Here is a 55,820-nt window from a genome sequence, read left to right on the forward strand (position 1 = left end):
ACATATGTTAGGATGGTCCTGTGAAAAGAACAGAAAATAACAAGTGTTGGAGAGGATATGCAGAAATTGGAACCGTGTGCACTCTTGGTGGGAATGTAAAGTGGTGCAGCCATTATGAAAAACAGTGTGGAGTTCGTGGTCTATATACATATATATACATGTATATATACAAGTTATATGTTTTCATCCACAGTTACTGGTTCATAACTTCCATCTCCCTTGTTACACTCTTTTGTTGTAATGTTGTGTGTGTTAGGCCTCAGGGGCAGGCCTCAAGGAACAGAATCTCTCTCCTGCCTTCCTTTCACCTGCCCCAAGGCAGAACTCTAATATTACCCCATCTTTTTCATTATGGGTCTTAAGACCCTCCCCTGGGAGGCTCCAGCCTCATACCCTGGAGAAAGGAATGCTTCCATAAAAACCCAAGAGGGCTGGGTTCGAAGGCCTCCAGATAGCTGAACCCATGGAGGTTCCTGGAGGGTGGCATGCCCAGAGAGGGCATGGAAGCCCCATACCCCTTCCACCATACCTTGCCCTTCACGTCTATTCATCTGTGTCCTTTATAATATCCTTTATAATAAACAGGTAAATGTAAATGTTTCCATGAGTTCTATGAGCCACTCCAGCAAATTAATTGAACCCAAAGAGGAGGTTGTAGGAACCCCAACTTGAAACCAGTCAGTCAAGAAGTCCCAGAGACCCGGACTTGCAACTGGTATCTGAGGCTATAGGGGTAAGTCTTGGGGACTGACCTCCCAATCTGCAGGAACTGAAATTACCTTCAGGTAGATAGTGTCTGAACTGAATTGGAGGACACCTAGCTGGTGTCTGCTGCTTGATGTGTGGGGAAAAACCTTCACACATTTAGCCACAGTAGTCTTCTATATTGATGATTATTGTGATGTGAGACTAGAGGAAAATGGTTGGTGAGAGTTTTCCCAACACAAAATTAAAATTATGATTCTCATATAATCCAGCAATCCTACTTTTGGGGGCATTTCAAAAGAATTCAAAAGAATTCGAAGTAGGATCCTAAAGAGATATTTGCAGCATTATTCACACTAGCCAAGAGGTAAAAGCAAAACAAATGTCAATTGACAGATGAATGGATATACAAAATGTGGTATATACATACAATGGAATATTATGTAGCCTTAAAAAAGAAGGAAATCCTATCACATACTACAATAATAGATAAATCTTGAGGACATTATGGTAAGTGAAGTAAGCCAGTCACAAAAGAACAGACACTGTATGATTGCACTAATATGAAGTATCTAAATTGGGCAAAATTACAGAAACAAAAGGTAGAAAGGTTGTTGCCAAGGACTGGCTAGAAGGGAGAGGAGAATTCATGTTTGTTGGGCATAGAGTTTCAGTGTTGAAAGATGAAAGTGTTTCAGAGATCTGTTGCATAACAATGTGAATATACTTAATTATGGGGCACGGTGGCTCACACATGTAATCCCAGCATTTTGGGAAACCGAGGTGTGTGGATCACGAGGTCAGGAGTTTGAGACCAGCCTGGCCAACATGGTGAAACTCTGTCTCTACTAAAAACACGAAAATTAGATGGGCGTGGGGGCACATGCCTGTAGTCCCAACTACTGGGGAAGCTGAGGCAGAAGAATCATTTGAACCCGGGAGTCGGAGGTTGCAGTGAGCTGAGATTGTGCCACTGCACTCCAGCCTGGGGGACAGAGTGAGACTCCATCTCAAAAAAAAAAAAAAAAAAAAAAAAAGAAATCCCCTGTTAGAAGAGAATAAAATAGAGTGGAAACAAGACGACCGAATAGAAACAGCTCTAGTCTGCAGCTCCCAATGTAATTGATGCAAAAGATGGGTGATTTCTGCATTTCCAACCGAGGTAACTGGTTCCTCTCATTGGGACTGGTTGGATAGTGCATATAGCCCATGGAGGGTGAGCTGAAGCAGGGCAGGGCATTGCCTCACCCAGGAAGTGCAAGAGGTCAGGAGATTTCCCTTTCCTAGCTGAGGGAAGCTGTGACAGACTGTACCTGGAAAATTGGAACACTCCTGCTCTAATACTGCACTTTTCCAGTGGCCTTAGCAAACGGCACACCAGGAGATTATACCCCAAGCCTGGCTTGAAGGGTCCCATGCCCATGGAGTCTTGCTCACTGCTAGTGCAGCAGTCCAAGATCAAACAGCAGGTGGCAGCCTGACTGGGGGGAGGGGGCACCATTGCTGAGGCTTGAGTAGGTAAACAAAGTGGCCGAGAAGCTCAAACTGGGTGGAGCCCACCACAGCTCAATGAGGTCTGCCTGCCTTTGTAGACTCCACCTCTGGGGGCAGGGCATAGCTGAACAAAAGGCAGCAGAAACTTCTGCAGACTTAAACGTCCCTGTCTGACAGCTCTGAAGAGAGCAGTGGTTCTCTCAGCACAGAGTTTGAGCTGTGAGAACGGACAGACTGCCTCCTCAAGTGGGTCCCTGACTCCATGTAACCTACCTGGGAGACACCTCCCAGTAGGGGCCGGCTGACACCTCATAAAGCCAGGTGCCCATCTAAGACGAAGCTTCCAGAGGAAGGATCAGGCAGCAATATTTGCTGTTCTGCATATTTGCTGTTCTGCAGCCTCCAGTGGTGATACCTAGGCAAACAGGATCTGGAGTAGACTTCCAGCAAACTCCAACAGACCTGCAGCTGAGGGACCTGACTGTTAGAAGGAAAACTAACAAACAGAAAGGAATAGCATCAACATCAACAAAAAGGACATCCACACCAAAACCCCATCTGTAGGTCACCATCATTGAAGACCAAAGGTAGATAAAACCACAAAGATGGAAGAAATCAGAGCAGAAAAGCTGAAAATTCTAAATACTTGAGCGCCTCTTCTCCTCCAAAGGATCGCAGCTCGTCACCAACAACGAAACAAAGCTGGACAGAGAATGAATTTGATGAATTGACAGAAGTAGGCTTCAGAAGGTCAGTAATAACAAACTCATCCGAGCTAAAGGAGGACGTTTGAACCCATCATAAGGAAGCTAAAAACCTTGAAAAAGGTTAGACAAATGGCTAACTAGAATAAACAGTGTAGAGAAGACCTCAAAGGACCTGAAGGAGCTGAAAATCATGGCACAAGAACTACGTGATGCATGTACAACCTTCAGTAGCCGATTCAACAAGTGGAAGAAAGGGTATCAGTGATTGAAGATCAAATGAATGAAATAAAGTGAGAAGAGAATTTAGAGTAAAAAGAAATGAACAAAGCCTCCAAGAAATATGGGACTATGTGAAAAGACCAAATCTTCATTTGATTGGCGTACCTGAAAGTGACAGGGAGAATGGAACCAAGTTGGAAAACACTCTGCAGGATATTATCCAGGAGAACATCCCCAACCTAGTAAGGCTGGCCAACATTCAAATTCAGGAAATACAGAGAACACCACAAAGATACTCCTCAAGAAGAGCAGTCCCAAGACACATAATTGTCAGATTCACCAAGGTTGAAATGAAGGAAAAAATGCTAAGGGCAGCCAAAGAGAAAGGTCGGGTTACCCACAAAGGGAAGTCTATCAGACTAACTGCGAATCTCTCAGCAGAAACTTTGCAAACCAGAAGAGAGTGGGGGGCCAATATTCAACATTCTTAAAGAAAAGAATTTTCAATCCAGAATTTCATATCCAGCCAAACTAAGCTTCGTAAGTGAAGGAGAAATAAAATCCTTTACAGATAAGCAAATGCTGAGAGCTTTTGTCACCACCATGCCTGCCTTACAAGAGCTCCTAAAGGAAGCACTAAACATGGAAAGGAACAACCGGTACCAGCCATTGCAAAAACATGCCAAATTGTAAAGACCATTGATGCTAGGAAGAAACTGCATCAACTAACAGGCAAAATAACCAGCTAACATCATGACACGATCAAATTCACACATAACAATATTAACCTTAAATGTAAATGGGCTAAATGCCCCAATTAAAAGACACAAACTGGCAAATTGGATAAAGAGTCAAGACCCACCAGTGTGCTGCATTCAGGAGACCCATCTCACATGCAGAGACACACATAGGCTCAAAATAAAGGGATGGAGGAAGATCTACCAAGCAAATGTAAAGCAAAAAGAGGCAGGGTTTGCAATCCTAGTCTCTGATAAAATAGACTTTAAACGAACAAAGATCAAAAGAGACAAAGAAGGACATTACATAATGATAAAGGGATCAATTCAACAAGAAGAGCTAACTATCCTAAATATATATGCACCCAATACAGGAACACCCAGATTCATAAAGCAAGTCCTTAGAGACCTACAAAGAGAATTAGACTCCCACACAATAATAATGGGAGACTTTAACACCCCACTGTCAATATTAGACAGATCAATGAGACAGACCATTAACAACAATATCCAGGACTTGAACTCAGCACTGGACCAAGCAGACCTAATAGACATCTACAGAGCTCTCCACCTCAAATCAACAGAATATATATTCTTCTCAGCACCACATAGCACTTATACCAAAATTGACCACAAAGTTAGAAGTAAAGCACTCCTCAGCAAATGTAAAAGAACAAAAATCAAAACAAACTTGTCTCTCAGACCACAGAGCAATCAAATTAGAACTCAGGATTAAGAAACGCATTTGAAACCGCACAACTACATGGAAACAGAACAACTTGCTCCTGAATGACTACTGGGTAAATAACAAAATGAAGACAGAAATAAAGATGTTCTTTGAAACCAATGAGAACAAAGACACAATGTACCAGAATCTCTGGGACACATTTAAAGCAGTGTGTAGAGGGAAATTTATAGCACTACTGCCCAAAAGAGAAAGGAGGAAAGATCTAAAATTGACACCCTAACATCACAACTAAAAGAACTAGAGAAGCAAGAGCAAACACATTCAAAAGCTAGCAGAAGGCAAGAATTAACTAAGATCAGAGCAGAAGTGAAGGAGATAGAAACATAAAAACCTTTCAAAAAAAATCAATGAATCCAGGAGCTGATTTTTTGAAAAGAAAACAAAATTGACCACTAGCAAGACAAATAAAGTAGAAAAGAGAGAAGAATCAAATAGATGCAATGAAAAATGATAAAGGGGATATCACCACCGACCCCACAGAAATACAAACTACCATCAGAGAATACTATAAACACCTCTATGCAAATAAACTAGAAAATCTAGAAGAAATGGATAATTTCCTTGACACTTACACTCTCCCAAGACTAAACCAGGAAGAAGTTGAATCCCTGAATAGACCAATAGCAGGCTCTGAAATTGAGGCAACAATTAATAGCCTACCAACAAAAAAAAGTCCAGGACCAGATTAATTCACAGGCGAATTCTACCGGAGGTACAAAGAGGAGCTGGTCTGATTCCTTCTGAAACTATTCCAAACAATAGATAAAGAGGGACTCATCCCTAACTCATTTTATGAGGCCAGCATCATCCTGATACCAAAGCCTGGCAGAGACATGACCAAAAAAAGAGAATTTTAGACCAATATCCCTGATGAACATCGATGCAAAAATCCTCAATAAAATACTGGCAAACTGAATCCAGCAGCGTATCAAAAAACTTATCCACCAAGATCAAGTTGGCTTCATCCCTGGGATGCAAGGCTTGTTCAACATACATAAATCAGTAAATGTAATCCATCACATAAATGGAACCAAAGACAAAAACCACGTGATTATCTCAATAGATGCAGAAAAGGCCTTCAACAAAATTCAGCATCACTTCATGCTAAAAACTCTCAGTAAACTAGGTATTGATGGGACGTATCTCAAAATAATAAGAGCTATTTATGACAAACCCACAGTCAGTATCATACTGAATGGGCAAAACCTGGAAGCATTCCCTTTGAAAAGTGGCACAAGACAAGGATGCCCTCTCTCATTACTCCTGTTCAACATAGTGTTGGAAGTTCTGGCCAGGGCAATCAGGCAGGAGAAACAAATAAAGAGTATTCAATTAGGAAAAGAGGAAGTCAAATTGTCCCTGTTTGCAGATGACATGATTGTATATTTAGAAAACCCCATTGTCTCAGTCCACAATTTCCTTAAGCTGATAAGCAACTTCAGCAAAGTCTCAGGATACAAAATCAATGTGCAAAAATCACAAGCATTCCTATACACCAATAACAGATAAACAGAGCCAAATCATGAGTGAACTCCCATTCACAATTGCTACAAAGAGAATAAAATACCTAGGAATCCAACTTTCAAGGGATGTGAAGGACCTCTTCAAGGAAGACTACAAACCACTGCTCAACAAAATAAAAGAGGACACAAACAAATGGAAGAACATTCCATGTTCATGGAAAGGAAGAATCAATATCGTGAAAATGGCCATACTGCCCAAGGTAATTTATAGATTCAGTGCCATCCCAACCAAGCTACCAATAACTTTCTTCACAGAATTGGAAAAGACTACTTTAAAGTTCATATGGAACCAAAAAAGAGCCTGCATTGCCAAGACAATCCTAAGAAAAAAGAAGAAAGCTGGAGGCATCATGCTACCTGACTTCAAACTATACTACATGGCTACAGTAACCAAAACAGCATGGTACTGGTACCAAAACAGAGATATAGACCAATGGAACAGAACAGAGCCCTCAGAAATAACACCACACATCTACAACCATCTGATCTTTGACAAACCTGAGAAAAACAAGAAATGGGGAAAGGATTCCCTATTTAATAAATGGTGCTGGGAAAACTGGCTGGCCATATGTAGAAAGCTGAAACTGGATCCCTTCCTTACACCTTATACAAAAATTAATTCAAGCTGGATTAAAGACTTAAATGTTAGACCTAAAACTATAAAAACCCTAGAAGAAAACCTAGACAGTAGCATTCAGGACATAGGCATGGACAAGGACTTCATGACTAAAACACCAAAAGCAATGGCAACAAAAGCCAAAATAGACAAATGGGATCCAATTAAACTAAAGAGCTTCTGCATAGCAAAAGAAACCACCATCAGAGCGAACAGGCAACCTACCAAATGGAAGAAAATTTTTGCAATCTACCCATCCGACAAAGGCTAATATCCAGAATCTACAAAGAACTTAAATAAATTTACAAGAAAAAATCAAACAACCCCATCAAAAAGTGGGCAAAGTATATGAACAGACACATCTCAAAAGAAGACATTTATGCAGCCAACAGACACATGAAAAAATGCTCATCATCACTGGTAATCAGAGAAATGCAAATCAAAACCACAATGAGATACCATCTCACACCAGTTAGCATGGCAATCATTAAAAAGTCAGGAAACAACAGGTGCTGGAGAGGATGTGGAGAATACGAATGCTTTTACAGCATTGTTGGGACTGTAAACTAGTTCAGCCATTGTGGAAGACAGTGTGATGATTCCTCAAGGATCTAGAACTAGAAATACCATTTGACTCAGCAGTCCCATTACTGGGTATATACCCAAAGGATTATAAATCACGCTACTATAAAAACACATTCACATGTATGTTTATTGCGGCACTATTCACAACAGTAAAGACTTGGAACCAACCCAAATGTCCATCAATGATAGACTGGATTAGGAAAATGTAGCACATACACACCATGGAATACTATGCAGTCATAAAAAAGGATGAGTTCATGTCCTTTTTGGGGACATGGATGAAGCTGGAAACCATCATTCTGAACGAACTATAACAAGGACAGAAAACCAAATACCGCATGTTCTCACTCATAGGGGGGAATTGAACAATGAGAACACTTGGACACAGGGCGGGGAACATCACACACCAGGGCCTGTCATCAGGTGGGTTAGCAGGGAGGGATAGCATTAGGAGTAACACCTAATGTAAATGACGAGTTAACTATGCAGGACACCAACATGGCATATGTATGCACATGTAACGAACCTGCACATTGTGCACATGTACCCTAGAACTTAAAGTATATATAAAAAAGAAGAGAATAAAATATTTTCCCCCTTAGACCCGAGCCCTGATAGTATTTATTTATAGTTCTGAAGTTCTGACCCCCTACTATAGCTTCTTACTTTTTGACAATTATCCAATTTTTTTTTTTTTTTTTTTTTTTTTTTTTTTTTTTTTTTTGAGATAGAGGCTTACTGTGTCACCCAGGCTGGATTGCAATACCGCAATCTCAGCTCACTGCAACCTTCACCTTCCAGGTCCCAGTGATTCTCCTGCCTCAGCCTCCCAAGTAGCTGGGATTACAGATGCCTGTCACTACGCCTGGCTAATTTTTTGTATTTTTAGTAGAGACGGGGTTTTGCCATGTTGGCCAGGCTGGTCTCAAACTCCTGACCTCAAGTGATCCACCCACCTCGGCCTCCCAGAGTGCTGGGATTACAGGCATGAACCACCACGCCCAGCCAATTGTCCTTTTTCTAACACAAAATACTTCCATGGTCTGAACACTGTGAATGAGGCTGTCCAACCGGAAAAGTGAGTTAAGCTGAGATGCAGACCTGCCAAAGTCTCAACCAACACCATGGGGAGCACTGGATTACATATGACCTATACTCTTGTGGTGCCAAAATGGCAAACCTTTTTATTCCACTGCAATCAATTGTTGAAAGTGTATCATCCCAGGAAGGGTGTGCTTTTGGGAGAATCAAACTTTCTGCAGCTGAGATAAACCTTAGAACATTGGCAGCACTCCAAACAACTAAGGCAGGTCTGCATCTCAGCTTAACTCACTTAGGAATATGTGCCTATAACAATAGCTGAGTCTTGGCCAATCCCAGCGGCTGTAATTCAACCATTCATACACTGCTGAGTGTTCAAACTGTGTTCAAATAAGGCAAAAACCAAGCTGTAACCAATCCAGCCATTCTGTACCTCACTTCCAATTTCCATCCATCATTCCTTTTTTTTTTTTTAACTTCTTTGAGAGGGAATGTAGGTGGCATTTCTCCGTGTCTTATATTATTCATATATTGCCTCTGCTCTATTGTCTCTCATCCATTAAAGATTCTAATTAAATATATATTAGATCTCCCTATCCTCTCTTCTATTAATACCATTATTTTGTATCTCCATACTTTGTTCTGAATAATTTCTTTTTTTTTTTTAGACAGAGTCTCGCTCTGTTGCCCAGGCTGGAGTGCAGTGGGGCGACCTCGGCTCACCACAAGCTCCGCCTCCTGGGTTCACGCTGTTCTCCTGCCTCAGCCTCCCGAGTAGCTGAGACTACAGGCACCCGCCACCATGCCTGGCTAAATTTTTGTATTTTTAGTAGAGATGGGATTTCACCGAGTTAGTCAGGATGGTCTCGATCTCCTGACCTCATGATCCACCCGCCTTGGCCTCCCAAAGTGCTGGGATTACAGACATGAGCCACCATACCTTGCCTGTTCTGAATAATTTCTTCTAAATTATTTTCTACTTCACTAATACTTTCTTCAGTGTGTCAAGTTTGCTGTTAATTTATCCTTCAAGTTCTTAATTTTGGTTATTATATATTTCAATTACAAATAAAATTTGGTTTTTATTTTTAAATTTACTTTGTCAGTTTCTATATTTTTTCAATTTGCTCCTTAAATTTTTTAGATTAGCTTCTGTTTCTTTGAATATAGTAAGCAGTTTTGTTACCCCCTTGTCTGACAATTTCCAGATCTGAAGTTCAATAGATTCTATTTCTGGTATCTGTCATTTCTTTCTCCTTCCTTCCTTCCTTCCTTCCTTCCTTCCTTCCTTCCTTCCTTCCTTCCTTCCTTCCTTCTTTTACTTTCTTCTCCTTTTCCTTCTTTTCTTTTTTTGTGTCTGTTGTTTCTGTTGATTTTCATGGAGACTTGTTTCTTCATGTATATGTACACGTTTGCATGCTGGGTTTTGTATTTGAAAAAAATTATTTCTAGAAATAATGTGAAGTCTCGGTTAAAGTTTTATTCCCTCAGAGAGGATTTTCCTTTGCATCTTCAGGAACCTACATGTGCTGAAATACAGCCCACCTTAAACCAATGTCAAGGTTTGGGGGCCTATGAGCTACCCAGATGATGGTAAGCCAAGCTGCAGTTTATGGGTGAGCAGGTTTACTTACAGGCTCCCTTTACTCCTAGAAAGTAGCCTAAGGGGACATGATCACCAGTGTCCCCAGTTTGGGCAGCCCTGGGTTTCTGTTTTTGGTCCTCTAGCCCTATGAGGCTATCAGAAACACAGATAAGTCTCTTGGCCTCTACATCCAGATTACAAATGTTGCCAGGACAAAAATGGTCCCAACTGCTGGATTCACTTCTCTGGGTTTGTTTCTTTTACTGAAACTCAGCAGGTAATTGATTACTAGTTTATTATATTTTTAATGCTTTAAGAATTATTTTTATATATCATCCAGCTTTATTGTTGTCTTCACCAGGGGGATTATCTGAATTACCTAGACATCCATTATCTGGAATAAAGTTCTGTCTCTCTTCACTTGTCTTAATTGAAAACTAGAGTCAGCACCCCTGAATACCAGCTGAATCCATTGCACCATAATCTGTGGATTATGCTGTTAAAGCAAACTAAATATGACCTGAGAAAGATTCCATACTTCTCTATTTGGATCCTTGTAGAGGAATTGCAACCTAGCTTGATGGGTAGACAAGACTGAAAACCTAACTTAGGAATATGTGCCTATAACAATAGCTGAGTCTTGGCCAATCCCAGCGGCTGTAATTCAACCATTCATACACTGCTGAGTGTTCAAACTGTGTTCAAATAAGGCAAAAACCAAGCTGTAACCAATCCAGCCATTCTGTACCTCACTTCCAATTTCCATCCATCATTCCTTTTTTTTTGAGATGGAGTTTTGCTCTCTTGCCCAGGCTGGAGTGCAGTGGCTCGATCTCAGCTCACTGAAACCTCTGCCTCCCAGGTTCAAGCAATTCTCCTGGCTCAGCCTCCTGAGTAGCTGGGATTACAGGAGCATGCCACTACAGCTGGGTAATTTTTTTATATTTTTAGTAGAGATGGGGGTTTCACCATGTTGGTCAGGCTTGTTTTGAACTCCTGACCTCGTGATCCACATGCCTCGGTCTCCCAAAGTGCTGAGATTACAGGTGTAAGCCACTGCGCCCGGCCCCTGCCCCCACACCGCCCTTTTTTTTTTTTTGGTCTATAAATCTTCTTCCACCACGTGGCTGCACTGAGTCTCTGTGAATCTGTTGTGATTCTGGGGGTTGCCCGATTCACAAACCGTTCATTGCTTAATTAAATTCTTTTTTTTTTTTTTTTTTTTGAGACGGAGTCTCGCTCTGTCGCCCGGGCTGGAGTGCAGTGGCCGGATCTCAGCTCACTGCAAGCTCCGCCTCCCGGGTTTACGCCATTCTCCTGCCTCAGCCTCCCGAGTAGCTGGGACTACAGGCGCCCGCCACCTCACCCGGCTAGTTTTTTGTATTTTTTAGTAGAGACGGGGTTTCACCATGTTAGCCAGGATGGTCTCGATCTTCTGACCTCGTGATCCGCCCGTCTCGGCCTCCCAAAGCGCTGGGATTACAGGCTTGAGCCACCGCGCCCGGCCACAATTAAATTCTTTTAAAGTTAATTCAGCTGAAGTTTTTCCTTTACCAATGCCCATATTCTGAAGGTGTGAGTGAGCTTGTACCAATAAGGTCAGGTTCGAACCTAGCCATTTTCTTCCAAAGTGTTAACCACAGTATTAAATAGCACCCCAAGGTTTTTAAAATAACTGAGACATTTACACCCAAATCTATGTTTAAAAAAGAGAGATGGCCAGGGGCGGTGGCTCATGTCTATAATCCCAGCACCTGGGAGGCTGAGGCAGGAGGGTCAGCTGAGGTCGGGAGTTCAAGACCAGCCTGACCAACATGGAGAAACCCTGTTTCTACGAAAAATACAAAATTAGCCAGGCATGGTGGCGCATACCTGTAATCCCAGCTACTCGGGAGGCTGAGGCAGGAGTATTGCTTGAACCCGAGAGGTGGAGGTTGCCGTGAGCCGAGATCGCACCCTTGCACCGCAGCCTGGGCAACAAGAGTGAAACTCCATCTCAAAAAAAAAAGAAAACAGAGATATAATCCAGTACCTTATATCTGTGCTACACCCTCATACTGTAGGCTTTGTATAACTGTACAATGCTCTTCTTTGTATGACTTCAAACCCGAGAAAAGTGTTCCTATTCTATGTCAAAACGTCCTAGCACTATTTATGGAATGAACTGTTAGGGGGAAAATGAAATAAAAAAGCAATGTCATTTCCCCTAAATCTTTAGTAAGCACTTGTTGGATTAGTAAATCTGAGGCCTTGCGTGCGAGTCAGAGGATGGCAGCTCAAACTCACTAGAATCCATCTGGTTGTCTCCTCTTTCCTTTTGTCTCACATGCTTTGTTATGTATCAGTTTAACTATACATATTTTAAAATAAGGACTTTCAGGGCAAAACGTCTTACAAACATATACTATCACCATAACTTCATGTAAGCCTGAATTTAGTATATGGTAAGTCTGAACTTATAAAATGTTCATTCAGGCTTCCATCAAGTTATGGTGGTAGAATATGGTAAATGAACTTATAATGTGATCTTATAAACTTCATTTTTTTTAGAGCAGTTTTAGGTTTACAGCAAAATTGAGTGCATACACCCCCTCACTCCACAATCACAACCTTCCCCGTTAGCAACATTTCACCAAAGTGATACATTGGTTACAATTGATGAACCTACATTGACACGTTATCACCCAAAGTCCATAGTTTACATTGTGTTTCACTGTGATATTGTACATTTTATGTGTTTGGACAAACATATAGTGACATGTATTCACCTTTATAGTAGCACTGTAAAAGAATAGTTTCACTGCCCTTACCCTAAACTTTTAACATCAAAAAGCAGAAAAGCCATGAGTGAAGAATAAAGGGCTAGTCCTTTAAAACGTATAATGTTAGGACCCAGAAAATGATACCCCCAAAGTACGGCATTTTTTGTCTTTCTGGTTAAAGGAGATATATATAAAAGGAGATTCTGGCTTAAATCCCAGCTGTTCTTTTTCAGCTTTTGCCCTGAAGCATGATTTCAAGTAGGCAGGGAACTGCTTTAATACATTATGTCCTTCTCATTTCACTGTCTCAGAAACCAAAGCAGCCATATTCACTTGAAAGTAGTTGTTCACCTCACATTGGTGCATTTGTTAGTCTCAGAAGTTACCCCTCTGCGCTGTATATAGTACCTGATTCTCTTTCATGGCACGGATGGTGCACTTATCTCCCTAAAGAAAGTCTACTAGTTAAACACAGTCCAGAGGAAAGGATTAGGGAAATACTGAGATGGAGAAAAAAGTGTTTTCAGATTCATTACTGTTTGCAAGCTATAAGAGGCACAGATCATTTGAGCAAGAATACGTAAAAGTGGAAATTATAAAACAATCTCATTAGGATGTAGGATAGACGGGTGTGTGCTGACTGCTTTTTTTCAGAGGCAAAGATGGGGTGAGGTCCGCTGGGGTGGCTCCAACTGTAGTCCCAGCTACTCAGGAGGCTGCGGCGGAAGGATCCCTTCAGCCCAGGAGTTCGAGGCTGCAGTGAGCTAAGATGGCACCACTGCACTCCAGCCTGGGTAACAGAGAGAGACCCCTTCTCTTCAAACAAACAAGCAAACAACAAAACAAAAGCATAAACAGAAAAAGGAGGGAAAGATCTGATGAAGTGAGACTTGAGTATATCTAGGAGTTGGTGAAGAAGGCTGAGATGATCAGAATTATCTATTGATATTGGTGCACCAATGGGCCCATCTTGATCCCTTTATCAGATGAGAATGCAAAATGATGCCATATACTGACTGGTACTTTCCCCCAGGCAACTCTGATTTGTTGATGGTTCATATCTTTAAAAAGTCATCAAGGTATCAGTGCTGTTTCTCAATTACAAATAAAACAAATTCAAGCTACACTCTTCTACTGGATATGCCATAACTTCTTAATTTTCTGTAATGGAAACTATCCTTTTGCCAACATCTACTCAGATGACTGGACTAATACAGTCATGCCTAGATCAACCTCAGGGATATGATCTGAGAAATTAGTCATAGGCCATTTCATCACTGTGCGAACATTTTAGAGAGTATTTAACACAAACCTAGATGGTATAGCCTACTCCACACCTAGGTTATATGGTGTAGCCCATTGCTTCCAGGCTACAAACCACTACAACATGTTACTGTATTGAATACTGTAGGGCAGTGGAACACACAGATAAGTATTTGTGTACTTAAACACAGAAAAGGTACAGTAAAAATACGGTATAATAGTCTTACAAAACCACGGTCGTATATGTGGTCAGTCGTTGACAGAAAGGTCCTTGTGTGAAGCACAACTGTAGTTCCAGTTTGAGCGTGACACCGTGTTGAAATTTTAAGAGTTAACCTGCCGGGCGCGGTGGCTCAAGCCTGCAATCCCACTGCTTTGGGAGGCCGAGGCGGGCGGATCACAAGATCAGGAGATTGAGACCATCCTGGCTAACACAGTGAAACCCCGTCTATACTAAAAAAAAAAAAAAAAAAAAAAAAAAAAAAAAAAATTAGCCGGGCGTGGTGGCAGACGCCTGTAGTCCCAGTTACTCCGAAGGCTGAGGCAGGAGAATGGCGTGAACCCGGGAGGCGGAGCTTGCAGTGAGCCGAGATCGCGCCACTGCACTCTAGCCTGGGAGACAGCAAGACTGTCTCAAAAAAAAAAAAAAAAAAAAAGAGTTAACCTGTATGGTGAGAGTACATGTGGTTCAGGTTGTTCATATACATATGGCATCACGTTGTTCATACATATTATTATACACTATTATAAAGTATTTTAAACTTCCATGCGCACTGCAATAAAACATGGGAAAATGTTAATGATTTATTAGAGGAAAATAACTGTTACGAATATTGAAGCCCATTCTAAAGATAGAACTATTGAAGCTAAAGAAAATGCCCTAGATAACTACTATAGGTATTGTAAAAACAGTTTCTCTGTGTTTTGAAAACCCAGAAGAGCATATTCAAAAACAAGAATGTACCATACGGAAAGGTATTGGCCATCTCAAAACTCTCACATCCGGCAAAGGACTTTGGTCTTCCCAAGATAGCCATCTGGTGGCGCCTAAGTCATTCTCCAGAACTTTGATGTGCCTAGCACATGAAAGCACCCATAAATAATGGCAGGAAAAAATTCACTCCAAATTTTCAAGATTATTGTTAGAAAATTTTCCTCAAGAAGCTCTATGGGTGGCTGAATCTTTTCTTCTCTGTGTTGATCATAACCCTCCAAAAAACTGAGGTTTCAGTTTTTTATCTCCAGTGCCGTTTGGGCAATTACAAATGGATTTTATTCAGTCCAAAATTTTTAAAAATTGAACGTGTTTCAACATATTTTCAAAAGTAAAATTGTGTAATTTTGGGTTGGACTGAAGCTTTCTCTTCTAAAAGTTTAATACTTTAAAGTATTGTTGTCAGATAGGGCTTCCTACAATGATGAAAAAGTTCTATATCTGTGCTGTCCAATTGGTAGGTATGACATGCCACGTGTGACTATTGAGCGTTGAAATAGGAATAGTACAACAGCTGTGTTACCAAAACATAATAACAAGTATTATTCAAAGCTTGCAGATTTTGTTGTTCCACGTGGGAAATACAAAACATTTAGCACTGTTAATGGACAGAGAAATCCACTTCAGTAGTGAAATTCTTAAGACTCTCCCATTAAAACACACACTTTTTGTTCTTATTCTCAAAATCTGAGAAAGCAGCACAAATGTATGGTCTTCTTTAAATCAACATTTGAAAACACCGTTGTAAAATTACAACTGAGACAGTGAAAGAGATCTGACCTAACCAATTCCATCTCTCTTCTAACCTCCAAGCTGTCCTTGTTCATTCCTGGTCATAGACTGACCTAACTTTGCGAGGAACTTATTTTAACTTAGTTCAGCTTTGAAACAAAGACAATAGCAGCCGTTTCCAAAACACACCAGCTTCCTGCCTGGAGACTAGACTGCTTTTGCAGGACTAACAAATTAGCCACAAGATTAGAAAAGTATGGTTTAGGAGTTATAGGCCGGGCGCGGTGGCTCAAGCCTGTAATCCCAGCACTCTGGGAGGTCGAGGCGGGTGGATCATGAGGTCAGGAGATCAAGACCATCCTGGCTAACATGGTGAAACCCCGTCTCTACTAAAAATACAAAAAACTAGCCGGGCGTGGTGGCGGGCGCCTGTAGTCCCAGCTACTCCGAAGGCTGAGGCAGGAGAATGGCGTGAACCCGGGAGGCGGAGCTTGCAGTGAGCCGAGATCGCGCCACTGCACTCCAGCCTGGGCGACACAGCAAGACTCCGTCTCAAAAAAAAAAAAAAAAAAAAAAAAAAGGAGTTATGCAGCTGGAGGCTGCAAGATTCTAAACCTCCCCAAATTGCTCCTGGGGATAACGTCACTATTGTAAAATCTAAGATCAGTGCTTGAGATATTTTGCAGACCCTGCACTCTATGGATCAGCAGGCACCACCCATAATGATAAACTGCCTCATCTGGTCTTGTGGCCCCCATCCAGGAATTGAGTCAACACAAGAGGACAACTTCGACTCCCTCTGATTCATCTCAAACCCGACCAATCAACTTTCCCAATCACTGGTCCCCTACCCACCAAATTATCCTTAAAAACTCCAATCCACTTGGGGAGACTGATTTGAATAATAATAAAATGAGTCTTCCCTCACAGCCAGCTCTGCATGCCCCTGTCTTGATAAATGGTTCTGTCTAGGCAGAGGGCAAGCTGAACCCATTGGGTGGTTACACATTTTCAAATTTTCAGAGCTTTCCTTAGACTAAAAATTTTACCATCACTCCTAAGATAATATGATCTATGATACAAAACTCGCCATAAAAAAGTTACTATATAGCACTACTATAGAAATCTATAAAGTGTTTCCTGCGTAGGAGTGCCGATTACAGTCAAGGCGCCCAGACGGAATGGCATGATTTTTTTTTTTTTTTTTTTTTTTTTTTTTTTGAGACGGAGTCTCGCTCTGTCGCCCAGGCTGGAGTGCAGTGGCACGATCTCGACTCACTGCAAGCTCCTCCTCCCGGGTTCACACCATGCTCCTGCCTCAGCCTCCCGAGTAGCTACAGGCGCCCACCGCCACGCCAGGCTAATTTTTTTTGTATTTTTAGTAGAGACCGGATTTCACCGTGTTAGTCAGAATGGTCTCGATCTCCTGATCTCGTGATCCGCCTGCCTCAGCCTCCCAAAGTGCTGGGATTACAGGCGTGAGCCACCGCACCCAGCCTCTAAATCTTTTTAATAAACTTTCACCCCTGCTCTAAGACTTGCCTTGGTCTTTCCTTCGCCTTATGCCCCTCAATCGAATTCTTTCTTCCTCCTGAGAAGGCAAGAATTAAAGTTGCTGCAGACTCCTTACAGATAATGGCACAGCTAATATGTTGAGATGGTCACACATGCATGTGTGAGGCCCTTCAAAATGTGAGCTGCAGTTAGAATTGGGAAGAGAAGGGAGTGGGGATGTGTATATTTTCTGATTCCCTTCCTCATCTCAGCTTTTAAAACTAGCTAAGTGCTGCTTCAAGTCAGCCAGACACGAAGGCTTCAATTTATTTAACACAATAAATAATTTATATTTGGATCCAAAGCTTACATTATGTTTTAATAAATGTTACCCTTAAAAAGTCAGAAACAGTAACAATGAGTCAATGAAATGCATACAAAGTAGGCCGGGCGTGGTGGCTCACGCCTGTAATCCCACCACTTTGGGAGGCCGCGGCGGGGAGTTCGAGACCAGCCTGACCAATATGGTGGAAACCCCGTCTCCACTGAAAAAAGAAAAAAAAAAAAAAATTAGCCGGACAGGGTGGCGCACACCTGTAATCCCAGCTACTCGGGAGGCTAAGGCAGGAGAATCGCTTGCACCTGGGAGGCAGAGATTGCACGTGAACCGAGATTGCGCCATTGCACTCTGCACTCCAGCCTGGGCGACAGGGTGAGACCCTGTTTCCAAAAAAAAAAAAAAGAAAAAAAAGGCATAAAAGGCGTACAAAGCCTAAAATCAGAGGAACAAGAGACAACTGATGGGGGAAAAGGAAAAAGGAGGAGATTGCGATGGGAAGAGAGTGGTGGGGAAATTCGTGGGGCAGTTTTCTTATTCTCTGAGTCTGTCCCTTGACCAAGGAACAGCTCAAAAAAGAAGGGATCTGAAGAAAATGATCTGTGGTTTCGCATTTGTTTTCTGTCTTTTTCTTTCTTGCTTGCTCTTCCAAAATACTGGGAATTGTAACCAATGTGATTGGGCTTGTTGATTTGGTGCCTTGTTCGTTTTTCGGGTTTTGGAATTCTGAGCCAGTCTGTGCTTCCCCAGCCTCTTTCATTTTGTCTTTCGTCTCCTGACACAACCACCCAGGATGGTGTCAAAGCCTTAGAGCAGAAATGAATCAATATTAAAAGCAAAATAGAGCTTGTTTTCCTTCGTTTCCATGTGAATTCGAAGAATTGATAGAGAATGGAAGTGCCACAAAACAAAAAACAAAACAAAATTGAGGCGAGTCATAGACATGACAGACATGGTTTTGCAAACAATGCCACAACCAGGAGAGGAAAAGTTTTGCAAACAATGCCACAACCAGGAGAGGAAAAAAGAAAAAAGAAAAAAGAAAAAAAAAAAAAACCTGGAGGTGCCGGGGATTGAACCCGGGGCCTCGTGCATGCTAAGCACGCGCTCTACCACTGAGCTACACCCCCCAATACGCACATTGCGCCAAAATATTTTTATGGCCCGTTCCTATTTTAGGGATGGCTAAGAAGCTTTATTTATTCGCTTTACTGCGTATTGTTTCCTGGCTACCTGAGAGAAGGAAAACTGAATATTATATCGAAAGTCCTGTGCTGGGCCTGGGATCTCCCACTGCAGGTCACCCTCTCGGACGCCAGCTCGACAGCCACCTGTTGGGGTTCATAAGGGAGCCGTTCTGCCTGGCTGCCCCCACAGAAAGGTCTGTGATGGAGGGATCTCTGCCTTGAAAGGTTGCCAGGAAACCGCGAGCACAATGCAGGAAGATAAAAAGAAAGCCCTAAACTCCGCCGTGGGAATTTAGGTCCAAGTGGGAGAGAAGACAGGAGGCGAATTGCAGATCGGCTTGGACCGGTCGTAGTTACTGCCCCCGCAGGTTCCCGCGCACAGCCTCGAGGTGGAGAACCTGCGCACGCTGAGTTTCGCCGGCTCTGAGGCTCGGGTGGTGAGTCGCCGAGATGCGTACTGGGAAGAGAAAGGAGCGAGAAGGACGCACCTGCGTTTATGGCGCCACCTCGCGGGGGGAATCCTCCACGGAATAAAAAGTATGCAGAAGCAAGGCGCTTTATGACTGCCTAAACCCTTCGTGCTCCTGGAGAGTTTTTAGACCTCTCCACTCTTTGGCACAACTGACCTCTCCACTCTTTGGCACACCGGCAGGCGCTTTCTGCCGTTCGCCAAACCTTGGTACGACAGTCAATCCAGAAATGAGCTTCTGGAGCAAATCCTAAATCCCTTTCTGTTTTCTTCTGATTCGCTGTCACCTTTAAGGGACCTGTTTCTCCTTGGAAACCTGAAAACAACATCTAGCTTATAGTACCTCCCCAGGTCCAGGGCTGGCCCTCCCGACCAGTCAGAGCCAGTTGGACTGTGCGCCTAGAGGTGGACAGACCGGGGAAACGACATACTGTATACGTACAATGCATGGGCCACAGGCGACCCTATGACCCAGAGATTAAAGAGACTTAGACTAAGTCTTTTGACTGGGTTCAGGTCACACTACTGCCGAAACACGGCACCTCGGCATTTGAGAAAACAACAGAAGCAGAAACGTCTCTTTCTCTGGGCGGGCAGTGAAGCGGACCATGAAAGCTAGCTGAGCTTCTCATTAAAGTAGATGATAAGACTGTCATTTCAGAGGGGAGGAAATGTACCTGGAGGAAAGAAATGAAGACACAGAGATGCCAAGGGGAATCTGAATAAACAGGCTTTGCTAAGTTCATCCCAGTTTATAACCATTAGATCATACCCCCTTTTGTCCAATTACACTTCTATGGGACTATCCACTTCTTCATCAAACCTAAGCATAAAAATATAGAAAGTCCTCACTTATTGTCAGCTGGTTCTTGGAAACTATTACTTTAAGCAAAACAAAACCAATTTTACCATAGACTAGAGTAATTGATACAACAAGAGTTCTATAGCAAATTTCAGGTCACAAAAACACCAAATTTTTAAATAAAGACTCTAAACATTTCTAATATTAAATATTGAAATAAATGTGAGCTACACATAAAGTTAAGATTAATAGAAACAATATAATGATTGACCTATTTTTGGTGAATCAGTGACTGCAGTTCTAGAGGTGGTGGGTTAGATCAAGGAATAAATGTTTGCGAAACATCAATTGTAGGGGGCAATTCCTACCAACACACAGTTCAAAAACAAGAATATGGCAGCTGGCTGATTGCTTTAGCACCATATCGTTTACTATAATGCATTTGTAGGATTATGGTATGCTTCCTGAATTTTGATTTTACAGTAACTTGTATTCATTCATGTATTTTTCAACCTGCTTACACCAATTCAAGGTCCTGGGTGGCTGAAGCCTAATTCCACTCCTCAGGAGGGAACAGGTGGCCATTCCAGCATAGGGCTGGCTCATACACACACACACACACACACACTCACTCACTCACACGTATGCTCGCGTGCTCTCTCTCTCTCACTCAGACTGATTACGTAGATATGCTAATGAACCTAATGTGCATATTTTTGGGATGTGGGAGGAAACTCACACAGACAGCGGCTTCCAGGAGAAATAGATATTTTTCTCATCAATGTTATAACAAAATGATGTTGAATGAAACAACATTATTCAAGAGTCTGCTGTACACAGATTTTCCTATTTCTTCTTCATTTCTGAAGGCTCCTGTGTCAATAAAATTTATGTTTAATAGATTCATATGCACTCTTGTTGCCCAGGCTGGAGTGCAATGGTGCGATCTCAGCTCACTGCAGCCTCCACCTCCTGGGTTCAAGCGATTCTTCTGCCTCAGCCTCCCACTTCAGCCTCCCGAGTAGCTGGGATTACAGGCACATGCCACCATGTCCCGCTAATTTTGGAATTTTAGTAGAGACAGCTGTTGGCCAGGCTGGTCTCGAACTCCTGACCTCAGGTGATCCACCTGCCTCGGCCTCCCAAAGTGCTGGGATTACAGGCGTGAGCCACCCTGTCCGGCCTGCTTTTTCCTTGTTAATCTATCTTTTGTTATGAAGTGTCAGCCATGAACCTGGCACTGGGTGGGAAAAGATGTTTTTCTGCCCTAGACCTTCCTATGAGTGCTTTTGGGACAACACTGCAGGAGTCCCCAAAGGTGAAAATTTACCCGGAAGAGTTAATAAAAACAAGTATCCCCAGGCCTTACCCCAGAGACTGAGATGCTGAGTGCTTTCAGAGTCTCCAGAAAAGGGCCCAGGAATCATTATGGGATCACAGATGTCGCAGCCAGATCATCTTCACATCTGTGGAATCTTGTGTTATTTACTATTTCCCAGTTGAATTTGATACTCAGGCCTAAGTTTGAAAACCACTGGGCCTGAAAATCTAGCCACAACAACAGAAATTGAAACTAGGATCTGGGGAAAGTTAGCAAGGGGAGGAGAAAGATTGGAAAGTATTACAAGAAAAACTTGGGACTGTAACATTCCCCCCAAACTGGGAAGGTCCCGGAAGACCAAAGACAGTCCAGCTTAATAAGCAGGTGAGTTTAGTAGGACTTAGATACAGGGTACTCCTGGGTGCGGCAGGACAGCTCTAGAGATCCATGCTGCCTCCTGTCTTAACTGTTTTTCAGTTAATTTTCTGGCTTTTTGCCTATTGTGTTTGAGCAATGAGACTTTTTTTCTTGGGAGGTTCTCAGATACTCTCTGGGATGTTTGTTCTCAAGGACACCTGCTCCTCTGCTGGGCATCGTGGCCTTGGCTCACCACCGGGCCTTCAGGGTTCAGGGAGTAGACATACACCCTTAAGTAACATGGTAGGTGATCTGTCACACTACAATCCACCCTGCCCCCCAGCTCTTACATTCTTTCTGCCAATCTTGTGTGAGACTCCCTGTGTAGGGTGCAAGGAAAGAACCATACAGGTCTATAACGTATAGCCGTGGCTTGTGCATACAGGCCACATCTACAGTATACGTAGCAGCACAAAAAGCAGAAGCTAACTACAATTATAATGTCTATTAGCAAAACATAATTCCCATAACTAGGGAAATTGTGTAACCAATTTGAGAATGATTAAAAGAAACCTAATTACGTTATATCATGGATCTGAGTTGACAAATGGTTTAAAGTATCTGTGACGTTATTCTCTAAATCAGGGAAATAGGTGGAACAGGTAGCACCTAGAAAGGCACATTTTGGGTCTTTGTCACGTTGGCGATTGAGCCTCTAGGTGGAGGCAATCCCTAGTGAGCCTGGGTTGCATTATCAGTGCTATTGTACAAGTCACTCCAGTTCTGTCAGGAGAAAGGCCAAGTATTTTAAGGCATATCACTATTATTTGATAGGGAGAGGTATCTGACTGGTTGTTGACTGCTTCGGAAGTTGCAGCTCAGTCTAGAAAGACATTACCAGCTGCCATGAGTAGCAGAAACAACCTATGGGCATAAACACAGGTGGTTAGTAGGAACACTCACGGGCATATTCACTCCTGGCAACATTATTATCATTGTGTTTTCTCCCATTGGCACTATTAGGGATGCCACTGTGGGCTTCAGGCCTGGATTATGAAACCACACATGACTTCTTTTCCTAGGAGCAGCCATAATAGCCAATTGATAAGTTTCCAGCCTTGCTCATGCTATCCATACTATAATTACTCCAGCAGGTATGGGTGCTGCCATATGTTGATAAAGTAAGTCTCTTGGAACTCTATCAAGGAGCACAGCTGGGACCACTGCCTCTGTGGCAGTTATCATGGCACCCTCCAGTACTATAAAACTAATCCAGTATGGAGGCACTTTCCAGCTCAGCTTCAGGTCCCTGTAGCCATCACCGCCTGGCAGATCCACTGGTGTTCTCAGGAACCTGTTTCACCATCTGCCTCAGGAGCATGGCTCAGTGTCTTTGAGGTAACCCTGAGAGTTTGTGGGACATGTCTTATAGGCCTTCCTTGCCAACCATTTATAAGGAGTGATGTCATGTGTGCTAGTGGGTGACTCATTTAAAGTTTGTATGGCTTTAGGGAGATTCTTAGTCCAGGAACTTAAAGAGCCATCCTGAAACAGTGCACACATCTGTGTCTTTAACAGCCCATTCTTTCTGTAAGTCCTGCCTCTGTTGGATTGTGGTTTTAAGTGGAACTTCCAGTCTATGTTTTCTTCTCCCTTTTCTTTTTTTTTTCCTGAGACAGAGTCTCGCTCTGTAGCCCAGGCTGGAATGCAATGGCGCGATCTCAGCTCACTGCAACCTCCGCCTCCCGGGTTGAAGCAATTCTCCTACCTCAGCCTCCCAAGTAGCTGGGACTACAGGCGTGCACCACCATGCCTGGCTAATTTTTGTATTTTTAGTAATGATGGGGTTTCACCACGTTGGCCAGACTGCTCTCAAACTCCTGACTTCAAGTGATCCACCCGTCTCGGCCTCCCAAAGTGCTGGGATTACAGGCATGAGCCACTGTGCCTGGACCAGTCTATGTTTTCTTTTGATGCCCAGTGTTGGGTATCTTTGCTAGACCTATCAATGTACCAGGGCCTAGAAGATATTGGCGGGGTACCCTTATATATGGTGGTTGGCCTGATAGGTGGCTCCACTGCCATGTTGGCTCCCTCCCATAACTGAGACCAAAACCCTACAGGTACCATTCCCATTGGTTGCTTTTGCCCCAAACCTAAATTCATCCCTGTGACATCTCTGGTGATTACTAATACAGCAATAGAGTCTCTAGTGCTTGGGCTTGTTTCACCAATATTTTTGTTTTGTCAAATGCCTCTTGCTCTATTTATGTCATCTCATTTTTTACCTGTCTTTATTAGGTTATATAATGGGTGGAGTATTTGTGACAGATGAGGAATGAATATCCTCCAGTAGCCAGTAAACCTAGGAAAACCTGGAGCTGCTCTACTGTCTGGAGAGCAGGCTACTGCGCTGTCTTATCAATGACAGCTTTGGGTATGTTTCACATCATACCCAACCAGGTAACTCTTAGGAATTTGACAACCATGCCAAGCCCCTGTATCTTTTTGGGGTTGACTTCCTATCCCTCCTTCAGGCTGTCCAAAACAGTTTGTAGGGTAGTCTCCAAATCTGTAGGAGACTCTGAGGTTAGCACGTTATCATTAATATAGTGAAACAGGGAGACCAAGGCAGGCAAAAAGATTATAGACAGCTCCTGTGCAATCATACTGTGACAGATGGTGGGGCTTTGCAGGTGCCCTTGTGGCTGCACCTGGAAAGTCCATTCTTGGCCCTCCTAAGTGGAGGCAAACTGGTCTTGTGAATTTTCAGCTAAAGGAATATTGGAAAAGGTATTAATGAAGTCAATCACAGCATGGATACTTCCCAGCTTTGGTACTGCTTGCTTTAGCAGTTGAGCAATATTGGATACAGCTGCATGTACAGGGAGTACCACTTTGTTCAGCTAGCGGTAATCCACCATCCTCTTCCCGGCATCACCTGGCTTCTTCACAGGCCACACAGGGCTGCTGTAGGGGCTCTGGGCCAGTCTGACTATTTGTACCTTATGTAGTTTCTGGATTGTTTGGGTGATTTCAGAGAGTCATCCCGAGAGCAGGCAGTATTGTTTCATGTTCATTACCTGCAAGTATACAGGTGCCCATTTGGCTCGTCCCCTTTTTCCTTTTGATTACTCTCTGGACCTGGTCCTTATTTTTATCCAGCTCACTGAGGTCTGCCAATGCTTCCCCCATATCATAGATTTCATTTCCCACTAAGAGGCTCAGAAGTATGACCAATGCCCTATATTATTATAAATGCCATTTTTAAAATTGGAAATGACCCAGACATTCAACAAGTACTTAAAACAATTTTAAGCTTTTAAACTACACAAAAAGTTCACCTGCAAGCATTTATCTCTTACATTTACTCAATTTATTAATTTTTAGCAGTTTACCTAGATTATTCATGGGAACGAAGACATTAAACAAAGTTACTCATCATTCTGAATTATTTTTCTGTTAAACTGTGAATGTCAGGTGTTCACCTAGGCAAGAACTTTAAACACATGGGCATTTTTGCCAATAACTCAGGAAGTTTAGCTGTTTTCACTGAGCTAACAATATTAAATTAGTCATACTTACCAAAAAATCACACAAAGATCATTCTGTTTTTGGCTGGGTTTACAGACTTATGGCCTTTATGTCAAACCCTGACACCTTAAAATATCTAGCAGAGGCAAATGTAAAACTAATTGGTAAACTGAGACAAAAACGTATGCTGACAATTCTGAAGACATTTCTATTTTTATTTTACCAATAATTTTAAAGCCAGATTATTTATTAAATATTACTAAATTCATATGAACTTGAAAAGCATTTGGACTTAATTTATGAGTACTCATTTATGTATAAGCCATTTGGTAGTATGCTAGGCATAACACGTAATATACATACATACACATTTAAGCATGTATATATACACACAAATCAATATCCAACAGCTTTTACTTGGAACCATAGCCAGGAGACAACATCATAAATTTATTATTTTACAAAAGATAGCTGGATCAGGCCAGGTACAGTGGCTCAAACCTGTAATCCTAGCACTTTAGGAGGCCGAGGCGGGAGGATCACCTGAGGTGAGGAGTTGGAGACCAGCCTGGCTAACATGGTGAAACCCCGTTTCTACTAAAAATACAAAAAATTAGCTGGGAGTGGTGATGCACTCCTGTAATCCCAGCTTCTCAGAGGCTCAGGTAGGAGAATTGCTTGAACTTGGGAGACGGGGGTTGCAGTGAGCTGAGATCTTACAATTGCACTCCAGATTGGGCAACAAGAGCGAAACTCTGTCTCAAAAAAACAAAAAAAAGCTGGATCCAAATTATTTTTCACAAAATTGAGACCTCTTCACATGACTAAACTTTGTTTGCACTGATAGGTAATCCAATAAAGACTGTGCAACAAAATTTTGGGTAAACCAGTTTCTATAGCAGTTTGGTTTTTAAAATCCTCATTTATCCCATCTCCTTTTTTTCTCTGCTTCAAATGAGTTTCATTGTTTACATTTTAGTAAGAACTGGCTATACTGTAGAGAAAAGTAAAATCTCCAAGTGGCTTTGAATTAGTTAGTTTTATTTCAACACCAGTAGCTTAATAATGGCATATTCTAATGTTGGGGTGATCACACCCAACACCAGGTCATGGGGGCAACAAAGTCCGGCAGAGTCAAAGGAATGAGAAAAAACAGTTTGAGAGAGAAAGTGAGACTGGTGGCCATCGCGAGGGTGAATGCTGTGAAGTATGGAGGCTGTGAAAGACCTGAGCAATGGGGGCCCACTCTATTTATTGGTGCTCAAACAAAGAAACAGGCGGTGAGGATGTGGGGGTTGAAAGGAAATGGTGTGTCAAGTAAATGAGAAACATATGGCTACTTGAGACAATGGGAGTGCTAGAAGCAAGGAGCCAGCAAGTCTAGCAGACATGCAAGCCCTGCCTCAGCTTCTCCCCCAACACTCAGCTTTTCTCCCAACATTTGAGGCAGGGCGCAGTGTCTCATACCTGTAATCCCAGCACTTTGGGAGGCCGAGGTGGGCGGATCACAAGGTCAGGAGTTTGAGACCAGCCTGGCCAATATGGTGAAACCCCATCTCTACTAAAAATACAAAACTTAGCTGGGCATGGTGGCGGGTGCCTGTAATCCCAGCTACTTGGGAGGCTGAGGCAGGAGAATAGCTTGAACTCAGGAGGAAGAGGCCGCAGTGAACTGAGATCACTGCACTCCAGCCTGGGTGAAAGAGCAAGAATCTGTCTCTAAATAAATAAATAGCATATTCAAAATAGGCAGAAACAAAAAATAGAGAAATAGAGAGTTTTAGGAGACTCTTCTTAACTCTATAGTTGCAGCTTAACCATTTGAGATCTGAATTTTTTTTGTTGTAATTTTCCCATCAGTTTAAAAATGTGCACAAGAAAGGACCACACATAATAGGTAACCAGCTGGAGTCCTAAAAAAGCTGGCATTCCTTTGAATTTTTGCAGGCGTTTCTACCCTTTCTCCCTTTCCTGCTCTAATGCTTTCTCAGGGGCCAGCCTTATTGCAACAATAGCACATTTGCTATCCTTATCCTACTTTAATATCTTAGCCTCTTGCAATATGCACTTAGTCCCTGCCACATTTTCTGAGTCTCCCTATACTTGCGCAGCAGTCCACAAAGGTTGAGCGGTGGAGCAATTCCACCCCACCTGCATGTTGCTGACCACCCAGGATTCCCCCTGCAGATGCCGTTTCCTGACTCATCCTCTGGTCTCTCAGCTCCTGTTTGTGAGGCCAATTGTTATGAGAAAACTTGGGACTGTAATGTCCCCCTAAATTGGGAAGGAGCCGAGAGACCAAAGAATGACTCAGACAAGTACAGCTTGACAAGTAGATGAGTTTATTAGGACTTACACACAGGGTACTCCTGGATGTAGCAGGACAGCTCTAGAGATCCATGCAGCCTCCTGTCTCTAAACGACTTTTTTTTTTTTTTTAAACCAAGTCTCACTCTGTCTCCCAGGCTCCCAGTATAGTGCTGTCATCTCGGCTCACTGCAGCCTCCGCCTCCTGGGTTCAAGTGATTCTCCTGCCTCAGCCTTCTGAGTAACTGGGATTACTGGCACCCACCACCCTGCCCTGGTAATATTTGTATTTTTAGTAGAGACAGGGTTTCACTATGTTGGCCAGGCTGGTCTCGAACTCCTGGGCTCAAACAATCCACCCCTCTCGGCCTCCCAGAGTGCTGGGATTACAGGCGTGTGCCACTGCACCCAGCCTCTAAACTGCTTTCAAACTTATTTTCAGGTTATTTGTCTACTGTGTTTGAGTGATGAAACTGTTTTTCTTAGTAGGTTCCTAGATACTCTCCTGGATGTTTGGGTTCTCAGGGACACCTACTCCTTGGCTGGGCACCATGGCCTTGGCTCACCACCTGGCTCTCAGGATTCAGGCAGTGGACATACATCCTTACATAATCTGGTGGAGGACTCATCACACTACAGAAGGGAAAAGAGGAAACCCATGAGCAGCAGACAGAAGAAGAGGTGAGAGGCAGTGTGCTGGGGAGTGGAGACTCAAGGATGCTCAGGATTTGGGTGCTCAGATCTGTATGTGTCCCAGGCCCCCAGTGCATCTGTGCTTCCTCCAGGTAGTACAGAAGAATGAATGCCCCTTGTTCTAAAGTGAGGCAACAGAAGGTGTCAATCCTTCGAGTTCAGTTGTTCACAAAGCGAAGGTGCATCAGAATCATCTGGATGGCTTGTTGAAACATATATTGGGAACATCCATTGGAATTTCTGATTTAGTGGGCCTGGGGTAGGGCCCAAGAATTTGCAGTTCTAACAGGTTTCCAGATTATACTGATGGTGATCCGTGGACCAAATTCCAGAACCTCTTACAACAGACCCGGCTTGTCTTGCCTGAGACTTTTGTGACTCACTGAGTCTCTGGATGGGCTCAGCATTTTCTCAGGTCCATCTCCTAAACTGTATGTTTGAAGTTCGTTAGTCACATACACCTGCTCTTTGAAACTGTCACAGGGAAGCCAACCCATCTGGTTGTCAGGGAGCAGCGGTAAATGCTCTCACAAGAGGCAAGCCTGCTTAGGGCTGGGCAGCTCCGGTTGCAGAAGGAAACACCAATTTAGCATGTTTGCTTGCTTGCTTTTTTTGCCTGCTTATTTTTAGCACATCTAGTTGAGAATCCAAAATAACAAAATAATAAGACAGACCAGTCAAATGTGTACACTTTACAAGATTCTCAAAACAACAACAACAACAAAGTTTCTGAGTTTAGGAATCTAAGTGGCCTCTACAAAGATCTGAAGTTCAAGTTCTGATCCCTGTGCACCCAAATTACATCTTTCTCCTCCAGGTAGAAAGCTATCAAAATCCAGCTTTTTCCTGGGCACGCTCTTATAGCATATGCAGCTGGCTCTTCTGCTACTGTCACACTGCTATTGCATAAAAAGGAGTCTTGGCCGGGCGCAGCGGTTCACACCTGTAATCCCAGCACTTTGAGAGACCGAGGTGGGTGGATCTCCTGAGGTCAGGAGTTGGAAACCAGCCTAGCCAACATGGTGAAACCCCGTCTCTACTAAAAATACAAAAATTAGCCTGGTGTGGTGTGGTAGGCACCTGTAATCCCAGCTACTAGGGAGGCCAAGGCAGGAGAGTCGCTTGAACCTGGGAGGTGGAGGTTGCAGTGAGCCGAGATTGCACCATTGCACTCCAGCCTTAGCGACAAGAGCTAGACTCCAAAGAGCGAAATTTCGTCTTAAAAAAAAAATAAGTCTCAAGCGCAGAACCATGAAAGAGCTACAGTTGTCATACAATTGGAGAGCTAATGATTCAACATTTTGTTAATCATTGACCTTGTTCTCTGTCCTACTCTAAGGAGGGCGTAATGTGTGTCTCCTGCAATCGGTCAGTAGGAACAATGCTTAAGGTCTAAACTAGCAGAGACTTTAGTGGTAAAAAACAAAGAAGGAACTTATTTCAACTGGAGAAAGAAGGTGGATGCTGCAGGATTCAGAGACTTTACGGATTTTAAAAGCAACAAAGATGGAACGTGTCCTCAGGAAAAAACGAACACACAGGTAGTGTAAGAGATGTGGATATTGCCTTTCACCAAACTTATTAGATAGAGGAGAAGCAGGAATTACGCTTGTTTGTTTGTTTTTGTTTGTGGAAGTAGGATGGTATCCAGAAGGGGATGAAGCTGTTCGGTTTTGGACAAGAATTTAAAATACTTAAGGGCAACTTCATGAAAATGTCTGATAAACATGATCTGTGGATCAGCCATTGCACTCCAGCCTGGGCGACAGAGCGAGACTCCGTCTGAAAAAAACAAACAAAAAAATAAGTTGGTAAGGATGTATTTTTTTGTCTATGTTCTGTTTCAACTTATGTAGATTGTTGTAAATTGATGTAAACCACGTGAGAGGAAAATGTGAATATAAAAATGCAAAGCCCTAACATTTGCTCACACACACACAAATCTTCTGAAATTTCATTGTTTTCCCCTTTTCTCCCTTTAAAGACAGACCTATTATTATCTAGGGACAGTGAAAATGAGAAAAGGAGAATAAAAGGGAACAAAATGCAAGAAAGGAAGCTAAGCACATATTTCTGGGTATATTTTCAGAAGACACAGGATGCAAAGTACAAGTGGAAAAGAAAGTGAGGATGGAGCCAAAGTTGAGACAATAAAGGGGGCAGAAATAAAAGAAGGAAAATGGAGCCAGTCAGAAATTGCCCTTCTCTGAGCAGAAGAAACTGTAGAGAGTAGTTCTGAATGATAACCAGGTAAAGGAGATCAGAAATAGAGTGAGATGCAGGTTAGGAGGCTTAACATTTTCAGGTTAGCAAGGTGAGATTTAAAAGGAGAGGAAAAAAAATCTCCATGAACTCTCAGTTCTTATTTTTATTTTAGAATTAAAGCCCTATGAGAAACATGACAATTGTATTTTAGCTCACAAAGATCTCAAACCCTAATATTGTCACTATTCAGGATCTAAATCTTTTAGCTCTGTTGTGGCCTCTCTGGAGGAAGGATTAGGACCGTGAATCATGGTATCAGCCATAGCTGTCCTTGGGCAGTTCCAGAAGATGTCCTAAGCCCTAGGAGACCTGATTCCAATTCATTAAAAACGTGAGCCACATATATTTTTTCAGCAGTAAGTGTCCCAATGCTGATGATGAAGATGAGAAAATACTTTCCAGTAACTTAATTTTTTTTCAGTTTCAATACTTTCAATATATCCAGTTTCAATAATCGCATATAACTTCAAATGTTTGGCTTTAATTGAAAATGTTCACCAAACTTTGAAAATGGGGAGGGGGAGTTGCACTTATCGGAGTTCTATGTATGTTTATTGCATCACACACTTAGAATGTGTATTGTACAGGTTCGTTTCCAGTTATTTAAAGGGATTGAGAACTTCAAGATTCAATCTGAGTGGAGACTGACATATAAATACAGACTTACAGAATTGGGATCATACTGCGTATGTTTTTGTTGTTTGCTTTATTCTCAACATTGTATTCAGAGCATCTTCCCATGTTATTAAAAATTATTTTAGAAAGGAGAATCCTCTTCAGTTTTTACATTTCATGGCGTTATTTGTTCATCATGGCGATATTATGTTTCGTTAATGGTTGCTGCATAGACAGGGCGCGGTGGCTGGGTCTTGTAATCCTAGCACTTTGGAAGGCAGAGACGAGTGGGTCTCTTGAGTCCAGGAGTTCTCGACCAGCTTGGGCAATATGGGGAGACCCCGGCTCTACAAATACAAAAAAATTAGCTGGGCGTGGTGGCACGCGCCTGTAGTCCTAGCTACTCAGGAGGCTGAGAAGGGAGGATCCCTTGAGCCCGGGAGGTCGAGGCTGCAGTGAGCCCTTATAATGTCACTGCACTCCAGCCTGGTTGACGGAGTGAGACCCTGTCTCAAAAATAATAATAATAATAATAATAATCATAGGCCGGACGCAGTGGCTCACACCGGTAATCCCAGCACTTTGGGAGGCCGAGGCGGGCGGATCACTTGAGGTCAGGAGTTCCATACCAGCCTGGCCCAACATAGTGAAATCCCATCTTTACTAAAAATACAAAAATTAGCCGGGTGTGGTGGCGCACGCCTGTAGTCTCGGCCGTTCGTGAGGTTGAGACAGGAGAATCGCTTCCGAGAGGCGGAGCTTGCAGTGAGCCGAGATCGCGCCACTGCACTCCAGCTTGGGTGACAGAGCGAGACTCTGTCTCAAAAACAAAACAACAACAACAAAATAATAATAATAATTGCCGTATCTTTGGGCAATCGTGGCAGTTTTTACAGTAGAGATTAAGCTACCTTTCTAAAATGCAGTGGGACATTTTTGTTGCTTTCGTGCTCTGCAACAGTTTATGTAATCCTATATTGGAATAACAAGAAGCACATGATATTATTCCACATCTTGTACTCATGCTAGTTCATTTTCCATGCCACTCTGTGGCGTCTTCCTCCTCAGTGTGTCCGGGTCCCTGAGCAAAGCCCAAAGTAGGCACTCTAAAAATTTTGACTGAATATTCGGCGATAATTTGAGCTTTGTTTTCACCCCAAAGAAAATACTATAGAAGAAAACACTAGGAAAAATAGGAGAAGTTGATGGGAAAGATTCTCTTTGTTGAAACGAGTGTAGGGTTCAGGAAGGGAGAAATTTTGCTTTGATTTCATTGTGTTAGAATAACATGTCATTTTGAAGGAACCAAAAATATACTGTGTATTGGACAGACTGGTGTTATGGTTCTACTTCAGGGTTGGACGTCTCATATCTTTCCTATCCCATCCACACTTTTGGTGACTGGGGGGTTCCCCCAAACACGCTATTGCTCTGTGGATTAATCCACAGCGAGCTGGTGACGCGTTCTTGTCAAGACCAAATCAAACTTGGGAAGTCTTCAAGTCAAGAATGGAAGTCACCAAGCTCCATTAAAATAAACAGTATATGTGAACTGAATAACCTACTTTGTTCCGCCTTGCGCCAACCCTGCACTTCCAACAGTACCATCTTCGAAGCTTCCTGGCCATCATTCCTTTCACACCCCTCACTTCCCGAAAGTGCCTTCTGTGGGCTCTCTCAACCTTCTCTTGATTGTTTCCCCTATGGGTTGCAGCATCAGTTCAGAACTGAAAATCTCCCTATCCCACATCTCGAAGTCATTAAAGATTTCAACAGGATTCACATTGATGACCCATCTAACTGCTCGTCCTCTCACAGTTTCTGACAACTGTGTATTAGTTTTTGCAAGTTTTAGAGGGTGTTGTAAATAGTTTTTAGCTGTTAGTGAATTTTAATTTCAAACGAGGAACTTTTTATTAAGCTGGATCTTTGAAGTCAGCGCTTAAAAAGCCCCCTTCCCCACCACGTTACATTCTCTTTGTGTCTTATGTAAGGATCCCTCTCCGGCGGTTGGCCGCGTGGCCTAATGGATAAGGCGTCTGATTCCGGATCAGAAGATTGAGGGTTCGAGTCCCTTCGTGGTCGTCGTTTTTCATTCGCTGGTCTGAAAGATGTTTATTGAGTTAGAGCGTTTTCCCTCTTCTTGCTCCGGTCTCGCTGCCAATTAACAACTAAAGGTATAAAGAGTATATACAGCGTGCCCGCCCTGTGACAAGTGCTTTATAAAAGAACAAAGCAGAAATAGCACTTGGCCTCAAAGAGCTTACTTTCTACTGGACCTAACAGTTGAAATCAAGCAAACGCTGGGAAGAAAAAAATAAAAATAAAAACAAAAACAAAAAACTGGTTTCCACTCCTGTGGAAGAAGTAAGTAGGAGGATAAAATAAAAAATAAGGGATGGGGGCTTCTTTAGGAAGCATCCATCCTCCTGGAGGTACTGAAGAAATGCTGTTTAGCTGGAAAATGAGTATTTTTCAGGCAGAAGGAATAGCATTTGTTAATTCACTGAGAATCTGAAATCACTAAGTATTTGCAAAGTTCAGGTTGCTGAACGCTTGTGTGTATGTGTTTGGAGCTGGGGGTGGGGGGCGGGGGAAGCAGTGGAAATCACTACAGAGAAAATCAACAAAAAGAGACAAAGTGAGTTAAATTTCTGGGAACAAGCTCTCTCACAGAAATTCTCTATGGCTGAGACTCTGAACATGATTTAAAATTAGTGTTCTCCAGATTTTCACTAGCTACCAAAAAAGGTAACTGTCATCACCAGGCAAATTGTCATCACTTAAGCCTAAAGGCAGAAACCACCAAAAGCTTTAATCCAAACTGAGCCGTCCTCTAGTGCAACCTGTATTAGGGTAGTCATGATAGGTTCAATTTTTGCAAGCGGGCCAGTGCCATAAATTGACCTGAACATTACTACAAAGAAAGCACAGTGAGCGCAAGATCAAGCAAGTTTTCATCATTTTTAATGGAGCTCCAGTCGCTTCTTGAGGAACAGGAAGCTAAAATTGATTCTCAAGAACATTTGTTTCTGTGAGAATACGTGGTAACTGAATAAGAATTCTTTAAAAAGAAACAATGCAATTCCCAGATTTAACACCAACGCCAGTTAACATTTACCGAATGCATACACTGTGGCTGCACTATTCCAACTATGAGAAATGTATTAATAGTCTTATTTTACAGATGTAGAAACTGACACCTAGAAGGGTATAATACATTGCCCAACACAACTAATAAAGAGTAAAGCTGGAAACTTAGCCAAAATATGTTATTTCTGGAGCACAAGTCTTAATGTTTAAAACAACCTTTTGTTGTTTAATGGCATGATGCAGTGTGGTAAAATATATATAACATAAAATGTCACTTTAACTTTTTTTTTTTTTTTTGAGACAGAGTCTTGCTCTGTGGCCAGGCTGGAGTGCAGTGGCGGGATCTCGGCTATCTCGGCTCATTGCAACCTCCGCCTCCTGGGTTCAAGCGATTCTCCTGCCTCAGTCTCCCGAGTAGCTGGGAGTACAGGCGCGTGCCACCACGCCCAACTAAGTTTTTGTATTTTTAGTAGAGACGGGGTTTTACTGTGTTAGCCAGGAAAGTCTCCATCTCCTGACCTCGTGATCCACCCGCCTCGGCCTCCCAAAGTGCTGGGATTACAGGCGTGAGCCACCGCGCCCGGCCCTTGTTTTGGTATTTTAAAGAGACAGGGTCTCATTCTCATCGCAGTCTCAAACCCCTGGGCTCAAAGGATCCTCCTGCCTCAGCCTCCCGTGTAACTAAGACTAGTCATGTGTCACAACACATGGCTAATTTTTAATTTTTTGTAGAGATGTGGGGGGCAGCGTGGTCTCACCATGTTACCCAAGCTGGTTTTGAACTCCTGGTCTCAAGCAGTCCTCCCGCCTTGACCTCCCAAAGTGCTTGGATTACAGGCATGAGCCACACACAGCCCCTCACCTTTTCGTATTTTGAAATCGCCTATTCTAGATATTTCATATAAGTGGAATTATACAGTACTTGCCTTTTTGTATCTGGCCTATTTCATCACTAAACAAAATGTTTTCAAGATTCATCCATCTCACAGCATATACCAGCACATCTCATATATATATATATATATATATATATATATATATATATATATATATATATATATAATTTTATTTTATTTTTTTTTTTATTTTGACGGAGTCTCACTCCGTCGTCAGGCTGGAGTGCAGTGACACGATCTAGGCTCGTTGCAACCTCTGCCTCCTGAGTTCAAGTGATCCTCCTGCCTCAGCCTCCTGAGTAACTGGGACTGCAGGCACTTGCCAACACACCCAATTAATTTTTGTATTTTTAGTAGAGGCGGGGTTTCACCATTTTGACCAGGATGGTCTCGATCTCTTGACCTCGTGATCCGCCCGCTTCAGCCTCCCAAAGTGCTAGGATTATAGGTGTGAGCCACTGCGCTCGGCTTTATTTTTTATTTTTTATATTTTGATGCCTATTCTGCTTACGCATTTTTGTTTATTTTTATTTATTTTGCTTCTCTGCTCATCTGTCGGTGGCTGGATTCCCCTTTTAGCTATTCTGAATAATGCCGCAATGAACACTGGATTACAAGTATCTGTTTGAGTTTCTACACCTAGGAGTAGAATTGCTGAGGCATATGCTAAATCCATGTTTAGCTTGTTAGGAACCACCAAACTGGTTTCCACGGTGGCTTTATCATTTTACATTCTCACCAACAATGCATGAAAGTTCCAGTTTATCCACATCTTCACCAACACTTTTCATTTGCCATTTTCCTGATTATAGCCATCCAAGAAAGTTTGAAATGGTACCCACTTTGGTTTGGATTTGCATTTCCCTAGTGAATAAAGACACTGAGTACTTTCCATGTGCTTATTGGCTATTTATATATTTTCTTTGGAGAAGTGTCTATTTGATTTCTTTGTGCATATTTTTAATTGGGTTGTCTTTTTGTTTTTGAGTTGTATTAAGGTTTGGTTTGTGGTTTTTGTTTTGTTTTGTTTTTTCTTTTCTTTTTTTTTGGGGGGGGTGTATCTGGATGTTAGACCCTTATCAAATATGTGATTTGTAAATATTTTCACCAATTCTATATGCTCTTTTTTCACTGTCTAAATAATGTCCTTATTTAGACAGCACAAAAGTTTTTAATTTTGATGACATACCATTTATCATCTATTTGTTTGTTTGTCTTTGAGATGGAGCTCACTCTGTTGCCCAGGCTGGAATGCAGTGGCACGATCTAGGCTCACTGCAACCTCTGCCTCCAGGTTCAAGCAATTCTCCTGCCTCATCCTGGGACTACCGGTGTGTGCCACCACACTGCCTAAAGTGCTGGGATGATAAGTGTGAGCCACCATGCCTGGCCTATTTCTTTGTTTGGTTGCCTGGGCTTTTGGTGTCATATAAAATAACCCATTGTCAAATCCAAAGATACGAAGTTTTTTTGTTTGTTTGTTTGTTTGTTTGTTTTGAGTCGGAATCTTGCTCTGCTGCCCAGGCTGGAGTGCAGTGGCGCAATCTCAGCTCACTGCAACCTCCACCTCCTGGGTTCAAGCACTTCTCCTGCCTCAGCCTCCTGAGTAAGTGGGACTACAGACGTGTGTCATCACGCCCAGTTAATTTTTTTTTTTTTAGTAGAGATGGGGTTTCACTGTGTTAGCCAGGATGGTCTCAATCTCCTGATCTCATGATCTGCCTGCCTCGGCCTCCCAAAGTGTTGGGATCACAGGTGTGAGCCACCGTTCCCGGCTGCACGAAGATTTATCTCTGTTTCTTCTAAGAGTTTTCTTCTAATGGTTGTAGCTCTTATATTTATACTATATACTACAATATATACTATAATGTTTATAATGTCTGAACCCCTCCCATAAAAATGAAAGTGCCATACCCCAGTCATTGTGAGAACCGTAAATGTCCCCAAATATATACTAGTAGGTAGCAATGCCTTGGCTAAAGACTACTGCATATTAGTACAGATAAAGAATTAGCACAGATACATTTTATTCAGTGCCCAAATAAAGTAATTTAGGGCTCAAGTTGGGCCAGGCACGGTGGCTCACGCCTGTAATCCCAGCACCCTGGGAGGCCAAGGCGGGTGGATCATGAGGTCAGGAGATCATGACCATCCTGGCTAACACAATGAAACCCTCGTCTCTACTAAAAATACAAAAATTAGCCAGGCGTAGTGGCAGGTGCCTGTAGTCCCAGCTACTTGGGAGACTGAGGCAGGGAGGGGGAGATTGCAGTGAGCTGAGATCTTGCCATTGCACTCCAGCCTGGGCAACAGAATGAGACTCCATCTCAGGGAAAAAAAAAAAAAAAAAAAAAAAAAGGCTCAAGTGTTTTACTCCACAGTTTTCCTGTAATGAAAAGCTGATTCCTTTTTTGAAGAGAACTTCATATTTTTTATCTCAGAGTTTCCTTTTAAAAGAAGAAGCATATGTTAGTTTGTTTTCACAGTAAGTGAAGATAGGCCATGTCACAAATAAACAGGGAACAACACTCGACTGTATCTCATAGACAAAGGAAACCTTGAGAAGTTTAACACTGTATCATAGTTTTAGACAGAACACAATAATTACATGGTTAGAACACAGTACTAAAAAAACTGATGTTACTTTTTTTTCTTTATTTAAGAGCATAACTTAACAATAGTCCCACTTGGTCAGGCCTATGTTCCCCCCCAGTCTATTACTTCATGATTCTAAAGCAGTGGGAGGAAGCAATGCCCTCCTACATATCAACTCACGAATTACACATACGTCTTTCAAAAGATCAGAAATTTCCATTTTAACCATCTCACCAATATTTCTACATAAGTTTAAAATATTTTTATTTTCACTTTATGCCACTTCTTAAAACTGAATTTCAGCAAGTACACTATGTAAGTCCAGGATTTCTAATTCTATTTATTTTAATTTAATTCATTTCAATAAACATTTATGGAATGCAAATGCCAATCATTATGCCAGCTACATGCATGCAAATATGAGGAAGAACCGTCCGGTTCCCTTTCTCTCAATTTGTACCAGCATCGCTAGATCTTTGTGACAGTCTGGGAATAGGACTACACATAGTGGTCCAGGTTTTGAACAAAGACAAGAAACCAATTTATTTCTTTTTTCATTTTTATTTTATTTTTAGTTTTAGTTTTTTGAGGAGGGGTCTCACTCTGTTGCCCAGGCTGGAGTGCAGTGGCATGAACACAGCTCACTGCAACCTATTCCTCCTGGGCTCAAGTGATTCTCCCATCTCAGCCTCCCAGGTAGCCAGGATTACAGGCCTGCGCCACCACGCCTAGCTAATTTATTTTTCGTAAAGACAAGGGTCTCACTATGTTGCCCAGACTGGTCTCGAACTCTTGGGCTCAAGTGATCCTCCTGCCTCAACCTCCCAAAATGCTGGGATTACAGGTGTGAACCACTGCAGCCAGCCAACAATTGATTTCTTGATACCTTTCAACTGATACCCAGTATTTTATAAGCCTTTTTGGATATAGTGAGCATCTTTTCCTGAAAGAGAGAGCAGGGAATCACAAATATTACAAAGCTCTGTTTACAAAGGAAGTCTCAGGAGTAAGTGACCATTTTGCCTACCCTCTGAATACCAAAGTGTACAAATACCTGCAGGCTTAAACAAAATACTCTTCGTTTCCCACCTAAGAGTCAGGAACTTAGAACTGGTCACTGGGTGAGACTGACCCTTTCCTTAAGGAGGATAATGACTGAAAACATTTATTTCTGCTAAAACAAGTTCTAGCCAACTCATTTCCTGGGCATGCTCTTGACAAATTTGCTAATATTAAGTGAGGCAAAAAGCTGCCATTCAAACATTTCAAAATTGTTATATCCAATTCCCTTCCATATCTACTCTCTAAAGGTCAATTACTAGAGAAACCCAAAGTTTTACACACATTCATCAGAGCTATAAATCTTTTTTCTCTGATATGGCTTTTCTTTTTAATGTCTAAATAAGACCTTCATTTTGAGTAAAGCATTTTCCATGTTCAGGGCAATGATGAAGTCTTTCCCCTGTATGAATTTTGGGATAGTTAATGAAGTGTGAGCTCTCAATGCAGGCTTTCCCAAATACTTAACTTTTTTTTTTTTTTTTTTTGAGACAGAGTCTCACTCTGTCGCCCAGGCTAGAGTGTGGTGGCCCGATCTCGCCTCACTGCCAGCTCCGCCTCCTGGGTTCATGCGGTTCTCCTGCCTCAGCCTCCGGAGTAGCTGGGACTACAGGCACCCGCCACCAAGCCCGGCTAATTTTTTGTATTTTGTTAGTAGAGACGGGGTTTCACCATGTTAGCCAATCACGGGCACCATGATTGCCCGGCGCAAATACTTTACTTTTATAAGGTTTCTCTCTTGTGTGCAGTCTCTCATGTGTCAGACCTGCATTGTGACTAAAGCTTTCTCCACATTCCTTAAAGTGATAAGGTTTCTCTCCGTGTGTACTCTATGATGCTTAAGAAAGAGTGGGCTCTGATTAAAAGCTTTCCCACGAATAAGATATTTGTAGGGGGCCGGGCGCGGTGGCTCAAGCCTGTAATCCTAGCACTTTGGGAGGCCGAGACGGGCGGATCACGAGGTCAGGAGATAGAGACCATCCTGGCTAACACGGTGAAACCCCGTCTCTACTAAAAAATACAAAAAACTAGCCGGGCGAGGTGGCGGGCGCCTGTAGTCCCAGCTACTCGGGAGGCTGAGGCAGGAGAATGGCGTAAACTCGGGAGGCGGAGCTGCGATCCGGCCACTGCACTCCAGCCTGGGCGACAGAGCGAGACTCCGTCTCAAAAAAAAAAAAAAAAAAAAAAAAAAAAAAAAAAAAACAGGCCGGGCGCGGGGGCTCAAGCCTGTAATCCCAGCACTTTGGGAGGCCGAGGCGGGCGAATCACGAGGTCAGGAGATCGAGACCATCCTGGCTAACATGGTGAAACCCCTTCTCTACTAAAAAATACAAAAAAAAAAACTAGCCGGGCGAGATGGCGGGCGCCTGTAGTCCCAGCTACTCGGGAGGCTGAGGCAGGAGAATGGCGTAAACCCAGGAGACGGAGCTTGCAGTGAGCTGAGATCCGGCCACTGCACTCCAGCCTGGGCGACAGAGCGAGACTCCGTCTCAAAAACAAACAAACAAACAAACAAACAAACAAACAAACAAACAAAGATATTTGTAGGGTTTTTCTCCAGTATGTATTCTCTGATGTTTGAGATGGTCAGAATTCTGAAGGTCTTATTCCACTCATTATGCTTGTGGATTTTCCCTCCAGTATGAAGCCTCTGATGTTTACTAAGATCTGAGCTCCAAATGAGTCTTGCCACACTGATCACATTCGTAGGGTCTGTGAAAAGCACAGCTTCTATAATGCAGGCTTTCATGGTGAAGTCCCTTCTATGCTCATCACACTTACAAGGGTTCTCCCCAGTGTAGATCTTCTGGAGATAGAGGCTGGTGTTCCCACTGAAGGCGTGCCACAAACTTTGTATTTACAGGGTCTCTCTCCAGTGTGGATCCTTTGCTGTTGAATAAGATTTGAGGTCTTAGTGAAGAACTTTCTACATTCATCACATTTATAACCCCTCTTTCCCATAAGTATTTTGTTTAATACAGTTTTCATGACTTCTCTATGATCTGTTTTTCCTGGAGTGAAAATGTTCTCTGTCTCACCAACAAAGAATTTTCTTAGTGCCTCTCATACCTGCCCTCAGGGTCACAAATGTTTTCAGTTGTAGGTTTTAAGGGATCATCACTTTTCCATCTTCCCAGGAACAGTGAGTGAGATGCTACTTCTTCAGTACTTTTTGGAACTCTAAAGTCATGCTTACATTTCCAAACCTATACTCAGGCCAGGCATGGTGGCTCATACCTGCAATCCCAGCATTTTGGGAGGCTGAGGTGAGAGGGTCACTTGAGCCCAGGAGGATCACTTGAGACCAAGCTAGGCAACATCGTGAGACTCCATCTCTAAAAAATAAAAATAAAAAAATTAGCTGGGCATGGTGGTGTGTGTCTGTAGTCCCAGCTACTCAGGAGGCTGAGATGGGAGGATTGCTTGAACCCAAGAGGTCAAGGCTGCAGTGATTGTGCTATTGCACTCCAGCCTGTACAACAGAGCAAGACTGTCTCAAAAATAATAAATAAACCTACACTCACCTAACACAGTGAAACCTCATCTCTACTAAGAATACAAAAACTTAGCCGGGCGTGGTGGCACACGCCTGTAGTCCCAGCTACTCGGGAGTCTGAGGCAGGAGAATTGCTTGAACCTGGGAGGTGGAGGTTGCAGTGAGCCGAGATCACCCCACTGCACTCCAACCTGGTGACAGAGCAAGACTCCGTCTCAAAAGAAGAAGAAGAAGGTGTGTAATATTAGCTCTGAGTTTTATGCAAGTCACTATAGTGACAGTGTGGAAGATGGTCTTCAAGGAGAAAATGGACAAGACTGGCCCTGCACAGTGGCTCATGGCTGTAATCCCAGCCCTTTGGAGGCTGAGGCAGGCAAATCTCTTGCTGTCAGGAGCTCAAGACATGCCTGGCCAACACTGTGAAAACCCGTCTCTACTAAAAATACAATTATCCGGGCATGGTGGCACGGGCCTTCCAGGTACTTGGAAGACTGAGGCAGGAGAATCGTTTGAACCGGGGAGGCAGAGGTTGCAGAGAGCTGAGATCGTGCCACTGCACTGCTGGGATGGATGGATGGATTGATTGATTTAGAGAAAAGGTCTCTGTTGCCCAGGCTGGAGTGCAGTGGTGTGATCTCGGCTCACAGCAACTTCCACCTCCCGGGTTTAAGTGATTCTCCCACCTCCACCCCCCGAGTAGCTGGTATTGCAGGCGCACACCATCACACCTAGCTAATTTTTGCATTTTTTGGTAGAGACGGGGTTTCACCATGTTGACCAGGCTGGTCTCAAACTCCTGACCTCAAGTGATTTGCCCCCCTCAGCCTCCCAAAGTGGTGATCCTGGGTTTTAAGCAAAATAGGGGACATACTACTACCCACTTATTGAACGTATTCTAAATAAGTTTTCTTATCCTAAATTATTTTATATTCCAATATTGGAATCGTCTGAGTCCAGGGTGGTCAAGGCTGCAGTGAGCTCTGATTGTGCCACTGCACTCTAGCCTGAGTGACAGAGTGAGACCCTGTATTAAAAGAAAGAAAGAAAGGAAGAAAGAGAGAGGGAGGGAGGGAGGGAGGGAGGGGAATGAAGGAAGGAGGAGGAGGAAGGGAGGGAGGACTTCGTGAAGAAATGTTGAATAGATAGAAGAAAGCAAAAGAAAGAAGAATAGAAAGAAAGAAAGAAAGAAAGAAAGAAAGAAAGAAAGAAAGAAAGAAAGAAAGAAAGAAAGAAAGAAAGAAAGAAAGAAAGAAAGAAAGAAAGAAAGAAAGAAAGAAAGAAAGAAAGAAAGAAAGAAGAAAAAAATGACAGAAAATAGTCGGTTGCCTGCAGGTTGGGGGAGGTTGGGAGATGGGGAGTAACTGCTAAGGAGTATTTTTTTTTCCTTTGAGGTGATAAAAATGTTCTAACTCTGATGTTGATAATGTTTGTACAACTCTGAATATTGCAAAAGTGATTGAATTGAATGGTGTGTAAATTATATCTCAATAAAGCTGGTAAAAATTTAGTGATTCAATAAAATCCTTTATTTGATCAATGTACAGTATTCTGTCAGTTGAGACAAAAGTTACATTCGAATATAGATTTAGATTTTATATCTTCAGCTTCTATCTAGAAAGAAAAGGCATTCACTAGTAATTATTAGGATGATTGTTCATTGTTATATACACATAACCTCAGTGACTTATCTGATAGTCCTTTAACAGACAGGAGTACTAGTGTAGTTACTTTGTTTTTATGTAACCAGGTAGGTCTTATGTTATGTCTCATTTGTCTGAATGAAAGATTATTGAGTCTTTAGCAGGGGAAATGAGATAATCTCTGCACTGAAGATTATTTTAATGAGTAGTATCAAGTAATGATATACACAAAATGGGAAATAATCTTGGCCTTAATGAACCATGTATTCTATATGTAGAGGGTGAGTGGGCGAATCACTCGAGGTCAGGAGTTTGAGACCAGCCTGGTCAACATGAAGAAACCCCGTCTCTACCAAAAAATACAAAAATTAGCCAGGCGTGGTGGTGCGCGCCTGTAGTCCCAGCTATTCAGGAGTCTGAGGCAGGAGAATCCCTGGAACTTGCAAGGCAGTGGTTGCAGTGAGCCAAGACCGCGCCATTGCACTTTAGCCTGGGTGACAGAGCAAGACTCTGTCTCAAGAAAGAAAGAGAGAAAGAGAGAGAGAGAAAGAGAGAGAGAAGGAAGGAAGGAGGGAAGAAAGGGAGGGAAAGAGAGGGAAGGAAGGAAGGAGGGAAGGAAGGAAGGAAGGAAGGAAGGAAGGAAGGAAGGAAGGAAGGAAGGAAGGAAGGAAGGAAGGAAGGAAAGAGAGAGACGCAATTTAATTCACTTCAACTGTAGTTGAGCATTTGGGGTGGGGTGCGGGGTTGGGGTGAGGGGTTGGAGACAAGCCCAGGCTGGTCTTGAACTCTTGGTCTCATGTGATCCTCTCTCCTCAGCCTCACCCAAGTGTTAGGATTATAGGTGTAAACCACTGTGCCCAGCAGGACGGTCAAGAAAATTGAAACTGGAAAGTACCTTGGCCTTTTACCCCAAATCTACACAATTTTACACAGTGGCAGTGCTTTTTCCTCTAACCCTATAATAGAATTCTGCAGGATAATTATTTCAGGGAGTTCACCTTTTGTTTTATTAGAGAGTTAAGTAACATTGGGAGGTTGGGGTGATTTTGGAAGCTTCTGGAAATAAAGGGGGGTTTAACAGACATTAACTTCATCCGGCCTTGCAGATAAATGCCACTTTACTTTGAAAAGCAGTAGGTGGGGGTGGGGGGCGAGACATAGGAAATTCTATCAGTTTTGTAAAAACTTTTAGAGGATAATGTACTCTGTTCCATGAAAGAATCAGAAATGTGAGCAATGCAGGAAGAAGTAGGGTAAATCCAGACACGCATGATGGGTTCCAGATGAGAAACTATTATCTTCCATAGTGAATTCTGAAATGAATTTAAAATCTCCTATTACATAGTCTGCAGTTTACCTTGTTTTCTTGTTGGAGAAAGTGGTTTTGTGGAGTCCAAGTGTGCAGAGGGCACCTAGGATTCCAGAGTTAATGGGACTGGAGGGAAAAAAGCATAACCTGACCCAGATTCTGCTGCTCACCGCTCCAAAGCCAAATATTAGAGGGGAGGTTTGGTGGGAGGAAAAGCGGCTTTTAATCTGAGATCCAGCAAACTGAGAAGATGGAACACTAGTGTTCTAAACTACCACCTTAAATTTTAAAATTTACCATAGGGTGTTTGTTTGTTTGTGACAGAGTCTCACTCTGTTGCCCAGGCTGGAGGCCAGTGGCACAATCTTGGCTCACTGCAACGTCTGCCTCCCGGGTTCAAGTGATTCTCCTGCCTCAGGCTCCTGAGTAGCTGGGACTACAGGCATCTGCTACCACACCCAGCTAATTTTTGTATTTTTAGTACAGACAGGGTTTCACCATGTTGGCCAGGCTGGTCTTGAACTCCTCCCCTCAAGTGATTCACCTGCCTCAGCCTCCCAAAATGCTGGGATTACAGGCGAGAGCCCCCACTCCCAGCCTACCATAGGGTTTTAAAATTGACATTTAATATGCGAGGTATGCGGAAGTGGCGCAGGGTGCAGGGTCTGTTTCTTGTTCCCATGGCTGTCTTGGATAGTTGCCTGTCCAGAGGCCTGGTTGGCTTTATCTTGACTTTGGCCAGATGGTGAGGATAATTGTTTGAGACTCCCGCCAAGTGGGAGGATTCTGCAAGGCGGGCTAAAGTGCCCGGTTGGTTTCAAGATTAGCTGTTGTGGATTCTTAAATTGGAGCATAATCAGATAAGCATGCATTGCCGAAGGGTAGGGTCTAGAGAGGGAAAGAATGGAGAGGTGAGAGGGGAGAAAAGGAAGAAAAAGAAAGTGGGTGATTTTTAAAACTGAGGTGTCTGGTTATAAGAGAGAGAATGAGGAGAATGAGGAAGCAAAGTGAGAAACAAAAGGGAAGTTTTCACAGAAAACATTACCACGGTCATTAATTTTGAGGCTAATACTTCAAACCTCCCTATTCATTTACCCTCTTTTCTCTCCTTTTATTTCTTGTCATCATTACCTTGAAGTTAATGCAAATAAGAATAAGGGAGGAGACCACCACTCATATTGTCTTATGCCCATTCTGCCTCCAAGGAAAGAAGTAGTAAAAACTAAACGGCAGAAATGGAATCCACAGGCAGACGGCCCAGCACCACGCCCTGAGCCTAGTAGTTAAAAAGCAACCCCTGACCTAACTGCTTGTGTTATCTACAGATTTCGGACATTGTATGGAAAAGCATCGTGAAAATCCCTGTCCTGTTCTGTTCCATTCTGATTACCGGTGCATGCAGCCCCCAGTCACTACCCCTGCTTGCTCAATCAATCACAACCCTCTCACGCGGACCCCCTTAGAGTTATAAGCCCTTAAAGGGACAGGAATTGCTCACTCAGGGAGCTTGGTTTTTAGAGACACGAGTCCGCTGATGCTCCCTGCTGAATAAAGCCCTTTCCTTCTACAACTCGGTGTCTGAGGGGTTCTTGTCGGTGGCTCGTCCTGCTACAAGAATAATTGGAAAACTTACATAAAAGCACTTGTATATAACAATGTAAATGTCATAGAATTTCTCAATAAATGACCATTACTATTTCAAACAAAAAAAGAACACTGATCAGCCAAAAAATTAGTTTATGTTGGAGGGTGCTTGCTAAGATGTAGTGAGATTGATATCTGTAGTCTCTACTTTTTAACAGATTTGTTATAAGATATAATGACAACAAATTCAGTTAAAAATCTAATTGACTTTTATTTGAGATTCATGAATGAGGCATAAATCCATTATACAAAAGAGAATGAAGGTTCCCACTGGGCAGTAGCAGAACAATATGTTTTGTAAAGTGGGAAAGGAAGCAGAAAAATAGTAGGGGATAGCTGATTCATGAACGTCAGGTTGCTTTTCTTGTGAGACTTATGTTAAAGAAAAAATTATTCAATGATACTTGTTGCTAAAGCACAGTAGGGAAGACTGTGTTCAGGACCATTGCAATAGGTATAGAGACCACTGTAACGGGGTCTTGCAGTGTGGAGAGAGATTGGGCTTGTTAAACGAAAATTATAAGAGGCCATTGTTTTGGACTGAACTCCTGTGCTAGGCCCCAGTACACCAGGCCAAACCAAAATAGAACCACTCATGCTAAATGCCACATAATCAAACTTTAAGGAAGCAGATAGATCCCCTAACAGTCTAACGTTTCCTGAACACAGGAGATAGATGCCAGTCAACCTGAATTAGGTTAACAAGAAAATCCCCTCTCCTTTAACTCTTACAAAAAAAGGAACTTGAAGTAACCTGATGTTAACCAACCAGCATTTTCCCCCTGTATTGTTGTTTCCTTGTTCCCACCTTACAAAATCCATTGTTCTGCTATTGCCGAGTGGGAGCTTTCATTCTATTTTGTAGAATGGAGGCTGACCTAATTCATTTATCACAAATAAAAGACAATTAGATCTGTAACTCAATTTGTTTTAATTTTGGCTGTTGACAGGCTCTACTCCATAGCATGGGCAAGTGGAAATGTATAGCCAAGGATCAGGGTGGGAGTCAATGGATGGTAAATTACTAAGAGGAAACATCAGGGATAAGCAGAATTCTGGCTAACCCAACCTAACAGGTTTCTTGTTGAACACCTGCCAGGGTGATCAGACATCACCTGGCCAATGGTGGAGGATGAGGAACCTCATCAGATATGAGGATGATCAGATATCAAGGATGACGGGTTCTTGCTAAACTGATGTAGCAGGGTTCTTTACTAAATGGATTTTACAAGGCAGTGCACAGATGGGTCTAGGAGAAGGTTCAGAAGTCTGACTAAAGTTTGGCCAAGCAAAGAATTTTTATGAGTTAAAACAGAGGGGACTTCTTTGTTAATCTGACTCAGGTTGACTGGAATCTCCTCTTTTCAGGAAAACCTGGTCTGTTTGGGGGACCTGTTTCACTAAAGCGACAATTTGATTTTATGGCATTTAGCATAAGTGACTATTTTGGTTTGGTTTGTCGTGTTGGGGCTTAGTGTTTTTGTCAATCCAAAACAAGAGCTTTTCATAATTTTTGTTTAAAAAATTCAACTCTAAAACCCAATTCTGGCCGGACCCGGTGGCTCATGCCTGTAATCCTAGCACTTTGGGAGGCCCAGGTGGACAGATCACCTGAGGTCAGGAGTTTGAGAACACCCTGACCAACATGGAGAAACCCCTATCTCTACTAAAAATATAAAGTTAGCTGGGCGTGCCTATTAAGCCCAGCTACTCCGGAGGCTGAGCCAGGAGAATCACTTGAATCCGGGAGGCAGAGGTTGCGGTGTCCCGAGATCATGCCATTGCACTCTAGTCTGGGCGACAAGAGCAAAATTCTGTCTCAAAACAACAACAACAACAGCAAAAAACAATTCTATGAAATCATATTAGCTGAATAGTGGACGGATGTGTTCAGTTTTGAAGGTAATAATCGCATCAATGTCTCATGTGAATGCTGTCAGAAAAAAGTATAAACAAGTTTCAAATGGGGAAAAAAGATTCCTGAGTACCTTGTCAGGGGCATTTTTCATCGATTTTGTGTTATCTTACAACTCTTCAAATTATAGAAAATTGAGAATAGTCCAAATGATTTTCATCCATAGAAATACAAATGAACTATGTTCAGTGGAATGCAATTGATCATTGCTCTGAATATTGACACGTTTTAAAAAAGTTTATTGGGTTGGGCATGGTGGCTCACGTAATCCTAGCACTTTGGGAGGTCGAGGCTGGTGGATCACTTGAGGCCAGGAGTGAGACCCCATCTCTATAAAAAAATTTAAACATTAGCCAGAAGTGGTGGTGCATGCCCCAGCTACTTGGGAAGCTGAGATGGGAGAATCGCTTGAGCCCTGGAGGTGGAGGCTGCAGTGAGCATGCAGTAGGCCGTGATCACATCACTGCATTCCAGCCTAGACAACAGACTGAGAACCTGTTTCAAAAAAAAAGAAGTTAATTTTTGTTAAAAAATAGTTACAGAATTTTACAAAACTACTCTTTAAGAGGAAATTTATCTTTCCCGTTTCACTCACAGATGCCTCTTGGAATTACCAAGAAGATACTTCAGCCCTTTTTCCCCGCCTATCCTTTGCTTTTCCATGTAGGAAGAGGAATGATTAATCTGAGTAAGTGTTAATAAGCGTTTTTACCTTCTTTGGCTCACATTTCTGTTTTGGGTGGCATTAATGTTGTCGATAGAAAGAGTCAAACTCTGTAAAATATTTGAAGAGATTTATTCTGAGCCAAATGTGAATGAACAATGGCCTGTGACACAGCCCCCAGGAAATCCTGAGAACATGTGCCCAAAATGTTTTGGCTACAACTTGGCTTTATACATTTTAAGGAGACATTAGACATCAATCAATACATATAAGACATACATTGGGTGGGTCTGGAAATGCAGAACTGAAAGTGGGGGTGCTTCCAAGTCACAGGCAGATTAAAAGATTTTCTAATTGGCAATTGGTTGAGTTATTATCAACAGAAAGTAATGGGATAAAGGGTTGTGAAGACCAAGCTTTTATCATGCAGATGAAACCTCCAGGTAGCAGGCTTCAGAGAGAATACATTGTAAATTTTTCTTATTAGACTTAAAGAGTTTTTTTTTTTTTTTGAGACAGAGTCATACTCTGTCACCCAGGCTGGAATGCAGGATGATCTCAGCTCACTGCAACCTCCGCCTCCCGGGTTCAAGCGATTCTCATGACTCAGCCTCCCAAGTAGATGGGATTACAGGCATGTGCAACTATGCCCAAATTATTTTTATTTATTTATTTTTGTATTTTTAGTAGAGACAGGGTTTCACTATGTTGCCCAGGCTGGTCTCAAACTCCTGGATGCCAACAATCTTCCCACATCGGCCTACCAAAGTGGTGGGATTATAGGCATAAACCACTACGCCCAGCCTAAAATTAACTTTTTAAATCAAATGTAACAGGCTCAGAAAAGTAATTTATGGCAGCATCCTTGCTTTTTTTCCTCTGGAAATTAACAGGAGAAACAGCTGCTATCTCCTCCTCCTCATACAATCTTCTTTTTTCCAACTCACCTGGTTCTGCAAAAGGAACTGTAATTTTTTTTTAGAGTCATCAAAGGTACTTATCTGCTCATCTGAAAAAATCATCATTAGGGTAGCGGCTGTACATGAACATGTTATATTATACCTTATATACATATTTATTTATTTATTTATTTATTTATTTATTTATTTATTTAGAGACAGAGTCTCACTCTTGTCACCTAGGCTAGAGTGCAATGACGCGATCTCGGCTCACTGCAACCTCTGCCTCCCTGGTTCAAGCGATTCTCCTGCCTCAGCCTCCCGGGCAGCTGGGATTACAGGTGCCCACCAACATGCCTGGCTAATTTTTGTATTTTTAGTAGACACGGGGTTTCACCATGTTGGCCAGGCTGGTCTCGAACTCCTGACCTCAGGTGATCCACCCACCTCGGCTTCCCAAAGTGCTGGGATTACAGGAATGAGCCACTGCGCCCGGCCAACTTTTATATATTTAATAATAGTAATAGAAATTGTATGACAATTAGTTTCATTTCCCTGACATAAGCTTTTAAATTCCATTTCATATCTCACTTTCCCACAGTTAATTTAAGTATGGCAGGAATCTGGGACAGTCTGGAAGTACTGTACTTAAAACTGTTTGGTTCAGGGGCGGGACGTGGTGGCTCACGCCTGTAATCCCAGCACTTTGGAAGGCCAAGGCGGGCACATCACCTAAGGTGAAGTAGTGAAACCCCATCTCTACTAAAAATACACAAAAATTAGCCGAGCATGCTTGTAGTCCCAGCTACTCGGGAGGCTGAGGCAGGAGAATCGCTTGAACTCAGGAGGCGGAGGTTGCAGTGAGCTGAGATCATGCCATTGCACTCCAGCCTGGGTGACAAGAGCGAAACTCAATCTCAAAAACAAAAAACTATTTGGTTCAAGCTATCTGAATTCAGAATGTTGCTTCTCAAATGGAACAACTGGATTTTGTCTATGATGAATGTCTCCTGAGAATTCTATTGTCGGATAAAGCAGCTTTCTTTCCTTCTGTCCAGTCTCATATTCTATGAGGCTAAAATCAATAATCAATGTGTTAATCTGTCTAGGAGCTGAAAAAAATAAAAATAATTTTAAAATTGAAATTAAAATCACTTAATCAAATAGTTATGAGTGATCGTAATGACAGAGAAATATATGGTTATGCAGATACGAGTCTTCAATAGCTTGTATTAGACAGTTAGATCTAAGCTTAGATCTAGAATTTACATTCTCCTGAAAAATAAGGAAATCTTGTAATGCGGAAATAAGTTGAAAAGAAAAAGAAAGAAAAAACAGTTTTAAAGGAAATCTTGGAATTTGGTGTTCCTGAGGCAGAGCCAAAGTCGTTTAACTAGAATATAAGCTCCGCAAGGGCAGAAAAAAAAATTTCTTCATCTTTAATTTTATATTTTTACTCCTATATCCTCTGGGCTGCATTCCCTGACGTATAGTAATCATTCATTAAATTACGATAATTGAAAGTATTCTAAATGTTGAGTTAAAAAAATGAAGTGGTTATATCCATGCTGTAGAATGATTTGCAATATTTTCCTTTTTTCTTTTTTGGAGACAGAGTCTCCCTCTGTCGCCCAACTTGGAGTGCAGTGGTGCGATCTCGGCTCACTACAACGTTCGCCTCCGGGGTTCAAGCGACCTCCCTGCCTCAGCCTCCCAAGTAGCTGGGATTATAGGCATGCACCACCACACCCGACTGATTTTTAGTAGAGGACAGGGTTTAACCATGTTGGCCGGGCTGGTCTCGAACTCTTGACCTCAGGTGATCCGCCCGCCTCAGCCTCCCAAAGTGCTGGGATTACAGGTGTGAGCCACTGCCCCCGGCCAGCAATATTTCTTTTGTAAGAGAAAAGAATGAGTGTTCTACATGGAAAGAACCCAAGATATATTAAGTGAAAAATGTCATAGAACCCTATGTATAGTAGTATGACTACATTTCTGTAAAAAAACCCAAAATGTTATACATATATGCGAATGCAGAGAAAAAAGAACTGTAAGAAATACAATAAATTTTTCACGGTGATTACATTTGGGAGAGGAAGGTACAGCTTTCATATTTCATTCAGTGGTTAAAATGGTACTCAATTTTGACTGAACAGTAATGATCAGATGCCGAAACGAGTGTGAATGTGCATAGTTTACGAAAGACATTTTTGAGAACTGGCTACATGAGTTTTGAAAATAGGAGAGCAGAGGACCTGTGTAAGATTTTTAAAGAGACTGCCCTGTCACGAGCCACAGGGCTGTAAGATCGGTAAGAAAGTGCTACAGGAAGTATCCAGGGGAGGGCTTGGATCTGAGACACAGCGTGTGAGCCTGGTGGAGAAGTGGGAAAAGAACTCGCCCAGGCGAGGCAGGAAGCTACCTGGGTTCCGAATCCCACGACTTCCGGATTATCTCGCATTGCAGCACAGGCACCAACCTCTAGTAATCTCTGCCATTTATTAGGCGTTTTTTACCCCAAATCTCGCGGCTTCGTAAAAATATCGCGATGCTTCCACTTTTAATGTTTTTAGTTTGAACAATCCCTTTGAGAAAAATTTAAAAGCCGATTCTTAAAAATATACGTTGGTAATTGTTTATGCCTACTGCTGAGATCAAGATATCTCAAAAGTAATTTTAGGAAAAATAAAAACTATGTGTCAGAAGTGGGATTCGAACCCACGCCTCCATTGGAGACCAGAATCCCCAGCGCGAGGAAGCGAAGCTTGAGTCTGGCGCCTTAGACCACTCGGCCATCCTGACACCCTGCACCGAAGGGGCGATTTTTCCGCTAAAATAGAGATCAACAAGCAATGATTTTTTTTTTTTTTTTTTTTTTTTTGTGACGTGCACGCACGCAGAAACGCGATGACGTCAGGGTTGCTCGGTAACAGAAGGGAAGAAAGCCACTTGTGGATTAAAAAAGGGAAAGACTTCGCAGAACTAAAAAATGTTTATGCATAAAACTGGATCAAGTCTCTTACGGGCCTTACAACTGTCATCCCCATCTCGAAAAACGCGTGCAATTTTTTTTTTTTTTTTTTTGCCTCCAGCCTGCCCAGGTTTCAGGAAGGAAAGAACATCTTTTGCTTCGGTCGCTGCATCGGCTCTCCAGCGTCTGATGTTTACTGAAATCTTGATTATGGTTAGCCTCCCCCTAGGACTTCATTGTTTGGAAGACGATGAGGAACAAAACAAAACCCTAACAAAAGACCCCGGTTCTATGGCAAGGTCCCCTTTTAGCCCTTCTATTTTGGTTCCATTTGTCACTGCCTTGCCACTCGTCGAAGTTTGTCTTGGGCTCTGAAAGTGGCAGCCGGGAACGGCTGGGAACGTCCGTACAGGGACCACATGGGCAAGGCTGGTGTCCGCGCCGAGGGATCGGCCATCCCAAGTCCGGGGAAACTCCGGGAGCGACGCGCTCGCCCGCGGCCTTCCTTATCGCTCTCAGATATTGCCGATTAATGGACACCGAGTGTCCACTGTCAGGTCGGGGAACACGGCGGCAGTTTTTAAGGGAGTGCACCACATCGCCTGACCCACTTTTCTAGCTGTTCCTCAGCCTTCGCCAAGCAATCTGAGCACCAGGCTGGGAAACCCCGAGGTCACAAATTTTAATGGAGCCCTGAAACTAAACAGAAATCATGCCTCCCACTAGAACAAGAGCCCCTAGAGGCCAGGGACACTGCTAAAATAACATGTGTAGACCAATGCCGTCCAGGTAACAGTGCCTGGCAAACACGGTAGAGGTTCAATAAATATATTTTAACTCAACCGTCTTAACTCTTGTATTTGGGGCTGTGAAGTTCAGATAGAGGAAATATAAAGTTGGATATTTTAATTAGATTTTGTCCTAATAGGTTACTTTTTGTATTTATTAACATTAAAAAATTTTATTTTCCTTTTTGTAAGGCAAAGTTAAGTCTCTTTTCTGCATGGAAAAATAACTGAGTTTCAGTAGGCTCTTTCTTAATTTCCATTGACTTCCTTGGTTTCATATCCTATTTTTGATAGAGAGAAAATTAGTAGTGAGAAGTACAGTGAACACTGGTTCCCCAGTCTCCCTCCAATACATGAGATTTGTATATTTTCTTTCGATTGGAAGGAAATTGTCCAGGAAGTGATTCCCAACATGGCAACTGTAATCTTAACCCTATTTATAATTATTTTTTTCTAATTACAAAGTACACACAAATTGTAGAACATACAAACATGTCAAAAATTAAAATTACTCATAATCTCACTAGTCAGAAGTAACTATTAACATTTTTATGTATTTAGTCTTTCATATGGCATACATTTTTTCCAAAAAATGGTCATGTGCGGTAATTTGATAACTTGCTTTCTAAATGAGTATATTACGAACATATATACCTGCTAAGTACTATAGATATTTTGTATACACCTTTTTTTTTTTTTTTGAGACAGAGTCTCGCTCTGTCGCCCAGGCAGGAGTACAGTGGCGCGATCTCGGCTCACTGCAAGCTCCGCCTCCCGGCTTCACGCCATTCTCCTGCCTCAGCCTCCCGAGCAGCTGGGACTACAGGCGCCCGTCACCACCACCGTTAGCCCGGCTAATTTTTTTTTTTTTGTTTTAATTCACGTGTTGGCCAGGATGGTCTCGATCTCCTGACCTCGTGATCCCCCCGCCTTGGCCTCGCAAAGTGCTGGGATTACAGGAGTGAGCCACCGCGCCCGGCCTGTATAAATCTTAATTACTGCAGATATTCCATATCAAGTTGGTATTCTTGAACACTGAATTATTTCTAATTTTTTACTTTCATGAGCAATGCTGTAAAAACTATCCTTACATAAATATTTTCAAACATCCATAATTATTTCCTTAAATTTCGAAAAGTGAAACCATTACATCAATGTTTATCCAGCTTTTTTTTTTTTTTTTTTTTTTGACTGAGTTTTGCTCTGTTGCCCAGGCTGGAGTGCAGTGGCATGATCTCAGCTCACTGCAACCTCTGTCTCCTGGATTCAAGTAATTCTCTTGCCTCAGCCTCCCGAGTAGCTGGAACTACATGCATGCGCCACCACGCCCGGCTACTTTTTTTGTATTTTTAGAGACAGGGTTTCACCAAGTTGGTCAGGCTGGTCTCAAACTCGTGACCTCAAATGATGCGCCCGCCTCGGCCTCCCAGTGCCAGGATTACAGGCGTGACCCACCGTGCCCAGTACGTTTTAATAGGTAAAAAATGATATGGCTTTTTTTTTTTTTTTTTTTTTTTTTTACAGATTTGTTATTAGTGAGGTTCAATATTCATGTTTAAAGGGTTTTTATACTCCTTCCTCAGTAAATTGCTTACCAAATTTTTATGAGGTGTCCATCTTGCCTTATTGATTTTGTAAGACTTATTTTATGAAAAGTAAACTCTTGGGATACAGTTTCTATTTACCGAGAACCCAAGCAGAAATTCCTATCTCTTACTAACAAGAATCCCATTATGTCCCTTAAACATTTAATTATTTCAATCTTATGGAAACTAGGAGTCATACAATTAACAAGGTTCCCATGTCAATTTTTAAAACCCAACTGTAGCCCACATTTAGTGTCCTCGTAAATGTTTTCATACTATAGATTTACCTCTAATCATGGTCATTTTTTGTGCCATCTTTTTTCTTCTTTTTTTTTTTTTTGAGACGGAGTCTCACACTGTCAGCCTGGTAGGTGTGCAGCAGCGCAATCTTGGCTTGCTGCAACCTCTGCCTCCCCGGTCCAAGCAATTTTCCTGCCTTACTTAGCCTCCCAAGTAGCTGGGACTACAGGCGCCTGCCACCATGCCGGCTAATTTTTGTATTTTTAGTAGAGACAGGGTTTTTCACTATGTTGGCCAGGCTGGTCTCGAACTCCTGACCTCGTGATCTGCACGCCTCGGCCTCCCAAAGTGCGGGGATTACAGGTGTGAGCCACCACGCCCGGCTGAGCCATATTTTTTTTCTTTCTTCCTTTATGGCATGTTAAACTCCTGATATCTCAATTTTATGGTTCTGTTGTTGTTGTTGTTGTTGTTGAGATGGAGTCTTGCTCTTTCGCCCAGGCTGGAGTGCAGTAGTGCAATCTTGGCTCACTGCAACCTCCGCCTCCTGGGTTCAAGCGATTCTCCCGTCTCAGCCTCCAGAGTAGCTAGGATTACAGACATGCACCACCATACCTGGCTAATTTTTGTATTTTTAGTAGAGATGGGGTTTCACCATGTTGGCCAGGCTGGTCTTGAACTCCTGACCTCAGACGATCCATCCGCCTCGGCCTCCCAAGGTGCTGGTGGGAGCCACCGAGCCCAGACATGATTTTATGTTTTAAATGGCTTTAAGTCCTTTTTGGAATAAGGTAAAATATAATTAAATATGTAAATATTTTAACTGTTTACTAATAATATTTATTGCACAATAAGACTCCCCACAGGCCATTCTACATTTTTATGAAAACATCTGTAAGAATTTTAAAAGGGCTGACAAATTATTATTATTA

At 42.5% G+C, this 55,820-nt stretch overlaps 3 non-coding genes across 3 annotated transcripts; 1 reads left to right on the plus strand and 2 right to left on the minus strand.

Annotated features, from left to right (window-relative positions):
* Window positions 1-18,600: 18,600 nt before the first annotated feature.
* TRNAA-AGC lies at window positions 18,601-18,672 on the minus strand. The gene has a single exon. It is a non-coding gene; the product is annotated as a tRNA-Ala (tRNA).
* A 14,432-nt stretch (window positions 18,673-33,104) lies between these two features.
* Window positions 33,105-33,177, plus strand: TRNAR-CCG. The gene has a single exon. It is a non-coding gene; the product is annotated as a tRNA-Arg (tRNA).
* An 18,823-nt stretch (window positions 33,178-52,000) lies between these two features.
* Window positions 52,001-52,105, minus strand: TRNAL-CAA. Its single transcript has 2 exons — window positions 52,068-52,105; window positions 52,001-52,045 (listed from the first exon to the last, which is right to left on the minus strand). It is a non-coding gene; the product is annotated as a tRNA-Leu (tRNA).
* Between the last annotated feature and the right edge of the window lie 3,715 nt (window positions 52,106-55,820).

Source organism: Rhinopithecus roxellana, chromosome 4 (assembly GCF_007565055.1).
Source record: "Rhinopithecus roxellana isolate Shanxi Qingling chromosome 4, ASM756505v1, whole genome shotgun sequence".
Lineage (NCBI taxonomy): Eukaryota > Metazoa > Chordata > Mammalia > Primates > Cercopithecidae > Rhinopithecus > Rhinopithecus roxellana.